This window comes from Diceros bicornis, chromosome 25 (genome assembly GCF_020826845.1).
Source record: "Diceros bicornis minor isolate mBicDic1 chromosome 25, mDicBic1.mat.cur, whole genome shotgun sequence".
Lineage (NCBI taxonomy): Eukaryota > Metazoa > Chordata > Mammalia > Perissodactyla > Rhinocerotidae > Diceros > Diceros bicornis.
In genome coordinates this window covers 34,800,381-34,865,526 of record NC_080764.1, presented here as the reverse complement: position 1 = coordinate 34,865,526, position 65,146 = coordinate 34,800,381, and the positions used below count along the sequence as shown (strand labels likewise).

The window sequence follows — 65,146 nt, the reverse complement described above, 5'->3', positions numbered from 1 at the left end:
GAATATTCATCTTTGGAGAGAAGAAAGAAGGGTAAGTTTCACACAAAATCTCTGAGATGGAGTCTAAGTTAAGATTTTGTGAATAGATACTGGAATGATTTAAAAAGATTAAGGTATATAAAATAGAAAGTAGAAAGAAGACAGGGAAAATAAGAATTAAGGTATATAAAACATAAAGTAGAAAGAAGACAGGGAAAATAAGAATAAAAGGAAGGAATGTGTGTAGCTTACAACTGGATGCACAAGCTAACGTTTATCGAGTGTCTGTTACATCCACACTGTGATATATATGTACCATGTGAAAACAAATATAATTCCCATTACCATCTTTTAGACAGTAATTATTATTTTTATTTTACAGATGATGAGAGAGGTTCAGAGAGTTAAAATCTAAAGCCACAAAGGCAGAAAGTTTTAGGAATAGGATCGAAACCAGGGACTAGCAAAATGGTGGATCTTGAGGCTAAATTCAGTCACATAGACATTTCAATTTGTCTAGTGAGGGTTGTAAAAAAGAAAATTGAACTAAACATTTGCATTTAAAGATTGTGACATTTCCATAAAAATCTGAATTTCTGGAAAATGCTGAAAAGTTGGAAGATCTGCCATCTTGGGTCTGTTTCTGCATGGAGAAAGATCATCTGAAGCTCAGTAGTAAGTAAATGGCCCCCTTAAATAGGACGTAAAAAGGATAGGTTACCTGCCTGGTCCGTGTAGGCATTTGAGTGTGGATCCCTGATTCATGACCATGTTTATTTGACTTCAGGGCCAGAGAGGACGTAGAAAAAAGCTGACGATATTACACAGCGAAGGAGCGACAAAAGACCATATGAGTAGAGAATCCCTCACTTAGGAGGTAAAGATTTTACGTCTACTGAAAGATAGCAACTGAAACTGATAATGTCAAAAGCAAGATGTTATATAACAGAAGACAAAAAATATCGGCCTGTTCAAAAGGCAAGTCCATTTTATGGTGACTGATACCCTCTGGATGTTTTCCAACTTGTTGTGGGGATGTTGTCCTAATAATAGAGAAACTCACAGAAGATACATTAATTTCTCTAAATAGCTTGACTGATGGTGGAACAAAGCCTTCCTCTGGGATCAGGAGTAAGGTTAGACTCTGAGCAGTCAGGACCAATGTGATGGAGAGTGAGAAGGTGGAGGAAATTTGTAACCCACGCAGAGTATCTAGGTCTGTGTTTCCTTCTGCATAAAATTAAAGTATAAGACTACTTGTTCCATACAGCCCTTTCAGTTCCAACATTCTTTGGCTTAATGAGTTAGGATGACATCAAAATATGGCCCATACCCCAAGAGGACTTATCTGGTTTTTTCTGTCTGTACATACTAGTGCCTCCACCTAGAGTACAAAGTGGGAAATGTTCTCCTTCCCAGGCTGGTGACTTCCACTCCTCTTGGGCTGTAACCTCGCTTTCTCCCTCATTCTTCTTTCACACTTTCTAATCTTCCATCCCAGTTAAAGCAATTCAGTGCATGCAGAGCCCACTGAGGGTCTACATAGTCCTTATAAGAAGAAGGAGGATTCTGAAATAAAAAGTGTACTTCTTTAATATGTGTAACACACCTAAGCCTGGAAAGGGAGAAAAAACAAGGTTAAACTGATGAATTAGAATCAATTTGAAACTAGAATCCAATCCGACTTTTTACTAATTGTACTTTTAGGTTAAAAGTATTAGCCTGTCCTTTAGTTGGCATAATATTTTCTTCAACATGTTAATACAAGATTTTCTTTGACTTGTACTTGGATCCGGTATTAATATTACAAAGATTAGCTGTTGCTTTAGAAATGAAAGCATTGTTCAGTCCTATCCAAGCTCTACTTAATAAGTCCTCTTATCCTTATTTAAACCCTACAGCTTTTTATTCTTTTTAACCTACACAATGGGAATAATATCATTCTGTGAACCCTACTTCACAGTGCAGTGTTCCATCAAATTAACCTGGCGCAGTGCCTGTCATAGAGGAGATTTTCAATAAGTGAATTTCAGTGTAATCTTTAGATTACTCTGAGGCCTGTAGTATTGGTTACAGCAGCTGTTTCCAGACTCAGAATGCTATATTGTTCACTCAATCATCTGCCTCTAAAAACTTGCCTCTACCTATTCTTTCTGCACAAACTGGCTCACCAAATTGGAAACACCAACATGTGGCTTTAGGACCACCATACTCCCACTTTTCCTTAATGGTAACTTACAAAATGTCAGTTGCAATTAAAAATAATATTCAAGACTCCCTCAAAGGGAAGTATTCTCTCATACCATTTGGCTAGGACTCTCTCCAAGAGAGTTTGCTTCCTGGATTTCATCATTCACAGATTGGAGAATGAAAATGTCCTTGTGAGACATGAGGGAGACACAGCCCCCCTAAAACCACCAGGGAGGGGTGCTTGGACACCTCATTAATTCATCCACTTAACAATATTTACTGAGTGCCTACTATGGAGAGGGATTATTTTGTGTTCTGAGAATATAAGAAACAAGACAAAAAAAATGATTCCTGCTTTTACTTACAAAAGACAAAAAATAAATGGACAAATAAAGACTATAGAGATTAAATGGGGTAGCAGTGGGATGGGTTTTAAAATAAATAGTTGTATCAGTCAGCTTTTGCCACCAAAATGCTGCATAACAAACTACCCTAAAACTCAGTTACTTAAAACAAATCATCTAATCCTCTTCATATGTCTCTGAGTTCACCAGGGTGACCCTGCTCAGGAAGCTCTGCTTCAAACCTCAGGTTTGTAAGACAGCTAGTTCAGCTTTGATTCATGTTTCTCCTCATTTTGGGACCATCCAGAAAAAGTTTTTCTCACGGCAGTGGCAGAAGAGCTAGAAGGCAAGCCCCATGCTGCAAAACACATATCAAGTCTCAGTTTCCCTTGTGTGTGATAACATCTCATTGGCTAAAGCACGCCTCATGGCCAAAGTCATGGTCAAAGAGTGGGGAAGAATCCCACCCACTCTGGGATGAAGCAGAGAATGAGTATTTGCTGAACGGTGATCTGATTACAGTGTTCATTGAAGGTCTTTGAGGAAAAAGGCTGGCATGTTTGAGGAAAAGCCAGAAGGCCAGGCATGAAATATACAGACAGAAGGGGAGAATGGTAGATGTGACAGTAGAGAGGGAGGCAGAGGCCACTCAGGACAACATAGGCCGGGTCAGGAATTTGTTCTAAGTGTAATAGGAAACCCTTAGAGGGTTTTAGGCAGAGAGTAACAAGAACAAATTTACATTTTTAAAAAAACTTCTCTGGCCACTGTGTGGTGGCTGCATTGAAATGCATCAAGTCTGTTGGTTGGGACACTATTCAAGTAGTTCTTGAAGCAGCTCAGGCGAGTGATTGGTGGCTTGGACCTGGGTGGTGATAATGGAGTAAAGAAAAGTACCTGGACTTGGAATATATTCTGGTGGCAGACCTGCACCCCAGGTGGTTTTGATAACTTAGAAGAGGTGAGGGGAGAGAAAAAAATTGTAAATGACTTCTACTTTTTGGTCTGTGCAACTCAGTGAATGATGGTTTCAATAACTGAAATGGAGAACACTAGAGGAGAAGGATATTTCTAGAAAGGTGTTTGGGGGAATCAAGTTTTATTCTGGACAGTAAGTTTGCTTAATGACCCTCCAAGTAGAGCTGCAGAGGATGTGATTGCATATACAACTTGCGTAGTCAGAGATGCGAACTGAGAGGTTATTAGGGAGCAGATATGATTCAAAGCCATGGGACTTATCAGGATCACTAGGGAAAGAATCTAAATTGAAAAAATAATAAGATCAGGGAGTACCAATAATATGAACCATTACGTTCCAAATTCACCATCTAATATCTCCTTAAGATAAAGAAACAAAAAGTGTTTCACTGAATCAGCTCCTGGTAAATGGGAGCTCAACAGCATCTGTTCTGTTTTGTGCTGGGTATTCCAGGTGCTACAGAAATTTTCTTAAATTTTGAAACATTAAAAAAAACAAGAGGGGAAACATTTCTTTCAATGAAAATGCATCTCATTTTGTACTCTAGATAATTACACTAATTTGTAAAACTAAGACAAATAAAAGAAGAAAATTGATAGGAATTTTTTTCTTTTCCTGTAACACTTTCATTTTGGTCTTACTCAAAAAGCAGGCTTATAAGGACAATTACACATAGTGATTTTGTGGACATCTCAATATTTTCTTAGATGTGAGAAACAAGATTATAAGTGAGATCAGCAGTAACTACAATGTGGAGCATCTTTAGTTAAATATGACAACTCATTAACGCGCGAATTCTAGGCAAAGCTTGTGTTATAATTGGAGTTTAAGTTGCAAAATATGCTTTGACTACAGAAATCCCTCATCAATTTTTCCAAGTTAATTATCTATAAAGATGCAAGAGCAGAGACAGGAAGAGCCAAAGGGAAACGAGCTGGGAATTTATAGAGATTATGGGCAAAGCACGGCTACGTGTAGATGGGGATATTGGACATTTGGTTTACATTTACCTAAGTCTGCAAGGACTGGGTTATATGCATTTTGTGTGTAAGATAGTACATGTGGGTGTGGGTGTGGGCGTGCACATAACTATCTGTATGTCTAGAAAATGGACTTTAATTGAAGAGAAAAATCAATTGAGTTTACAAAGAGATTGACATCATTGTTTGTTCAGATGAATCAGAGTTACAGTTCCCAACCAGAGACTCATTTAGAGGAATGGAATAAACCCACAATTTATCCTAAGCACTCAGCTGATGAATGCACATGATCCCAGGGCACTCTTCTTAACTAATTTTTTTTTTTTGGGTGTGAGGAGATCAGCCCTGTGCTAACATCTGCCAATCCTCCTCTCTTTTTTTTTTATTTTGCTGAGGAAGACTGGCCCTGGGCTAACATCCCCTTCTTCCTCCATCTTCCTCCGTGCCCATCTTCCTCCACTTTGTATGGAACACTGCCACAGCATGGCTTGCCAAGCAGTGCCTCAAGGCACGCCCGGGGATCTGAACCGGCGAACCCTGGGCTGCTGCCCCGGAGCGCGCGCACTTAACCGCTTGTGCCTCCCAGCTGGCCCCTTAACTAATTTTTTAAAGTTGACTTTCCCAGTCAGGGAGGAAAAGAATGACTTGAGAAAACTGAATTAGTTAAAGGCTCACATCAAATATTAATATTAGTGATAATGGAGTTTTAAATAATTGAAATTAAAGTCAAGATGTGGCTGAAAGGAACGTTACAAATGGAAACGCGGAAAAACGTGAGAAATTTAAAATAATTAGTATTTCAATTCAATTTAATAAATATGTATTGAACACTTACGGATTGTGAGCCTTAGAAGAAGAGGCTATACAACAATGAGTAAGAGTTCTTTTCTTCTAGAAGTTTACAGTTGTAGGGGAGGGAAAACAATTTTTTTCTCTACACTTCTAGGTTCTTGGCTGAGACCCTCCTGTAATAAAAGACAGATTTAGAGAAGAAAAACAAACAGAAATTTTTTAATGACGTGCATGCCTCCTGTATACATGGGAGATACCCAGGAAAACTGAGAAACTCCCCAAAATAGCTCAAGCCACCATTTTAAATACCATCTCCAGCTAAAAGCAAAAGAAGATGTTGGGGCGTGGGGGCAATTATAGGAGGTTCCAGGAAAAGCACAGTCAATAAGGGTATGGTTATTATGCAGATGTAAGTCCTTGCCTTCTCCATGGATAAGAGTTTCTAAATACTTATTCATTCTTCCCTTCCAGGTACAGAGAGAGAGAGAGAGGGACACTCTTAGAAAGGAAGATTTCCTTTATTAATGTAAACTTCCCTTACAAAACGGTAACTTCTCCTCAGTTTTCAGAGCTTCTCTTGTGTCTGCTGTTTCTTAAAAATAACCAGCTCAAGATACTCAATATGCCAAAGAGGGATATTTTGGGGTGGCAAATTCTACTCCCCTTCACGGTTTACCACAAATGGATGAGCCGTTAGCAGAAACTAGGAAGAGTTGAAGTAGATGAGACGACTTTCAGGATTCAAACTCGGAAAGGTTTACTTGATTAGACCATAAAATACATTCTTTTAAAAATGAGAGATATGTCAGAAAGGGAAAGACAGGGAGATCAAAGGAAAGATGGAGGTCAGATTCCAAATGGTAGAAACACCACAGGCTAAGTTTTGGATATTAAGTTACAAAAAGGTTGGAGAGCCCAGGAAGCTGTTAATGGGGCCACGAAGTCTCCAAAGGTACAGGAAGAAATCACCTGGAACTGAAGAACCACTGTTCACCAAGCAGTTCTGAGCTTTCCCATCTTCAGATTAAATAAATTTGCAGATCACCCTTTCCATTGCCAATCCTTCAGGTGTCTCTGTTGATTATTTTAAGTAATTACCTAATAAAGGTTAGACTTAAGTCACAGTAGAAGCTCAGAAATCTAGGTACTGTAGAGATGTTGCAATCTACAGGTACCCAGATAAACTTATTTAGATAGATAAATAGACAAAATCTATTTAGAATTAGCTACTCCCAGGTGACCTCAAACTGGAACGCCAACACATGAAGATTATCAGAGAGTAATATTCAAACTTTTTATTAGTTAAGAGCTAAATAAAAGTTAAAAGGATTTTAGGCGTAAAGCCTTTAGAATAAAAATAGTTCACCCATCTCCATAGAAAGGGGCCTAAATTAAAGACATCATTTGGGTACTTACCAGAATATTTGTGTGTGTGTGTGTGTGAGGAAGATCAGCCCTGAGCTAACATCCATGCTAATCCTCCTCTTTTTGCTGAGGAAGATCAGCTCTGAGCTAACATCTATTGCCAATCTTCCACCTTTTTTTTTCCCCCCAAAGCCCCAGTAGATAGTTGTATGTCATAGTTGGACATCCTTCTATTCGCTGTATGTGGGACGCGGCCTCAGGATGGCCGGAGAAGCAGTGCGATGGTGCACTCCCGGGATCCGAACCCCGGCCGCCAGTAGCAGAGCACGCACACTTAACCGCTAAGCCATGGGGCCAGCCCCCCAGAATACTTTTTAAAGGCAAATATGCACACATGACCTACCCTCTTAAAACAAATTGTTTAATTGGCTTTTCTATAGCTTGAAGGCATTGAGGCTAAAAAGGAAAAGGGTAATAGATTTTAAAAATACCAATTAGAGGTCAGATAAAGTTTATCTATATCATAATTTTACCACAAAAAGTTACACATCTTTTTCTCCCAAAAGAAAAATAGTGTATAGCATCTATTTGATTTTGAATCATTTGGCATTAGTTAATACATTTTCTTCCAATTCTCTCAGATTTATCATATATTCAAAACAACTCTTACATTGACAACTAATATTCAAGTGACATACTTAAAACAAGATGAATTTCCATTATTCATTCGCCCTCTTTTTTCTAATTAATTAGGAATAAATTTGTTAACATTTCCCTGAGCTTCATGTATTAAAGAAATCACTTGAGGAAAATAGGACTCACACTTTCTCTTTACTATGAGGCTGCTATCACACAGTTTAAAAGATTATTCTTTGTATTTGCAGTTCAAAAGCAGATAAAACAACCAATTTAAATATCATGCAAAGAATATATGTTCTTGATTTCTTCATCAAAGTGGCTTTAAAAGGATCCTATCACAAAGACAAGGGGAAGACAGTAAATACAATCCTCAGAGTACTGATGTGACCAGTTAAGTAAAAATAAAAAGCCTTTTAAACTTCTATGGCGCCCCCTAGTGGCAGGAAAGCAAAAATTTAGACATATATATCACATTTCTTTGCCAATCACCCTTTATATAACACTTTCCTCAAGTGAATCGTATTCAATATTGTACGTAAGTTTGTAAAACAAACTAAAAGTAATAAAAATATCAGCCATTGTTAAATTCCTGAACATTAAATTATATGAATGACTCTCTGCTATTTTACATAATTATTAAATATTTGGAATTAATCTCTTTCCTCAAATTTAGGGTAAAAGGGGAAGTTAATTTCAAAGACATATACTGTATAATATAAATCAAATTTTTATAGAAATCAATCCAGATTTTTTTTTCTTGTTATTACTACATGGTTTATATTGATATATTTAAAAAGTGAACAAGTCTCAGACAGCTTTACCTTCAACTACTCACATTCCTAACAGCATCCTCTCTTCAGATCATTCCATGTATCTCAAAATATTTAATGCAAAAAGAAAGCTTCACTCCAAAAGACACCTTGAGCAATTTTCTCCTGAGAACTCAGAGAGGGAATGAGTATCGTCATAACTCATGAAATATGTGAAGACACTATCTTAGAAAAGTGACTTTGGTGGATGGTGGTTATTTAGGACTATCTCCTTTCTGGAAGTGCATTCTCATTTTTATAATTACAACAGGGAAAGAAATTTGATGCAATGGTGAAAAACAGTGAGAAGAGGATTATACAAAGAATAGCATATAGCCTCAAGAATGAATCCAAAAGGATTAGAGAGCAATGCAGATAGAAAAAGGAGACACTGTCAGAAAACAGCAATCAGTGATACAGTGATACATATTTCCACCTGCTAACACATAAATAATTTATACTTGGATTTTATAAATTTGAAATTGTTTTTCTAAGGCATTCAACCAAAAGTCAGCATGCATAATTCATCATTCTCCCCGTTACTTAAATTTTTCTTTTTTGTTAGGAAATAATATCCTATTCCTTAGAGGTACTAGTCTTGCATTTTTTTAAATTTCTTTCCTTTCTTTAAATTCTTTTGCTTAACCTGAATGTTATAACTGATTTTCTGCTTCTCTTCCACTTCTTTCTTCTAGCAGGTATTATCTAAGACCTATATCAGTCCCTAAATCACAAAACATTTGCTCAAAAGTGTGGGTTATCAGAAAAGAACTCTAACTCTTTAAGAACTTACAAACCTAGCGAATCACTGATTTCATGCATTCATCCTGGAGATTTTGCTCATATTAGAAATAATAGATCTCATGCTTCACAAAATCAAAATGACAACTTCTTGGAGGCAGAGAATGAGAGGAAATGGAGACAGAATGGTGCTGGAAGTTCTCTTCCAGTATGCTCTATAGGAAATTACTTTTGAATCACTCCTGTGCGTCAGAAATCCGGAGCAGCAGCCGCAATTAGGGAAGATGTCACTTTCATTCGAGGTTCAGAAGTGGGGGAGGTGGGTGGGGGGACAAAGGAAAAGGGGAGGAGGAAGTGGGGAGAGAAGAGGAGGGATGGGGATGAAGGGAGGGCACATCCTGAAGAGATAATCCCTGTACTCTCATGACATCATCCTCCTGCATGTATATATAGGCAACGGCCAAAGCATCTCTCATAGCTCAGACACTCCAGGTCAGCTGAAGGCAAGAGGAAGCGCTAGAGCCCCCCTCAGCGTGTCTCGGACGTTTATGAACTCGGCTTGCTAGAAGGCTCAAGGAGATGACGGCAGGAATGAAAATCCAGCTAGTGTGCGTGATACTCCTGGCTTTCAGCTCCTGGAGTCTGTGCTCAGGTAAGGTCAGCTGCATTTCACAGCTCCCTGAAGTGATTTCTTTTTCCTTTTTTGCAGTGTGTTGCCACTTACATTAATGTATCCGGGGAGAAGAGTTTCTCCCTTGTTCTGGATTTGCTTTCTAGTGATGGAAACTGAATATTTTCTTTCCCTGTCTTTATGATTACAAGAACTGAACGATTTCTTTCCCCTTTTTAAATCTTCAAAGTAATAAAAGGGATTTCAATGAAACACTTCATGCTCCCCTTTGGAATGTAACCACTAGGGAAAAAAAAAACATAAAAGTTAAATTAGGCTGGTCACTGTCTAATGAGAAGTACAGGTGCCGTGTCTGCCCAAGAGCAAACCGAAAACTAAAACCCATTTCATTAGAAATGCTTTATCTCATCCTCAGTCATTCTCTTAGGAAGCAGTGGCTTCTCCCTCCCCAAATTATTTTCTTAACTGTGTGTGTGTTAAGACAACAAAGTGAAAATTGATGATTAATGAATACACGAATGAAGCGTTATTTGTAGAAAATTATTTCTAGAGAAATACAAAAAGATTCCAAGTCTTTTGAGAATATATTTTATATGTCTTTCTATGTGACAAATAGGCATACTATTAATTGTTTGTTTTTTTGCAGGTAGTTTAAATTGATACAAAATGTATTTGGAAAATTGGCATTCTTATGTTAATGAAAATTATCTGGGTTTAGAGTGTTTGCACATGATAATTAAGGAGAAACCATATATTGCTAAATATCTATCAATAACTCACTTTGAAAAAAGATTTAAATTTAAAAGAGTAACAAGAAGTATTATAATGATTGCAGTATGCTCCAATTAATGTTTGAAAAATAAGTGAATGATCACATCAAAGTGAAAAAATAAAAAACATAAGGGATAAATGCAGCATTTAATCTCATTTATACTTCTATATATTATAAATATAACATGGAAATATTCGATTCAAACTTCTGCTATGATTTTATTTAAAGTATGAAATTAAATCTAGCAGAAGATATAAATGTTAGTAAAATGTTTAATTTCATTTGATCATTAGAAAAAAGATCTTGAACTTCACAAATTTTTTATGAGATAAATACCAAATTTTCTACAATTATGATTTTATCTAGTAGTTACATGAGGTTACAGGTGTATTTAGAGTATGTGAGAAAAACTGGGTTATTGATTAAACTGTTTATTTGTTGAAACTTCTTGTTTATTGTTGCAACTTCTTGCTGTGATAAGCCAAAATTTGTGGACATTTTGATATACATTTTTTATAAATGGCTAAAGGAATTTGTCACTCCTTTTGAAAAATAGATCGGGTCCCTAACAAATAGGAGTAAAAGATCCCTGGTATAATTTAGTTTCTAGATATAATTTAACAAATAGTTTCTCCAAGTGGGACACTTTTTTTAATGAGTGTGCAATGCAGGAAAGATAGTCTTTTTAACTTCTGCTTTGTTTTATGACATATAGATCAGTGAGTATGAATTGTCACCTTATTATAGTGTTCTATTTGTTTCTACTATCTTATAGTATTTCTAAAATTTTTCTTCTCTGTTAAATATTCATTCGTGGAAACTGGAAAGGATATTCTAAAAAAAAAAAAAATCAGAAATCCATTTTCAACACATTGTATGTGTATTGATGGACAACTCTTTTGCTTAAATAATTTCCATAATGGCCTGTGATAAAATTGCTTCGTACATATAATTCTAAATTCTCATTAAAAGTAGAAAAACAAATCTTTCAAAGTGTGTTTTATAAATAGCTTCTCAAATTAAATAAATCTCATTTTCTTTCTTATTCTAAAATTATCAGTAAGCAATTCCCTTTGGTTTTGTCTTGAAAAAGTCTTTTGTACACACCTTTTCATTATGTTGCCTTTTAAATATCAATATGCATGTATTTTATTTATGTAAACTACCGCTGGTAAAAATTAACCAGCATATTTCATGAAATCCCTATTATATAATATAATCAGTTTTTTTATACTGAGATTCAGAGATTAAAGAACATCCAATCATAAATAGCTCTCTTGGCGTATAATTATGTGCTTATTTTCTTCGAAGTGCTTCTATTATTCTAGCTGCCTGTTAGCCTAAAATAAAACTGTAATTGTTTTTTCTGAGTTCTATTTTAAGAAGAATAAATACATAGGAAAGACAATAAGCCTCTAAGACTAAATTATTTTTGAGATTAATCTAAAATCTGTAGGCTATAATATAATTATATGATATGTGATCATATAGTAAACATGTGGTTTGATTTTACTCAGATTCAGAAGAGGAAATGAAAGCATTAGAGGCTGATTTATTGACCAATATGCGTACATCAAAGGTAACTTTTTCTTTTCTTTAACCAAGGATTGAAAAACATATGAACTCTCACTATAAACGTGGTATCCTTTTCCTATAGTAATAATTTCCCATCAAGACCATGAAGGCAAGAACTTCTGTGCATTGGGAGGCATTTCCTTTTTTTGGGAAACTTTTCCTTGAGTTCAAAGGAGTTAAGGGTGTTGATGTGATGGGGAAAGAAATTATAGCAGCTATCAATCAATATTGCAACTTTCATTAAGTAGTCACATATTATTTATGTGGACATATAAATGGATTTAAAGGAATCCTATTTCCATTCCTATCACATTGTGTATGATGAAAGATATATTGGCCTCAAGTTAAATACATAAATGAAAATTAAGTGACATTTTTGCCTTTTTTATTATATTGGAGAAAGTAAAATGGAGTTCCTAAATTAAAAATGAAAGTTCACGACAGTCCATGAAAGAAATGCGGTAGAAAGCGAAGAGCATAGGCTGGCAAAGAGAAGCCTTGAGATGTAATCTGCCACTGTAACTCATGAACGAACTGATCTTATGCAAGTGGGTTCGTTCACATTACTTGCCTTCGTTTTCTTATTTTTAAATACCGGAGTTAGAGTTTATGATCTCATATACATTTACATTAAATCCATGCCTGGATTTAAATCCTCTCTATAACAGAAGTATTATCTGTACCTGTTCATTGTTTTTACTGAACCAAGTAAAACTTTATATACTGGACCCTATTATTCCTCTCTTGGGGTCTTGAAAGCAAGGTTCCTAGATCCCAACCGACACCTATGAATAAAACTCAACTAGAGTATACCTGATTACCAGGCTACCACACAATATTGATTTACCCAGAATGAGTCAATCAGTGTGTATTTAAATACAGAGTTAGAAAACAGGGTTCCCAACCAAAAGATGTTTCTCAAAGAAAAACCAATTTTGAGATGAGGTGTCATCTGGCACAATCACTGCAATCACTGTTGAAGCACTGGGACGCCAGGGCTGAGGACTCAACAGCTGTTATGGTAAGAAAGTAAATGCTCAAAACTCCTGTGTAATTTCTGAAGCAATACTCCAACTCAGGTCCTGCCACCTCAGATTTCTCTTCTCTAGTTGGATGAGCATGTTCTAGATACAACAATCCCCAGTATATAACTAGCATTGTGTTTGATAGTGGGTGTGAAGAGAGAATACCCATTTTTGTGTGTGTTTGCGAATTTAGGGCATTATCATCTGAAAGCTAACAAAGATGTGTTTTCTACTATGGTTTTAAAAAGACTTTTGGGGAAAATTTAAGCATACAAATGTTTCCACGGTTGCCCAGATTTATAAAAATTGAATGGATTGAAACAAAATTCTACTATAATTTGGTAGGTTTCATATCAGGAATGATCTAATTTAGCTTAGTCTAAAACTCAGTGAACAAATATATTTAACCTTATGATAACAGATCCCTTGTTTAGCACCTAGTCAGAACAGCAGTGGCTACAATCACTGCAGTTCAAAAATAGGAAGACAAGTGAAGTCGATAATCTGTGTTGGAAAATGGAGCAGGTTAGAATACCTTAGTGTCTTGGTAGAGATTTCACCTCTATAATTCCAAGGACACATAAATCTCCTAAATAATCTCCAAAACGTGGTACAGTTTGGGGAGTGCTAGCTACTTTTTGAACATATGGGAGTAGAGTTGTGATTCCTTCCCTGGCCAAGATTCTGCAAGGAAAAAACAACTCCAGTATATGGAGTGGTTTAGTATTTCTTTTAAGAGAAATACATAACAAAAGTATAAGCACAATAAAATTTTTCTCTTTCATTCAGTCATGGGATATATCACTAAAACAAATCATGGAAAAAAATTTGAATCTGATTGCCTCCTTTTAATTGAAATAAGTAAATACAGTACAGTCGATGATGAGGAAACACCTGGAAGCCTAATTATTCCAATTTTGCCACTAGGATGAGAACAAAAAGCTCATTGTTTATTTTTTACAAAACTACCATCACTTATTTCTCTGTGATTCAATTAGTTTTTGGTGTATAGTAGGGTCCTATGCAAATGAAAACTCTAAACTTATGACCATTTTAACCAAATTATTACATTTAAAAAATTTAAGAGAATAGTATTGATATTGGTATAACTCCATTATTAAAAGATTCAGCAAGCTTCAGCTCTCTTCTCTTCATTTTAAAGGCAAATATGTGAGCAATTTCAGTTTTAGAGTAAAGCTATTTAGACACCGAAATTCTAATGTAGAAGTACACTTAAGCAACAGAAGGCCAAGAGAGATTCCGAAGCCTGAAAAGAAGTGAAAGATAAAGGAATTTTTTCTCACAATGCAATTGTCTTTATTACCAATACTAGTGCATTGGTGTAGTTTTTTGTGTGTGTGTGTGAGGAAGACTGGCTCTGAGCTAACATCCGTTGCCAATCCTCCTCTTTTTGCTGAGGAAGATTAGCTCTGAGCTAAAATTTGTGCCCATCTTCCTCTATTTTGTATATGGGATGCTGCCACAGCATGGCTTGATGAGTGGTATGTCAGTCCGTGCCTGGGATTTGAACCTGCGAACCCTGGGCCACCAAAGTGGAGTGCTCGAACTTAGCCATTACGCCACTGGGCCAACCCCTGGTGTAGTTTTATTAAGAAAGAGAACCTGTACAGCGTGTTTTGTTCAGGGTCTCAAAAAGCTGTGGAAATGCTATAATTTTCTTTGATTAGATTCAATGCCTTGTATACAGTAGGAGTTTAATAAATATTTATGAACTAACAATGAGAATCTAGGATTCATTACTAACCCTTACCTTTCATATTCAACTATATAAACTTTGGGGCTCCACCACAGATGAACTTAATTATTTTCAATTTGGTGAAATGCTTGAATTTGCCGCTTGCTGTACTCATCTGAGTTCAGTGTATTACAGGTAGAGAGTATTAGTCACATAGATTAGGTCTCATTTAATCAAGGAAACAGAAATTTGACCAGGATCTTATTCAGTATTAGAAAGTTAAATCGAATAATGGTAAGGAGGAACCACAAATATTCTTGTTCTCCCCATCTTAAAAACAAGAAGAGACAATATTCTAAATTTCTTATCTGTAGGCTTAGGTCTATTATAAACATTTGTATCAAATAATTTAATAAATGAGAATGTTTATTGTTAAAGAAAAATTCAACATGACACTTGTTAAAGATAGTAAGGCAGACTTTATTCAAGAGGACTACTGCAAGGGGAGTTTTGTAGAGATTGGGTTCAACTTTGAATACAACAAGGACAAGTGTGGATTTATAACCAAGGTGAGGGTCAGTGGATGGAAAATTGCTAAGAGGAAACGTTAACGCTAGGAGGATTCTTGCTAGATGACTCAACAGGATTCTGATATCAAGGGTGGAAATCTGACCAAAATCTGATATTTTATCAGATATCTAGGGTTACCAGATACCAAAGGTGAGGCATTTTCACTAAATTTACTAAGCAGGATTCTTGCTAAAACTTGGCTAAGCAATCCACGCCCTAGGTCAGGACCTAGTCACGGAGAGGGCTCAGGGGTGCCTGACTCAGATTTGGTCAGGGAGAGAGTCTTTGTCATTTTCCTGAGTGAAATAGTTTAAATCTTATACAAAATGTTCTTAAACATATGTCTACTTAGACATCCTTTGGTCAAGAGTGCCTTCTCTGCTGTGCTTCCTAGGTATGACAGGGGCTAATGTGACATTAAGCAGTAGTAGTGAGTGTTGTAGAGACCATTTTAACTGGCGGAAGGGAACAAGATGATTAACTTAGTTTCCTCATCCAAAAAATAATCAGGCAACACTAGTCCTGACAGATACTTCATGAATAAAGCTTTCTGTGGTCAAATTAGTTTGGGGAACATTGGATACAATATTAGCACCATTGAAAATTTACAGTGAATATTTCCAAGTAAAAAGCTCCGAGGATACCTAAATTCAAGAATTCTTTAAATTTCCTTTAAACTCAAGTTTTCCAATTATTTGCCAGTGGAACTCCTTTTTAAAAACAGTGAGCGCAGAACTAGCGTTCTAAGGAATACGCTTGAGAAAGCGATCAATGAGATGATCTTGAAAGATCTTTCCAAACGCAAAATTATAATATCCCATTCATTGGCAGGACATAAGGTGTTGCTGCCGCACAATGGAGCATGCTGCCTCCAAGTTTCCCAAAGCAGAAATATTCAAGCAATGGCTGGATAATCATATTCAAGGGAGGTAGTTGAAAGGATTTCCATGCTGGGTGATAACATTATAATGAATAATATCTTTACACTTACCAATTTGCATGTCTTTAGGATGAAATCTTAATCGAAGGGTATGCGCATTTACAATTTTAATACATATTGCCAAAACACCTTTCAAAAAGTTATTCCAACCTACACCCAGACCAACAATTATTTAGAAGAGGAAGTGTCTATTTCTTCCTGTCACCATAAGTACACCATTGAGTGTACCTACACTTTTTAAAATCTTCCGATCTGATGGTAGTAGCCAAGTTGAACATCATCCTCATATTTCTTTTACATATTCCTTCTTTGATGAGTGATTCTGAGACTTCTCTGCTTATATTACTTATCCAAGGTTTAAATTTTTTTAAGTTTTTTTTTTAAATAAAGTTATTCGCCATTTTCTTTTTGAAGAGCTCCACCTGTGTTAAAGATATTAACATTTTGCAGCAGCTTGTACAATATAGCTTGCTTTTGATTTTAGTTCAGGTTATTAATTTTCCAGAGAGATATTTTACACATTTATGTATTTAAAATGATATTTTTCTTTATGGATTCTGGTTTTGATATTTGCTTAATGATATCTTTCCAGATTTTTAAAATAAATTCTATATATTTATACACTATTTTATTTTTACTCTTATTTAACCCATCTGGATATTGTTAGACTATAATATGTCAAGAAAAGTTGTAACTAGATCTAAATCCAGACTTCCCCATAGCCAACTGTCCCAAGGATTTCAAATGCAAACTTGCTGATTGCTACATACTCATGTGTACTTGGATCAATTTGGACATTATATTCTGTTTTGTTGGGTTTTATGTTTATTCTTACTCTATTAATTCACTCATTTGCTTACTGCAGCTTTAAAATACATTTTAATATCTGATAGAGTAAGTCCCTCATTATCTTATAATTTTTCTAAATCTTGGTTCTTCACACATTCACATTTCCAAATTAACTTTATAATTATCTGCCAAATCCCCTCCTCTAACTTCCAGCCTCCACATATTTTCCAAATTAGAACTTTGATTTGCCATTGCTTTACACTTAGAGAGTAACTCAGAGAGAATTGACGCCTGATACTATTGTTATTGAGTCTCCCCATCAAGGCTTTGTGGTCATTCAAACCTTTTTATTTTTTACGTCCTTTAGGAAAAATTTATGCTTTCCTTCATTTATGACCTTTGAAATTTTTGTTAATTTTTATTAATTATTTCATATTTAGGTTCTCCTAAGTCCTTGTGTCTTCTCATTGGTTATTGCTGGCACATAAGAAAGTTGCTGGTTATGGTAATAATGGTTTCAGATAAGATCTTACTGGAAAAGAAGGGTGATTCTAGAATATATTATAATTTGCAAATAAATAAATTGGTCACCTGTGATGCTGCCTATGACAACGTTATCACGTGGAATATATTAGTGGTCTCACACTACTGTAATTGTCCAAATCTATTAGTATTATGTTAGTCTCTGCTCCATTAGACACTAAAGTGAAGCGTAATTAAAAGAGAATGGTATTCTTAATATTTTCGTCTGTGATGTATACATGTATATATGTATATTTATATATTTGTACTTACTGGCATTTATATTTTCTTGCTTGCTTTGCTCCTGTATGTGTGCGCACATGTGTGCATAACTATTGCATTCTTTAAAACGGAGGATATGAGATATTGGCACTATTTAACTTTGTGATATGAAGTTACTAAATTAATAACAATGTGTTTATTAGGCTAGAGTTACAATTAGACTCTAAAATGTAATGGCTTAGCACAATAGAAATTTATTTCTTACTCATATAAAACAAGTTTTAATTGCAATATCTATTTTTTTCCCTATATTTCAGATCAGTAAAGCAAATGTGCCCTCTTGGAAAATTACCCTGCTAAATGTTTGCAGCCTTGTAGCTAACCTGAACAGCCAAGCTGAGGAAACCAGAGAGTTTCGTGAAGAGGAGCTTATTGCAAGAAGGAAATTTCCCACTTCCTTAGATGACTTTAGCTTTGAAGCAATGTTGACAATATATCAGCTCCAAAAAATCTGTCACAGCAGGGACTTTCAACACTGGGAGGTAAAACAAAAACAAAACATGAATATCATTATGCTTATACTAGTTAGCTCTCATTTGTACTGATTTTTTTAATCCTGATCATTATTATAACAGGAAGACTTAAAAATATTAAAGAAGAATAAACCATGTGTTGAGATAAACATTGCTTTAGATCTTCAAAGTGTCCTTCACATATTTGGAGTTCAACAAAATATTTTTTCTTCAATCTTAAAAGAGGGATATATCTTAACACAGATTTGATCCATATGCTTTTATTGTGCATAATGGGTGGCATGCTTAGGCTATTTTTGGTGGTAGTGGCATGCTTAACAAATTCAGGGAACTCAAAATGTTTTCTTAGAAATACTAAGTCGTGTGTTTATCCATAGACATACCCAAAACACAAAAAGTTCCGTTTGTATTTGAATATATTAGGCAAATAAAACCGGAATGATAGGGATATATATATATATATACAGCTAATATGAATGCGTGAGAAGAACCAAGAAGATTTAGAAAAATTAAAAGATAATGAGGAGGGACTTAATATTGAAATGTATTTTAAAGCTGCAGTAGTCAAATGGGTGAACTAATAGAACAAGAATAAACATAAAACCCAACAGAGGAGAATATCTTGTCCAAACACTGATCTGAATACCTATAAGTATGTAGTAATCAGCAAAGTTTGCATTTGAAATATATATATATATATATTCCTGTTTCAATTGAATACATGGATTTTAGGCATCTGTAGCATCTAAATTAGGTCCACCGCAGCCAAGACAGCCAAATTCCATTATCCAGAACCGCAGTGAAGGACTGGATGACTCTGTTGTATTAAATACTGTACTAGTGACTCACCACCTTTTGTTTGTTTGGAGGAGAGTAAGAGAAATAAAAATACTTTAAAGAAACAAAGAAGAAATTTAAAAAGTTTTCCCAACAAAGGAGACATTTCTTTCATATTAATCTCTAAGAGAAATTTGCTTAATATTTTATATTCCAAGTTTGCATCGCCATGGGGCTCTGAGGGTGCCTTCTCTGCTAATATCTGACTAAGAATAACAGACTACCCCAGAGACACCCTGTGGAAAAGAGGAAATGCAAAGCAGAACTTCTAGTATTTATTTTAACTTGTAAACAAAAAGATGTTTTCTAGTTGAAAAACCAAAAAAGCCAGTTTTAATTTTACTTGCTGGACTACTCATACCTTAATGCAAATTCCAGCTAAATAGTTTAGTCTTTAAAATATTATTTAAGCCAATAAAACTTGAAAAATACTAATTTTACCATAAGGAAATGTCAATTATATGCTATTTATCCAGGAAAAAAAAAATCCTCAATAAACTATTAAATAGACAAATCAGGTGCACATAAGATTAAAACTTTGCTATTTTAAATGTTATTGATTTAAAATAAGATGATAATATCATTCAGAGCATTGTACAAGTAATTACAGGCTAAACACACAGAGGAACAAAAGATTAAGAAACTAGATTGTCTGACAGTAGTGGTTTTTCCTTCTCTGAAATTGAATAGCTATGGGGTGAAATAAAGTACTTAGTGATCTGATTCAATGTATCTGCATTATAATTAAAAACTTAGTCTCTTAATATTAGTTATAGTCACCTTAAAGTTTAGAAGAGAATCACAAATATGAATACAATTCTTAAGCATTTATTTATTTTTTTCATTTCATGTAAATTATGTGCAAAACTCTGGAAAGAGTTCTTAAATATTTTATGCTAGCTGAAAGTTTTGAATAAAAACAGTGTTACCAGAAAAAGTGTTTGGAACCAATTTTAGAATGGTGTATATTCAATGGGATATTTTAGGTAAGATTCTACATGGAGATTAACTCCCTTGAGTTATTGAATTTGAACTTGCTTTCAGTTAAGCACCACAATCTAAAGACATCTTTATCATTTAAACAGAGCTTTCACATATGTTAGTTTCTACAACAACTGAGTAATGAGGCAGAGAGGGCATTCCTCTCTCTATGATTGAGAAATGGATCTTTGGAAAGCTTTCAAGTCAAGTCAGTATTTAATTGAATATAAAATCCTGTTGACCTCTGAAGCCAAACTTGGTTTATTAGATTCAAAACTGTATTTGTTGTGATTTATGATATATTTCTATAGCATTTGGGTCTATCATAAGTTGAAGTCTGAAAAGTACTAAGTCGGGGTGTTCCTTCAATTGGAGGTATTAGTGTATAGCCTTGACATACAAAGATATTTTTTAAAAAGGCAAACCTGGTGAACTAGGAAGAACACTGAGCAGAGAATCAGAAAAATCATGTTCTCATCCTATTTCAGCCACTTGATAGCTATCTGTCCTTGGACAAAACACTTAATTGCTTAAGTATATAAGTATATTAAGATCTTATAGATCTCATTTACATACATCTTACTGTCTGAATAGCAAATAAGATAAAATGTAGAAAAATACTCTGAAATGGAAGACTTATGCATATAAGTTTGTTTCACATTCTATCTATCTTGCAGTTAATTCAGGAAGATGTTCTTGATACTGGAAATGACAAAAACGAAAAGGACGAAGTTATAAAGAGAAAAATTCCTTACATTCTTAAACGGCAGCTATATGAGAATAAACCCAGAAGACCCTACATACTCAAAAGAGGTTCTTACTACTACTGAGAAGATGAATATTTTATTTACATGTGATTGTGATTTATTATCCTTTAATTAAATATCAAATTGTATTTGTGTGGAAATGTGACAGAACACAATTATTTTGTCTCTTCTACAATTGTGATTTATTGGACGTGATTTTTCTGCATTAATATAAATTGGCCTGAATGTTTTCAAATAAACCTAGATCTTGAGCATGATGTGTTGTATATAATTGATGTTAATTAAGTCACATGTAAAATGCTTTGCAATTTTGCCAAGCACTTAATGGGTTGTTTAAACAGTCAAAATGTTTGACATTTTAAGCCAAATTACAAGAGATTATAACAGTCTTACAACAAAGTCTAGCCTATATATCGTTAACCCAAAACAAAGTAACAATACTTCTTTCATTATTTGACTGTTTTTTGAATTGAGAGAAATAGCTGCTCTTTTCCCAGACTCACTCATGAATCTCTCAGAAATAGGCAAGGTGATAGTGATAAAATAGAGTCATCTTAAAAGAATGATTAATGAACTATTGTTATGCCTGTCTTAATGAATCATCTTCAACTGACTTTGTGTTTCTGTTAAATGAATTTAATAGCTAATAAAAAGACAAGTCATCAGAACCACATGAATCTCTGCAGATTTCCTTCCATTAGAAGAGTTACCCTTTAATGACTTTTTTCCCCTCACACTGCAATCCAGTAAATGATTGCTCTATTTTTAACTTCATTGAGGAATTTGTGTTACTAATATTTTTCCCAATTGAGAGAGCATTTGTGTGTGTGTGTGTGTGAGGAATATCAGCCCTGAGCTAACATTTACGCCAATCCTCCTCTTTTTGCTGAGGAAGACTGGCCCTGGGCTAACATCTGTGCCCATCTTCGTCTACTTTATATGGGATGCTGCCACAGCATGGCCTGACAAGCGGTTCATCGGTGCACACCCAGGATTGAACCTGGGCCGCCAGCAGGGAAGCGTGTGCACTTAACTGCTGCGCCACGGGGCCAGCCCCGAGAGGGCATTTTTGATCAAAAGGAATACTTGAAATAGCCCCTTCTAAATTCCCTTTAAGACCATACTTATGGTCTCATAATCCCTCCCAGCCTTCATAGTCCACCATTAGCAGTGGCTTCCTAGACTCTCACTCTCACAGGGATCTAGAAGACCTCTCCTCACAGGGCTGCAACCTAGTCCACAGTCATCTATGAAGGAAAATATCAGGATTTGAGTTGTTCTGGAATTAAGGAGCCTTCAGAACTCCATGTAATTTTGATGAGATCACCCCTCCCTTGGGCTAAACCCTACTCAGTAGGATTTAAGAGCAGTCCACTGATTTCTGAGTTTTTCTGGTAAAACCACGACCTCACAACACCCACCCCACCATCTTTCACCATCCTATCAGGTTCAACATTAAAAAGTTCCCAAGGCATTGATCCTAAGAAGGAAATTATTTCATAGTGATTCAGAGTGTGTACTCCGGAGTCAGAACGCCTGGATTCAGCGCCATTGTTCACTAGCAAACCTGGATAACTTATTTAACCTCTCTTGTTTCTTCAATGACAAAATGCAGATAAGAATGGGATCTGGAGGAGGATAAAATGGTCTTATATATGTAAAATGCTTAGAATGGTGCCTGGAACATATTAGTAACACACTAAATTTGAGAGTTCTTCTGGCCACTTTCATATCACTTTTCCTTTCTCCTTCAAAAACTGCAGAGCATAACAATTTCATATACCAACCCTCTGTCCTTCGAACTACTGATCTCCTAATTACTTGCTTCATTCATTATCCTTGAGGACTTCCACACTCATGTGCAAGATTTGTCCAATAATCTCTCTTCTCTGTTCCTGACATCCTCACTTCTAATAATAAAGTTTTTTTTTTTTTTTTTTTTGGTGAGGAAGATCAGCCCTGAGCTAACATCTGTTGCCAATCCTCCTCTTTTTGCTAAGGAAGATTAGCCCTGAACTGACAACATTTGTGCCCATCTGCCTCTATTTTTTTGTATGTGGGACACTGCTGCACATGGCTTGATGAGTGGTGCATAGGTCTGCTCCTGGGATTCAAACCTGCGAACCCCAGGTTGCCGAAGCGGAGTGCGTGAACTTAACCACTATGCCAACGGGCTGGCCCCATAATAAATTTTTTATCCATTTCATTTCATCCAATCACCTCCATGGTGATACCATAGAACTTTTCACTGCTGATAAATTCAACCTCCCCCAAATCTCAATTTTAAGCACTCTACTGTCTACACGTCACCTTTTCTTTCCAGTTCATGTAATCTAGCACTCTCACTCCAACATTTAAGATCCCATCTAATCCATTGACCCCACCTCTTTTCACATTTCACCTTCTAATCATGCCCTCACTTTGTTCTTTACTTGGCTTAGGTTCTATGGTCCAAAGTTAAAATCATCCCCTTATTACCTTCAGTGTGCTGTCCTTCTATCTTATATGAGCCTGTGAAAACACCATTAGTTAAACTGAAATCTCCCCTTGATTCTGACCTCACCTGAGAAACTGAGCATAGCCAGAGAAAAACACGCAACCTTGTTGCAGAGTCACACTTAAAATTTGTGATCCCGAATCTCAATTGGGTCCTTAGTGCTGCCTAGCATTCTTACTACATTTACTTAATAAATTTTGCCTCTAATTCTCACAGATGATTGTTTTTTTTACCTTCTCTTCTTCCTTAAATTGCAACACTTGTCATTCTCCTCACGTTCATCACACCACTTTCTGATTATTTCACTAAAAGTTAAAAGCAGTAAGAAGAAAATTGTATTATTTCCCTACCACCGACGTAACAACCACCCTGTGTTCCCCCCACACTCTCTTCCATTGCAGTGGCAGAATTTTCCATCTCAATGGAGGGACTGTCCCTTCTCTTCTGAGGCTCACTCCTTCACTCCCCATCTCAGCAAGTGGTCCCAGCCCCTGCTCAGGCTCAAAATCTAGTAGTTATTCTTTTTTTTTTTTTTGTGAGGAAGATCAGCCCTGAGCTAACATCCATGTTAATCCTCCTCTTTTTGCTGAGGAAGACTGGCTCTGAGCTAACATCTGTTGCCAATCCTCCTCCTTTTTTTTTTCCCCCCAAAGCCCCAGTAGATAGTTGTATGTCATAGCTGCACATCCTCCTAGTTGCTGTATGTGGGACGTGGCCTCAGCATGGCCAGAGAAGCGGTGCATCGGTGCGCGCCCAGGATCCGGACCCGGGCCGCCAGTAGCGGAGCACACGCACTTAACCGCTGAGCCACCGGGCTGGCCCTCTAGCAGTCATTCTTAACTCCTGTCTTCAGGACACACCTGCCATTTCACCCATTAAGAACTTTTGTTGGCTTTGCACTCAAAATACATCTCAAATCCATCTACTTCTTGCCACATCCACCACTACTGCCCTAAGCCACAAATTTTCCCCCTGGTACTATGGCGATTTCTTCCTAGCTGCTCTCCTATCATCATTTTCATCCATCTACATCCACACAGCATAATACATTTTAAAAAATCATTAATTAGATTATGTCACACATCTCTTCTCAAAATTCTACAATGTCTTTCCATTACATTTTAAATAAAATCCAAATTCTGTCTTAGAGGGCCCTAAATACTCTGGCATTTGCCTATTTCTCTGTTTAATTTCACTCTTTCTTCTCCAGCCACTCTGGCCTTCTTGTTATTTCTTTAACATATCCAGGTTGTTTCTGCTCCAGAGCCTTTAGAGTTGCTGAAATCTCTTTTCTGGAAAGCTCTTCTGGCAGAAAATCTTTTCCTGAGCACACAAGACATCCAGTTAGAGACTACATTTCCAGCCTCCTTTGTCTCTAGGAATGGCTAAGTTGGAGCTAATGGACTATTGAGTGGAAAAAGTGTGTGCGACTCATGGGTCGTTTACAACTTAAAGAGAAACCTCATTCCCTGAACTTTGATTTTTTCCTCATTTTTTTGGTCTTAAACGTGAATTTCTTTTAACCAGATAAATGAATACTGTTCTCTTGAGGATGGCATTGATTGAGAGAGCTTAAGCCCTTTAATGATTATGCGGAGCAAAGCTTCCTCACTGTCCTGGACCAACCAGACTGTTACTAGAAAAATAAATGGTTTTCTAACTTATTTAAAGCACTGCATTTTTCAGCCTCATTGATACAACATCTCAACCATTACCTTTATTTATTTATTTATTTATTATTGAGGTAACATTGGTTTATAACATTATATAAATTTGCTGTACATCATTTTATTTCGGCTTCTGTGTAGACTACATCATGTTCACCACCCAAAGACTTATTACCATCCATCACCATATATTTGTGCCTGATCCCCCCTTTCACTGTCCTCTTCCCCCCATCCCCCTGTGGTAACCACTAATCTAATCTCTGTATCTGTGTGTGTGTATGTGTTTGTTGTTGTTGTTGTTTTTATCTTCTACTTATGAGTGAAATCATGCAGTATTTGACTTTCTCCCTCTGACTTATTTCTCTTAGCACAGTACCTTCAAGGTCCATCTCAACCATTGTTTTAATTGTTACAGTTATCTTCAGGCTTTCTCATGGTTTATTCCTTCACATCATTTAGATTTTTCCATGTGTGATATATGTCCAATGAGGCTTTTTCTTAACATCCTATCTTAAATAACCTTCATCTCTGAGTCAATATCTCTATTTAACTTGCTTTATTTTTCTTCATATTTGGAAAAGAAGAAAAGAAAAGCAGCCACTGACAGCCATCAGCTGAGAGGTGGCCTGGCACCAACGACTGGTCATGGTGTTTTTCTGTTAAACATAAATAATTTCATGAGCTAAGTCTTAAGGCAGAGTCATTCTAACCATGATGGCAAAAGACCATTCTATAATCATGTTTGAGCAATAACAAAAACAAGAACACTGCAAACCACAAGAATGATCAATTATCCACCTTTCACACATAATATGAGTGACTGCTGCTTCTTCACCAACCACTGCTTTAACTCTGCTCCATTCTTCCACTTCCTGGGTAAAAACTACTAAAAGACCCAATCATAGAATTGCCCTTACTTTCTGAAAACACCCAAACCAGAGCAAAGCTCTACTTCTAGAATATTCCCCAAATGACCTAATATAAGTCCAAATCCTGTAAAAGGCCCCTGCCTATACCTTTTTATTGAGAAGCTCCATGATTTCCCACAGAATGAGATCTCCGGTACCAATAAACCCAACTTTGTGTGAGTGTGCTCCTGGCGGTCTTTGGCTGGTAGGCATCGGCATAGCACATATCATAACTTGAAATTATATAGTCATTTGTTTGTTTACTTATTTATAGTCTATCACCCCCCTAGAATGTGTAAGTTCTTTAAGGACAGGGTTTATGTCTTTCTTATTCATTGTTGTATCCCCAAAGTTGAGCACTAGGTCTGGTAAATGTTAGTAAGGATTTCTTACATGAATAAATAAATTAGTAGCAGAAGGACTCTCTCTGCTATAGTAAGAGGTTTTAGACACAGTTTACAGATTTTTTAAGTCCCAACTCAGAGATTACATTTCAGAAGGATTAGTATAAGCTCTGGTATCTACAAGAGGTCCCTGGTCTTATGTGAAGCGACACAGGATCTGAGATACTGATGCTCACATTCACTTCAAGTGACAGCCTGGGGAGATTGTCCTTCATTTTTTATTTCTTAGATCCCTTGTGGAAAAAAAACGAACAAATGAAAATGCCTAAGTGAAATTGGTAATAGTTGAAATGGGAAGAAATGGATTTGTGAAATACAAAAAGGAAGAACTATCATAAGCTGGTACTTGAATATACGAGGAAAAGAAGAAAGGAATATTGTAAGACTATTTTGAGATTTCAAGTCAGGAACCTTGCTCTATATTTGTATTTTCTGAGATTCCTCAGTCACTGCTGGGATAATTTGAGCTATGTGAGATTTGGATTCAAATCCAGTCCTTGTGGAGAGTTGAACAAGGTGGTGACATAGAAGGGTCCCGAATTCACCTCCTCCCACAGATACACTGAATATACAGCTACACACAGAGCAATTTCTTCTGAAAAAAATCTAGAAATAGCTGAGTAACTCCTACACATCAGGCAAATGGGAAAATACTCACATCAAAACAGGTAGGAAAGACACATTCTTGCTATAAAACCAAGCCCTGGCACAGCACCATACAGTTGGGTGGGAATGCCCAACCCCAATGTCTCCCTGAGGAGTGAAGAATTTGGACTGCACATCTTGTGACCCTACCTTTTTTTTTTTTTTTTTTTTTTTTGGTGAGGAAGAGTCACCTTGAACTAACATCTGTTGCTAATCTTCCTCTATTTTGTATGTGGATTGCCGCCACAGCATGGCTGATAAGTGGTGTAGGTCCATGCCCAGGATCCGAACCCTCAAACCTAGGCCCCTGAAGTGGAGCATGTCTAACTTAACCACTGGGCAATGGGGCTGGCTTCTTGTGACCCTACTTTTAAGACTCCCATCTGAGGGACAGGCCTCCAAAACACCCAGCTCTGAAAGCCAAAATTCTTTGCATCCATGAGAACCGTAAGACTATAGTAAACAAAGAAGCAGTTTTCAACAGGTGTGGGAGCACTTGCTGAGGCTACACCCCCAGGGCTCAGTATAGAGAGAGCAGGCAAAGAGGCCCACCTCCCAGTCTTTCCCTGAAAGGAGTCTGTCTACACACTCTACAAGCTGGTGTCTGATAATCCAAATTCTAATTTTAGCAAACGTCTAGGGGCTGGCTGTGATTCTCCCCAGAGACCAGGGAGGCTGGTGGACATTTCCCCTGCCTTCTCCTTCCAGTCACTACAACAATGAAACTAAGTTGCCAGTATCTACCTGGAAGGCGCTTGTACACACATCTGGTACCCTAGGTTTTGTGGCTGCTGCTTGAGGGATGAACTTCCAAATCACTTAGCTCTGATAGCCAATAGGGCTTCAATCATGAGTCCCACATGACTTTACTAAACAACGTAGCTGTTTTTAAATGTATGCAGGGGCACCTATCCTTAAGCTTACAACCTACCAAGACTGAATTATGAAGAACTAGAAAATCTGAATAGATTAATTACTATTAAGGAATTTAAATCAGTAATCGAAAACAAAGAAAAGTCCAAGACCAGATGGTTTCACTGGTGAATTCTACCAAACATTTAAAGATGAATTAATACCAATCCCTCTCAAACTCTTCTAAAAAATAAAAGAGGAGGGAACACTTCCACATTCATTTTACGAGGCCAGTGTTACCCTGATAGCAAAACCAGACAAGGACACTACAAGAAAAGAAAATTACAGGCCAATAATCCTAGTGAACATAGATACAAAAATCCTCAACAAAATATTAGCAAGCTGAATTCAGCAGTACCTTAAAAGAATCATAAGATGTAATGTAATAAATCCGGTCCTTGCCCCTCCAGCACTCATCCCGTGGAGTCTGAATGCTTCTAAACAAGCATAAATTTTAATGCAAATTATATTGAGAATTGTTATATTGTATAAAATATCTTTTTCAATTATCCACTTTAGAAGAGATAATAATATTTATAACATAATTTACAAAATTAGAAGTCCTATTATGTTTCTGGGATTTTATTTGCATGTTCTGTTATTGTAAAAATATATTTTCAGGGGCTGGCCCGGTGGCGCAAGTGGTTAACTGTGTGCACTCCACTGTGGCAGCCTGGGGTTCGCCGGTTCGGATCCCGGGCATGCACCAACGCACTGCTTGTCAAACCAGGCTGCGGCAGCATCCCATATAAAGTGGAGGAAGATGGGCAGGGATGTTAGCCCAGGCCTAGTCTTCCTCAGCAAAAAAAAAAAAAAAAAAGAAAAGGCCTAGCAGATGTTAGCTCAGGGCTCATCTTCCTCACAAAAAAAGAATATATACATATATATATTTTTTTCAATAGTATATAAAGGGTACAATATTATATTAAAATATAAAATAGGGAGCCAGCCCTGTGGCATAGTGGTTGGGTTCGGCATGCTCTGCTTTGTGGGCCGGGGTTCACGGGTTTGGATCCCAGGCTCAGACTTACACCACTCATTGGCAGCCATGCTGTGGCAGTGACTCACATACAAAATAGAGGAAGACTGGCACAGATGTTAGCTCAGGGCTAATCTTCCTCAAGCAAAAATAGGGGAAGATTGGCAACAGATGTTAGCTCAGCGTAATATATTATTTAAAGGTAGATATATTAGTCCTATTCTACAGATGAGAAAACTGAGTCTCAGGGGAGATTAAGCGACTGGCCCAATTTTGAACTGGGAGTAAGTGAGAGGATCAGGATTTGAACTCAAGTGTATTTAACTCCAAAGCCTGTGACCTTGTCACTACACTATGTGTGTCTCAGTAAGTACACTATTGACAACATACTTGAGTTTTAGATGGTGAGGTTCCATATTTGAAATTTTATATGAATAATATTTAAGTAGATTCTTTGGTGGATGAAGAAAATGACCATAATATTCCTGAAAGTGCAATTTCCAATTTTGTATTAATGTGCTAATTAAGTAAATTATCAAATTAAACATACCAATACATTCTAATCTTTTTATTGCATAAATATCAATAATTAAATGAAGAATTATTTGAAGACTTTTTAGAAGATTTCCTTTTCAAATGTGTTTGTTATGTTATACACAAATATTTCTTTTGCTGTTTTTTCCCTGAATAAATTTGTGTTTTCTGTACAAAATATAATCATTAAATTGCCATACTGAAATGTGAACAAAATTCTAATTCTACTTCATATTTTTATACATGTATTATCATAAGTAAGGAAATCTTTTTACCTTTTTAACAACTAAAAAGGTTAGTTATTATTCATTCTCATGTATTTGCATATGAAAGCATAATTCAGCTTTTTATTTAATGCCAGAAAAGAAAGATTTTGAAAAGTCATCTATCTCCCCAAAATGTAAGCACATTTGTTGTACCAAAAAGAACATAAAAATTAAACTGTTTGACCCTTTACCAATCTTTTTATTATTTGTGAAACAAAACAATTAGCATTATAAAACACATATCTCTTTCAAAATCTTGGAATTCAAAAATGTATTAAGAAGCTTTTCAAAAACTTTATACTTTTTTTTAGTGAAATGTTTTTTTCTATTTTTTTTTTAATTAAGGTAACCTTGGTTTATAAGATTATATAAATTTCAGGTGTGTATCATTATATTTTGATTTCTGTGTAGACCACATCATGTTCATCATCCAAAGACTAATTACCATCCATCCCTGTACACATGTGCCCAGTCACCCCTTTTCCCCTCCTCCCTCCCCCTTCCCCTCTGGTAACCAGCAATCTAATCTCTATATCTATGTGTTTGTCTGTTGTTGTTGCTGTTTTTATCTTCTATTTATGCATGAGATCTTATGGTATTTGATTTTCTCCATCTGACTTATTTCATTTAGGATAATACCCTCAAGGCCCATCCATGTTGTCACAAATGGCAATATTTCATCTTTTTTTATGCCTGAGTAGTATTCCATTGTGTATATATACCACATATTCTTTATCCATTCATCCCTTGATGGGCACTTAGATTTTTTCCAAGTCTTGGCTATTGTGAATAATGCTGCAATGAACACAGGGGTGCATATATCTTTTACGCATTCTTGTTTTCATGTTCTTTGGATAAATACCCAGCAGTAGAATAGCTGGATCATATGGTAGTTCTATTCTGAATTTTTTGAGGAATCTCCGTACTGTTTTCCATAGTGGCTGCACCAATTTGCATTCCCACCAGCAGTGTATGCGAGTTCCCTTCTCTCCACATCCTCTCCAAGACTTGTTATTTCTTGTCTAGTTAATTATAGCCATTCTGATGGGCGTGAGGTGATATCTCATTGTAGTTTTGATTTGCATTTCCCTGATAGTTAATGATGTTGAACATCTTTTCATCTGCCCCTTGGCTATCTGTATATCTGCTTTGGAAAAATATCTGTTCAAATCTTTTGCTCATTTTTTAATTGAGTTGTTAGTTTTTTTGTTGTTGAAATGTATGAGTTCTTTATATATTTTGGAGATTAACCCCTTATCAAATATATGGTTTGCAAATATCTTCTCCTAATTCTTAGGTTGTCTTTTCGTTTTGTTGATGGTTTCCTTTGCTGTGCAGAAGCTTTTCAGTTTGATATAGTCCCATTTGTTTATTTTTTCTTTTGTTTCCCTTGCCTGGTCAGACATGGTGTTTGAAAATATGCTGCTAAGACTGATGACAAAGAGCGTACTGCCTATGTTTTCTTCTAGAAGTTTTATGGTTTCAGGTTTTATATTCAAGTCTTTAATCCATTTTGAGTTAATTTTTGTGAATAGTGTAAGATAATGGTCTACTTTCATTCTTTTGCATGTGGCTATCCAGTTTTCCCAACACCATTTATTGAAGAGACTTTTCTTTCTCCATTATATGTTTTGGCTTCTTTGTTGAAAATCAGCTGTCCATAGATGTGTGGGTTTATTTCTGGGCTCTCAATTCTGTTCCACTGGTCTGTGTGTCTGTTTTTGTGCCAGTACTATGCTGTTTTGATTACTATAGCTTTGTAGTGTATTTTGAAATAAGGGAATGTGATACCTCCAGCTTTGTTGTTTTTTCTCAGGATTATTTTGGCTATTATGGGTCTTTTGTTGTTCCATATAAATTTTAGCATTCTTTGTTCTATTTCTGTGAAAAATGTCATTGGAACTTTGATAGGGATTGCATTGAATCTGTAGATAGCTTTAGGAAGTATGGGCATTTTAACTATGTTAATTCTTCCAACTCATAAGCACGGAAAACACTTTATACTTTTACTTGTCTTTTCTCTCCTGTTGAGATGTGCATTGCCAATACACAAACTTGATTCTTGTCAGAAACCCAATCACTGGAGAATATGAAACATTTGTAAATACTGTGGTTACTACTAGGTCATATTTGAAAAAGGTGTCACTTCCTTCCAGTGGACACAGCCTTGCGCTCAGATACACAGCTGGGTGAGCAGAACATGGTCAGCCCTGTGCCCACACACCCTCTCTTCTGGATCCTGTGCAGGGCACATCCTGCCCATATGTAGATATTGGCCAGGTTAGAGAACTTAAAAGAGCTTGTCAATTCAAATATTGACTGGATACTAATTTGAGTCTTAATTTACACTAACAGAGAAAAGAAAGCCTCTTCTGAAAGTCTGGCACTGATTGCTTAATGAATATTAACCTACTGATTAATTGAGTGAGATGACAAATTCAATTTTGAGAAAAAAACAATTCCAAGTCTATCTTTATGCTATAATTATTTTGGGAAGTCAGAATTAATCCTGATCAAAATTGCAAATAAGCAATTTTCCCCCATTTACCTCTACCACCCATCTGTCATCATTTTTTTCCTCCACTGAGTGACAACTTTATAATGAGTTTCTCGGAAACTTTTCATTTCCCCTTAGTAAATTTGTTAACAAGATTTTAATTACTTCCTCTTGGAATCAAATCTTAACCTGTAGGAAAGAATCTCAGATTGTGAAATCATTCATAGCAGCTACAGAAATATTAAAACAAATGAGCCTGATTTATTCATTTACTCAACAAATATTTCCTGAGCTTATGCCAGGTATTGGGGTAGGCACTGTGGATGAAGCTGTGAACAGGACAGCCCAGACAGACTGGGTTCTGTCCTCCAGGAGCCTACTAGCTCTTCTGCAAAGCCCCTCTTCCCCCGCCTTTCTGCTTCTGCTTTCTCTGATCCTGCATCATACAGCCCCAGATGAACCGTTACCTCTGAAACAGCTTCTCCTCCTGTTGAAGGGGGAATATGTGTGCTGGTAATTACCGTGTTCTCTTTGTTTGGCTGGAGAGGAAGAAGATCTGTAACCATTCCTAGACAATATATTTAACTTCTTAGACATGTTGAGGTAAAGAGTAGTGAAGTGACGTGTTTTAGGTCCATAGAGCTAACTTATTACAGAACTGGGATTAGAATCAAAGTCTTTTTATTCCTTATGTAGGTTTTTCCTGGGGCAAATAAAGCTAGTCCATTGCAAGCTATCAAACTAGTCTGCTGGGTTGAGCTTACTGAGAAATGGAGAGCAGAAGTCCCACGTTGGAGCAGGGACTTGAGTGGAACCTGCTGTTACTGAGGACCACAGACTCTGGACCAGTATTTCTCAAATGAGGATTGCTTTCTTCATCCAAGTTAAAAATACAGATTCTATGAGTCTATTGAAGATTCAGTAAATCAGAATCTCTGAGAGTGAAGCTTGATATTTTCTTTTTTAATAAACTACCTAGGTGATTTGGAGATGTATTCAAATTTGGAGAACACTTTGCTGTAAGCCATTTTTAGAGACTTATTTTCCACCTGATAATCTATGTTTTGTTTAATAGATTTTCTTATCAAGTTCTAGGCTAAATAAAAAATTCAGTACTAATTCAGATAAGACAATAGATGAAGAGAACTCAAGTTGTATTAAAATTTTCTAGTCTTTCTTACAAGGTTATAAAAAGATAAATGTGAAAATACTAGAAATCCTAAAATCACTAAATAAAGTTTTATTATGTTACCCTTAATTACCACTCACAAATGTAAATATATTGAGGAGGAATGGGGGAAATCATTGTATTTTAACTTACCTCCCCTGATTTCTTACTCCACAAACCCACCACCCCACACTGAGAAATCTGCTGGGTGCCACGTCTGGGGCAAGATTTCATTCTGGTAACTGATTTTTCAGTTTTCATCTGAATGATTGTTGATGGTATAGAAATACTCTTGAAGTCAGCGGAACTTGACATAATGAAGCATTCAGACATTTCATTTCGCAGGATCAGGTTTAAAGTTGTGTGTTGATAAAACTTAAAACTATAATGAAAATGAGCCTGAACATGTCCTCTGCTCTGAATTTAAGTGTAAAATTACATCTGAATAAGCCACAAAGCCTCTAGCATGGCACACACTAACACTTGTTGTATGACCCATCTCTCTGGTTTCATCTTCCTTCATTTTCACACTCTGTGACTTCACAGTGATTATTTTTTTATGCTCTTTGCTCCACATCTTTTCTCATGCATTTCCTCTACCTAAGATTTACTTCCACCCTTGTCCAATTGATCATGTCTCATGTCTTTTTGGGACATGTAATGCCACTTCTTGGAAGCATTTTCTAACCTATCAACTCACCACCCAAAGCACAATTAGGTCTCCTCTGTGTTTCTTCTGTGCACTGCTATAACACCTTCTGTATGTCCCTGCTAGTGCGTTTGCCGCATGGTACGCAATAATAGGTTGCATGCTTCTCTGAAAATAGGTTGCAAACTTCTTTAAGTTAGATATTTACATTGCTCATCTCCATATCCCTTCACAGTTCCGGGCGCACTCATGAAGATGTTTGTTGAATGAATAAATCATTGCTTAGCTGAGGTAGGCAATGATTGCAATCTCTTACTCTTACCATACTCCTTTGAGGCTAGCCCTTTAGAAAGATGCCCTCTAGAAAGAACCAAATCTATCCCTTTGTAGACTCTTCTGTAAGATCCTCTGTGGATACAGGGTTTCTACTTATTGCAGTTATCAGGTTCTTATTCCAAAAGGGCCATGGAGCTCTCCCAAAATTTGGAGGGCCATCAGCATCTTAATGAGCTAGTGGCGTCAGGGTTTCTCTTATGCAGCTCAGCGGGTGATAAGCAGCACACATAGTGAAGGCTTTCTTGAGAGAGAGCAGTTGTAGCTATCTGATATCCACCCAGGAAGCATCTGAAGCTTAATAGCTTCTTATAGAGCCCAGCTGCCCTGGCCAACAAATTGGTTCCCTCCACCAGGCGTTACTACCCTGACAGACCAACACAAACCAGTTTTTCTCTGATTAAGAACAACAACCTAAATACAGCTAGGCGTTCCGTGACAGGAAATCTTTCAGTGCTTTGAAGCTTCTTGGAAATAACTGCATCTGATTTTTACCTCGTTCGAATTTAAATTACTTCAGACTTTTATAGAGCATTCAATATATGGACTTTCACTTTAGAAGAAGATTTCAGATAAATACTGAAATACTAGCAGCTGGAAATACACTATGTGCAAATGAATCTAGGTAAGAGTTTTTGAGCAGTCTCAGCAAGGCCCTGGGGAAAAATAAAGTGAGAGAATTTAAGCTGTTTCTTTTGAACTTATTATTGGTAACATTTAAAAGGTAGTGTGAAGCAGCATGATGTGCAGCTGAATTTACCATGGCCCAGCCTAATGAAAGACAAGCCATCTGACTTTTACCAAAAAAGGCTTCATGTTCCTGAATTTAAATTCAATAAGTGTTAAAATACCCTCAGCGTTGTGCTTGAAAAGCTAATTCCTATTCACCTACCAATTTACTACTTCTCTGGTAGATAGAAGCCTGCTGTTTAACTGTCTTCAAGGAGGCGTTCTGACTCACTTGTTTTTCCTAGCCAATTTTTAATCAAGAGAAAGCTGCCTACACAGTAGTATAGAGATGTTCAATTTGTTTCTTCATGAAATGTCCTTCTGATATCTAAAATGTGCCAAAATGATACCAACAAAGGACTTCCAAAATATTTTCATGAAATCTCTGGGAAATAGTCACAAAGACACTAGAGTGAGTTCCAAGGCCATATGAGCTTTCTGAGAGCATAATTCTTTGGGATTTAATTTTGAAATTGATATTTTGTTTCATTTTCAGAATTTTTTCCAAGAATTCTGATCCCTATGTCATCAAGATAGAAAATAGAGTGTAGTTTTTAATTAATTTATTTATTCTTTTAATTAACAAATATTTCTTGAATATCTACTCTCTGAGGCACTGTGCATAGCATTGGGAGCACCAAGTTAAAGACACACTTCCCAATGTGTACAAATAATATCTTTCCAAATCACGTGCTATGTCCATGTGACTAGATTTTGGCCACCAAGATATAAGAGGAAGTCTTAACATGGCAACTTCCTAGAATCTCCCTGAGCAGACAACTGACACAAATTCTTTGTACCTTGTCTTTAATCTTTTCTCCACCTTGCCTTCTGGAACACAAGATATTATCTTGGGCTTTAAAGTCTAGAGGAACACACTAAGTGTGGCACAACAGTGATCTGAAAGAAGCATAAATCCCTGAGAAGCAGAGCCAATTTACCAGCCTTGGATCAAGTACTTCTGGATTTTAACATGAGAAAGAAATGTTTATGTTTCATTAAGATGCTGGTAATTTTAAGGGTTTCTGTTACTGCAACTAAAATCAATCATGATCAAATTAACTTTCAATCCCATTTTGCCTTATAAATCCTTCATGACACAGACCAGAAATCATTTCTCCGGAAAGTAGTCCCTGCCCAGGACCAACAAAATCAACTAAAATGAAAAGTAAAAAAAAATTATCCATCACGTAGCATAAATAGAGAGAAAATACGACAGAGAAGTTAAGAAACATAGAAGATTGAAAAAATGGGGAAGCACTGGAATATTTGAAGAGATTTCCAAGAACTTACAGAAAGTTTAATGATTTCCAAGCAGGGTAAAAAAAAGGAAATTTATATCTAGACAATTATTAGTGAGACTTCAGAGCACAAAGAGAAGATCTTAGAAATAGCAAACAGTTCCTACCTCTTCACAATCAAATCACCTACCAAAAAATAGCAAATAGACTGAGCTGAACTCTTAAGGGCAACAATAGAAATTAGAAGACAGTGAATGTCTTCAGTGTACCAAAAGAAATAATCATCAGCTTAGATTTCTATGCCCAGTAATAGAACCTTCTAAGAGCAAGTGTGAAACAATTTTTTTAATTGAGAGGAATATTAAATGATTTCAGAAAGACAATAATCCCATAAAAAAGATCTGAGAAGCAAGAGGGAGTGGTGAGTAGGGATATTGGTAAATATCAAGGTAAATGGAAATACCAATACACAATATTAATACGTAAGAGTAATAATAATAGTAATAATACGTACTTCAAAGAATTTTAAAAAAATCTTAATAAAATGGAAACACTGGTCAACAGTATCATATTAGAAATGAGGGAGTTTGGAGTTAAAACATTTAAGGTCCTTGAATTATTTGAGGAGATCTAAATACATTGATTAATGTATGACTTTATTAAAGTAAACGTCAAGATAATAGGTATAGACAGAGTAACTTCAAAGCTGGAAAAAAATGGGAATGAGATAAATAAAGGGAAAAAATAAGCTCAGTAAATCCTGAGGATGGTTTGCGTAGGAAAATATAAAGAGAGAAAAAATAAATAAGAAATGCAAAATAAATCGGTAGTCAGAGGTGGGATTTTCTGGAGTGGTGGTGTGAGGTGCTCTGTGAAACATCTTCCCCAGAGACATATCTTATAAAACTGATCCAAAATGCAGAAAACACAATCATTCAACATCTGTACAAATTGATCAAAGGACTTATAACAAATTGAGATGCATTTATTCAACAAAATCTACAGAACTTGGTAAGAACAAGGAGAGGCCAAGACATTCGAATTCAGGGCAACACCCATCCCTCCACGGCTCTGCATCTTGGAGGAGCTGTTCTGTTAGGCTGAACAGCAGAGTGGCAGCTCCCATTTCCTCCAGCTTCCTGGTGTGGCATTGTTATTCTGGGGGGACTCAGCAGCAGGTAAACATGGGCAGATCCTGTGGGACACATCTCCATCAATTGATGAATAGGTAAACAAAATGTAGTGCATCTCAGAGACATTATGCTGTCTGAAAGAAGCCAGTCACAAATAGCTACATATTGTGTGATTGCAATGCTGAGAAACAAGTAGACGAGGAAAATCAATAGAGAAAGATAATAGATTAGTGCTTGCCTGGGATTTGGGGAGTGTGACTGCTAATGGACACATGGTTTCTTTGTGGAGTGAAGAAAATGTCCTCAAATTAGATTATAGCGATGGCTGCACAACTCTGTAAATATACTAAAAACCATTGAACTATACGCTTTAAACAGGTAAACTTTATGGTATATAAGTTGTATATTCATAAAAATGTTAAAATAAAAATAAATTGGAGGAAATAATACAAATATACCAGTAGTCTTAATGTACATGGCAAAAAATTGCAGAACTACAAAGATAAATTGATAAATCCAGTATCACAGTGGTAGATTTTATCACCTCTTGTTACTAACTGAACTGTGTGCCCTCAAAATTCCCTTAGGAGGGAAAAGATACAGCATTTTCTAGTTACACAATTGAAGAAGAGGTGAGGGAGTGTGAAAGAAGGATCTAAAATGATGCCCGGACACAGCGGTTAAGTGTGCACATTCCACCGCTGGCAGCACGGGTTCGGATCCCGGGCGCGCACTGACACCCCACTTGTCAGGCCATGCATGCCGTGGCTGCATCCCATGTAAAGTGGAGGAAGATGGGCACGGATGTTGGCTCAGGGCCAGTCTTCATCAGCAAAAAGAGGAGGATTGGCATGGATGTTAGCTCAGGGCTGATCTTCCTTGCACACACACAAACACACTAAAATAAATTAATTAATTAAAAATAAATAAAACGATGCCTGGATTTTTAACTTGTGTAACTGGGACTATAATGATGCCATTTCATTGGAAGTAAATAGGAATAACAGGTTTTTCAGGAAGAGATTGCGTGGTCTGTTTGGGGAAATTTGTGAGGCTGATATCTGTTTGATATTTGGGATGGAAAAGTTGAGTAAACTGTTCAGACTACAGGTTTGGAGCCAGTTATAGAAATAGGCCAAAGATGGTCCCTGTATATTGGCCCCCAAACTGCTGCTACCCTGACTCAGAGTCCCCACTTTGTTGCCACACCTAAACACCTGAGCACTCTCTCGGATTTGCTTCTTTCCTGGAAGTGTCCTTGCCCTATTCCCCTTTGAGCTGGTGGCTAGAAGGTATCCTTCTGGGCGGGACTTCTTCTCTGGAGCCACCCAGCCCAGGCACCACCCAATGAACTTGTATGTTGCTGCCATCTTGTGGTCCCATCTCTTCTTTGATCAGTCCCCAAATCTTCACACTCACCACAGAGCTCTGGAGACATTCTGGGCTAGAGATGCAGGATTTGGGATCAGGAGCATAATAGGTCCTAGTGGGGATAAGAGGAGTAGATGAGAACTTCCAAGAAAATTGAACAGAATGAAAAGAAAAGAGGATGAAGAAGGAAACTTTAGAACACCAACATTAAAAGGCACACAGAAAAGAAGGAGACAGTGAAGAAAACTGAGAAGGAATAAAAGAAACACCAGAGATTGGAATTACGTAAGAAAAGAGCGGAGACAATTTCGAAAAGAGGAAAATCAAAAAAGTTGAGTTTTAAAAGCAACATAAGGGTTGAATAAAATGTGTCCACTTTATTTTGCCTTCAGGCCATTGGTGATTTTAGAGGAAATTTCTCTCACTAATAGAGGAATGAAATGTAAGAAAGTGATACTGTTAGCCAAGAATTGTAGCCGACATTTACTGAGCACTTACTGTGTGTCAAATATGTGCTAAATGCTTTTACATTCTTTATCACATAACTTTCAAAAGAACTCCATGAGAGAAGTAATAGCATTACTCCTAGTTTACACGAAAGGAAATTGAGATAGAGAGATATTAAGTAACCTTTCCAAGGTAACATAAATCGTTAGTGGTAGAAGCCTTACTCAAACACAGGGTGAATGGCTCCTGGATCCATTTTTTTCACCACTGCACAGTACACGCATTCATCCTGGAACTTAGGTATGAAGTTTTGTCCCTGTCTACCTCCACACTAACTTTACCTGCCTCTGGACTAAGAACGGAACTTTTAGCATAACTGAATTATACATCGCCTTTGCATATAGTAGGCACATCATCAATTGATTATTAAATATTGTCGTGTGTTTTCTATATACCAAATTCTAAGCCAGGTGATGCAGAAATTATAGTTAGCAAATCAAATTCACTCACTGTCCTCATAGACTTAAATTGAGGGTAAAAGACAATAGCAATTTCAGCACAAAATTAAAAATGAACAATAAACAGTAATATATGCCACGAAAAAATATTAAAAGATCTTGCAGGAACTTATAACAAGGGGTCACGGAAAGTTTTGTTGAGAAATTAACATTTGAGCAGAGATTTGATAAATAAATATATATATGAGTTACATATGACATGCAGATGAGGAGATGGAGGGTGGGAAGGACTGGGGGAAGTTACTTCAGTCTGGGGAACAGTGTTCTAAACTCCCCAAGGCAGGAGAAGAGGAGGCCCACTTACGGTGCAGGAAGTGTGGGAACAAGAGGAGGGCACAGGATGGGCTTGGGCAGCAAGGGACCATCACAAAAGACCTTGTCAGACAAGGTAAAGTTCTGTTTTTTAATCCCAAGAGTAATCAGATGCTATGAAGTGAGGTTGGGTATGATTTTAGCAAATCTGCATTTTAAAATAATTGTTCTGTCTGCAGAGAGGAGAACAGATTAGAAAAGGGTAAGATGACGTTGGAGACTGTTGCTGAGTTTCTGGTCAGGAGTGATGTGACTTGGGCTCAGTGTTAGTATTGATGATGAGTGATAAAGGGCTGACTTTAGAGCTGTTTCTGAGATAAAGCCAATGATCCTTGGTGATTGGATCAGGCATGTCAGCCATAGACACGTGTTCAGAAAGACTTCTAGGATTCCCATCTGTACAACTGAATAGCTCCCTGAGAAATAAGGGCACACTAAACCATCACAATGTTGTTTGATTTGCTTTGTTTACTTGTTTTCTTTTTGATGGTAGTTGTTGATTCTTTTGGGTGGCTGGGTAGATGTATTCATTTCCCAGGGCTGCTGGAACAAAGCATCACAAATTAAATGGCTTGAACAGCATAAATTTAGAGTCTCACAGTCTGGCTCAAGGTAGCCACGGAATTTGCACCTTCTGAGGGCTGTGAGGAAGAATCTGTCCCATACCTCTCCCCTAGCTTCAGGAGGTTTGCTGGCAATCTTTGGTGTTCCTTGGTGTGTAGAAGTTCAGCTTGACCTCTGCCTTCATCTTCATTGGCATTCTCCCTGTGTGTATGTCCCTGTGCAAATTTCCACTCTTTATAAAGACACTGTCATACTGGATGAGGGACCCATCCTACTCCAGTATGACCTCATCTTAACTAATTACATCTGCAGTTACTCTATTTTCAAATAAGTTCACCTTTGAGGTCCTGGGGTCAGGACTTCAACATATGATTTTGTGGGGGACACACTTCAACCCATAACAGTAGGTAAGCCACAGTTCAGGAGCTGAGATTGGCTCATATTGGGTTTCACATATGTGTGAGACATCCTTTGATATACCCAGATGTAAATTGTCTGGTAAGTGGTTGAATGTAGGAGATAGGACTTAAAGAAGAGATCAAGATGAAGGTACAAATTATAAGATTAAGAATCATAATCATACAGATAGTAATCGATGCCATATGCATTGCTGATGTTAATGAGGGAGTGATAGAAAAGAATTTAAGACTGCACATTGAGCTTTATTGAAGAAAAATGACTAGAATCACATTCATTCATAATATAATTATTCAACTATTTGTAAGGGTATATGGAAAGTGCTGTATGGAAGACTGAAACATAAAACATTAATTAAAGAAAACACTAAGGGCCGGCCCCCTGGCTTAGCAGTTAAGTGAGCGTGCTCCGATGCTGGCGGCCCGGGTTTGGATCCTGGGCGCGCACCGACGCACCGCTTCTCCGGCCGTGCTAAGGCCGCGTCCCACATACAGCAACTAGAAGGATGTGCAGGTATGACATATAACTATCTACTGGGGCTTTGGGGGGAAAAAATAAATAAATAAAATCTTAAAAAAAAAAAAAAAACACTAAGACATCATCACCTTTCCTAACAAAATAGGATGGTAACTTAGGCTCTCTCCTTCTCTCTCATTCCAATCACAATCAATTTAAAAATCCATTTCCCACATACCACTGTGTGCATATTTCTGTGTCAGATGATCAGAGTTACAGAGCTTTGCAATGAAGATTTGCAATGAGGGTATTTTGAAGGGAAACTTTAAAAAAAATTTTAGGTTGGAGAATTGCTAGAGTTATTCCAAATTAATTTTGTTTTCCCCCAGTCATCAATGATCTTTTCATTTTTAGTTCAGTTTTGCAATCCTTGTTTAGGAAATAACGTAATAAGTAAACATGCTGAGACCAGAGTCAGAATCTCTATGCATTTATGGACAAAGAACCAACATGTATTTTGGACATTTATATAAACTACACAGGATCACGACAACTTCAAAAAAATCTATGATTTGATTCAAAGAGACTATTGTGCCTCTTATTTTGCCCTCGTCCCAGGAACCCAAACAGTCTTTGAAATAAGTACACAGTTCTATTTGGATCCTTCAGCAAGATGCAAAGATGAAATGTACCCAGTACATCATTGTCTACCTCTTTGAAAGGAATCTCTTCATCTCTTTGTGGTGGACTGTATTTCGACCTAGGTCGTCCCTATGCTTTTGGCAGTGGGTGATTTCTGAGAATCATTCTCACGGTGGCTCTTATTGAAACAATCAGCATGCTGCATCAATCTAGAGGAGTTATCAGTAATGATGTAAAACCTTCTGTTGCCTCCGTTATTTGTGACTAAAAGCTAGGGAAAATAGATCCTGGAAGCATTCTGCCTCTGCATCAAGGTCACGCTCATTAACTAATGGAAAGAGATAGAATTATACATTTAGCCGAATGCTCTGGCCCATGGTCAGAAAGGTTGCCATAAATACGTAAAGGAAAGTAGCCTCTGTGATTTTACAAAGGAGTAGGGAAATTTATGCAAATTCAGGAGTGGACAAAAAAGCTTTTCTCTTTTCTGTAGTTCAGTGACAGGAAATGGTGAAATTGTTCAACCTTACAATATCAAAGGGAAAATTGAATGAAAACTAAATCCAGTATATTTTGAGGTTTTATCTAAAATGATAGAGAGTGATCTAATTTTTACCTCTAGGTTGGGATGACCTGAAAAATATCAAGTTAGCTGACATTGACTATATTTACATGATAGTAAAATATATAAGTGAAAATTGAAACATTCTTAATGTATTTTTACCCAAGGTTTAATTGGAATACATTTTCAGTAAAAGTAATTCAGTTAATGTATACACATTTATTGCACTGCCTAGCCAAGTGTTTCCAAAATACTGACATGTAACACTAGTTCCCTGGGATATTAATGGTAGTTTTTTTTTTTTGGAAGATTGGCCCTGAGCTAACATCTGTTGCCAATCTTCCTCCTATTTTTCTCCCCAAAGCCCCAGTAGATAGTTGTATGTCATAGTTGTACACCCTTCTAGTTGCTGTATGTGGGATGCCACTTCAGCATGGCTTGATGAGTGGTGCGTAGGTCCACGCCCAGAATCCGAACCAGCGAATCTAGGGCCACCGAAGTGGAGCATGCTACTGAATTCCTAGGCCACTGGGCCAACCCTGGTTGTTTTTTTTGTTAAAAAGAGTTTCCTTGATGGAAGAGACCACCAGATCTCATATGGTCATTCCCTTGAAGACACTGCACATAAACAAATGTACGTGTCCCAGGACGCTATCATATTGTGGGTTCAATGAAGCCTCAAAATGTACAATTTTGGTGCATGGTCATAATTATAAGTAACTTATTATGCCTGGGGCCATAGGAACCAATTACATCTCAAATCCTGATGTAAGATCTAGGAGATTCAGCTTGCAAAATGTAGTCTTTGCAACCGTATAAACTAACTATGCTGAGATTTCATGGTGACATCTTTAGGACTTAAGAGGTTTGAAAACACCCAATCTGAGTTTCCAATGACCTGCAGGACCTCTTCCAGTTGTTTTGGAGGAAAATAATTTTTCCTCTACCCTCCTGGAGTTCTTGGTTGAGACACCTCCTGTAATAAAGGACAGATTAACAGGAGAAAAATAAACAAAAGTTTAATAACATGTATACCCAGGAGAAACCCAGGAAAACTGAGTAATGCACCAAAATGGCAGAAGCCCTCATCTTAAATACCATCCTCAGCTAAAGACAAAAGGGGATGTTGGGGGTGGGGAAAGTCAGGGACTTCAAAGGGAAGGAAGGCAACTCGAAGGTAGGAGAAAAAGAGCAAACATTTGGTAAACAAATGTTTATTCAGCCACACAGAATCAAACAGACATTGCTACGTTCTTCCCTGTCAACTACCTGGTTGATATTATGCCTTGGTGACAGTGTCCTTCCCAGAACTGGTATTTTTATTGAATACTTTTAGGCAGTTAAGGGAGAGGTAACAAGAAAAACTTTGAGTCCTTTGTTTCTTAAAAATAATCAGCCTAAAATAATCCTCATATTAGAGACACATTTTGGGGTGGCAAATTTGGTTCCCCTTCACAGGGCAGGCAGAATATCATTATCAGTTACTCCACTTTGTGTTCTGGGAGGAATTAGGAACTTGAGAAGCCACTTGCACTCAACATTCCTGCAGCCCGGTAACGCCTGTACATTTTGCCGAGTCTGCCATACCTTCTTTAGGATTTATTTGTCAGACTGCTCATTTTTGGCAAGCCTCTGACTTGCTACTCGGAGAAATATTTCACACAAAGTTTGGAAAATGCTCTGATAAGAAAAGTTAAACAATTCACTTTAGGATTCTGTACCTCCCTTAATATGCTAATAGGCCCAGCCTGGTGGCTTAGCGGTTAAGTGCCCGCGCTCCGCTACTGGCAGCCCTGGTTCGGATCCCGGGCCCATACCGACACACCACTTCTCCGGCCATGCTGAGGCCACGTCCCACATACAGCAACTAGAAGGATGTGCATCTATGACATACAACTATCTACTGGGGCTTTGGGGAAAAAAACAAAAGGAGGAGGATTGGCAATAGATGTTAGCTCAGAGCCGGTTTTCCTCAGCAAAAAGAGGAGGATTAGCACGGATGTTAGCTCAGGGCTGATCTTCCTCACACACACAAAAAAATAATAATAAAATAAAAGAAAAGAAAAAGAAAAAATAATATGCTAATATACATTGAATATCACCATGAGGAAAATATAAGATGTAGGATTTCCCAAATTTATTGAATCAGAGAACTCCCTTTAAAAGAATATTTCTTGACAACCTCCGTGTACACATTTTGAGAAATATCACCCGTACCAACACTAACTTAACAAGTATTTCCTGAATGCTTAGTATATACCAGGCATGGTTGTAGATATTAGGAATACAAGGGGAACAAGTTACCCAAGGTCACTGCCTCATAAAGCTTCTTTTCTAGACCTAGGAACAAAGGTAATAATAAATAAGGAAACAAATGAACTAACAATATAATTTAAGTTAGTAAGAGGTCTATGAAGAAAAACAAAACAAAATGTCATGGAAAATTTGAGGGCAAGTTTAGTTTGGATGATCAGATTCTCAGAAAGGATATGAAGTGACTATTTCTTGGTTTAAAATTTCAAGCTTACAAACCTCATTTACACAGGTTAATTGTATAAATCTGTGTAAATCTTTGGAAGAGATTTTTATGAATTTCTATTTTCCTTAGTGAATGCAATACAAGAGCAAAATAAGAATAAATGTATTTTTTATGTTTAAAAATTTACTGGGAAATTTGACACGTGAGAATGCAGGAAATCTAAAAGTACACCTTCATGAATTATTATAAAGCAAAAACTTGTGTAATCACCACCTAGCTGAAGAAAGATAACACTGCCAGAACACCGGAATCCTTAGCCATGACCTTATCCTAAGTCCTGATTCTTCTGGTAATCACTTTCATCTTTGTATTTTTTATCACTAAAGTATGTTTTGCTAAACCCTTTCTATATCTTAGCTGTGCCTGTCTTATATATGGAATCATGCACCGTGTACTCATTTGTGTCTCACTTCTTTTGCTCAATATTAATTTGTGAGATTCATCTATGTTGCTGTACATGATTGTAGTTTATTTACTTCTATTGATAAATGATATTCACTACATATTTCATCCATTCTTTCCTTGATGGACATTTGGATAGTTTTCATCTTTTATTACTACAAGTAATGCTGCTATGAACATTTTGAGTGTTTTTCTTGGTGCACATAGTTGTATATTCACTGGAACATATACCTAGGGGTGGAGTTGCTGGCTCTTAGATTATGCATTTCTTCAATTTTCTATAGAAAGCCGATCTGCTTTCTAAAGATGTTATACCAACTTATATTCCCACCAGTAATGTATGAAAATTTTTCTACATCCTCGTCAATATTTTTTATTGTCAGTCTTTTTAACCTTAGCCATTGTTTTGTATATATAGTGGTATTGAATTTTGTTTTTAATTTGCATTTCCCTGATGACTAATGAAGTTGGATACTTTTTCATATCTTTACTGGCCATTTAAATATCCCTATTTTGACATTTATCACCTAGAAATCAATAATAATATAAAAAGAGAGATCCATATATGTATATGTATACATATATATATATATACACATATATATATCTATAGTCTATTGCCCTGTAATGTAAATGTATTTTTAATAGAATTTGTGGTATCTTTCACTCTCATAATGTTTTTTCTAAAGAAATAATTATTTTTAATTCTATTGTAGTCCTATTTGTAAATATTTTCTTTACGATTCTTCTTGTGTTTAAGAAATCATTCACTGTCTTGTGAATTTTTTGTAATTTTCTAAAAGCTTTAGTATACTTTTTTCTTTTTGCTGAGGAAGATTCACCCTGAGATAACGTACTGTGCCAATCTTCCTCTATTTTGTATGTGGGTTGCTGCCACAGCATGGGTGATGACTGGTTTAGGTCCACGCCAGGGAACTGAACCTGCAAACCCAGGCTGCCAAAGCGGAGCATGCCGAACCCAACCACTAGGCCCTGGGACCAGCCTCTAAAAGCTTTAGTATTTTACCTTCCCCATTTAGATCCAAAATCCACTTTGAAATGATTTTTGTGTAAATGTGGAGAAAGGATAAAATTTCTTTTTTTTCCGTATGGGTATTCATTTTTCCAAGCAACATTTATTGAAGAGTCTTTACTTTCCCTGCTACTCTAAGGTGCCAAACTTATCAAGAATTAGGTGTTCCTATATGTTTGGGTTATAGTCTGGAATCTCTACCTGGTTCCATTGGTCAATATTCTTAAAGCAATATCACACTGTCATAATTACTGAGATTTTGTAATAGCTCATTAAGCAAGTCTTCCTACTTTTTTTCTTCTTAAAGAGTGGTAGTTATTCTTGGACATTTGCATTCCATTAAAAATTTAGAATTGGCTTGTCAAGTATCATACACGTAGAAGCACACAAATAAAACCTGTAAGCATTTTTATAGGGATTGCATCAAATCTATAGCTCAATTTAGGAAAAATTGACAATTGTATAAAACTGAGTCTTCCAATCTATATACATGATTGAGTCTTCCAATTCTTCTCAATATTATATTTGACAAAATTTTTACATAAAGATCTTGCAAAGTTTTGTTAAATTTATTCCTAAATATTTGATATTGTTATTGCTCTTATAAATAACAACCTTTTACTGTTTTATTGCTTCATAGAAATGTAATTGATTTTTCAAAATATGTCGACCTATTCAAGTCCTTTGTCCATTTTTGTATTGGATTGTTTGTTTTTTGTGAGTTTAAGGAATTCTTCATATATTCTGGATATTAATCCCTTATCAGATATGTGATTTGCAAATATTCTCTCCCATTTTGCGGGTTGCCTTTTACTATGTTAATGGTGTCCTTTGATGCACAAAAATTTTTACTTTGATGAAGTCAAATTTGTCTTTTTTTTCTTTTGTTGCCTGTGCCTTTGGTGTCATATCCAAGAAATCATTCCCAAATCCAATGTCATGAAGATTTTCCCCTATGTTTTCTTTTAAGAGTTTTCTTTCTAGCTTTGTGTTTATGTCTTTGATCCATTTTATGTTAATTTTTGTACATGGTGTTAGATAAAGGTCCAGCTTCATTCTTTTGCATGTAGATATCCAGTTTTCCCCCTATCATTTGTGAAAAGACTGTCCTTTTCCCAATCAATGGTCTTGGTATTGACTGAAAATCATTTGATCATCTACGTGAACATTTATTTTTCGACTTGACGTCTTTTTCCATTTGTCATTTTATCTGTCTTTACGCCAGTACCACACTGTTTTGATTACCATAGCTCTGAAGTAAGTTTTGAAATCAGGAATGTATACCCTCCAACTTTGTTCTTTATCAGGATTGTTTTGGCTATTCAGAGTCCCTTGAAATTCCATATGAATTTTAGGATGGATTTTTCTATTTCTGCAAAAAACTTTGTTGAGGTTTTGGTAGGGATTGCATCAAATATGTAGATCATTTTGGGTAGTATTGACATCTTAATATTAAGTCTTTCAGTCCATGAACATGGATGTCTTTCCATTTATTTATGTCTTCTTTAATTTCTTTCTGCAATGTTTTGTAGTTTTCATTGTACAAGTCTTTCACCTCATTGATTAAGTTAATTTCTAAGTATTTCATTCTTTTCAATGCTATTGTAAATGGAATTGTTTTCTTAATTTCCTTTTTGGATTGTTCACCGTTAGTTTATAGAAATGCAACTGATTTTTATGTGTTGATTCTGTGCCTTGACAATTGGCTAAACCCACTTATGAGTCCTAGCAGTTTTTTTTGTGTGGAATCTTTAGGGTTTTCTACATATAAGGTTATATCCTCTGTAATAGGATTGTAGAGCCAGAACAGTTTACCCTGAAAGTGTCTCCATTTTCTCTAGTATTTTTAGAGTAGTGAAACTAGGTTAATATGAATATTTGTGGACAGTGTTAAAGGGATAAATAAAGATAGTTTGAAGAATGTTGACAGAAGTGTGACAGGCTGTCTAAACACATCTACCTTGTATGTTAAGGAGCATACTATAGCTCAGTTGAAAAGCTTTGAGCTCCCTGACTGTGGAGTTCATCTGTGTTTCTCAGTTGGCTGCTTGTCTGAGTCACTGTGAATCCTGGGGCTGAATTCACATGTATCCTGGAGGGTCTCCCAGATACTCCTTTAGAATAATCAAAGATGAGTTAAAGGAGGGAATATACTTGTAGTTTTTTAATTATCTTGGAAACTATTCTTATGTGATTACTTTCTTAAAAACCAAAACTACAAAATCCATTTCTTGATCTTACCACGAGAAAGAACCTGTAAATTCTCTTTACATATTCTGGTATTCTTTGTTACATCATTATATGCTCCACTTTAAAGGCAACGTTAGTATAACTTGCTGTTGTGATTGTATATCTAGAAATAATTTCATAGTCAGGTTTGTAAGACAGATGGTTTTTCTTACTCATTTCATAATTTTAAGGACGTGGCAGAAGGGAAAAAATGATACAAAGGTGGGTACATAGATTATAAGATCTTATTTTTGAATTAAAGGTAAATTTCAGGGAAGCACAGAACATAGCATCTATAAGACTATTTGTGAGGAAAAGCAAATCTAGAAATTCCTTTTTAAACTTTTAATTTTTAGCATTATATTGCCACCTAATGGTTACAAGTGGTATGAAAAGCAAAGCTTTTATGACACCTTGATGTCAGGGAGCCTTATCATGGTCAATAAATATTAAAAAGAGGCAAAAGGTATAATATCCATATCTCTTTTTGGTAGATTATCCTAAAATAATCAAGGAGTGGTTATATATTTGCAGATTGGTTAGAGAATTACTCAATTTTAGGCCATATACATACTTATGACTATATTGTACACGCAACTCTTAACTGTTTATCACAAAACTTAGAATCTTGGCCAGATCCAGGAAGAGGATAGAGAAATAGATTAGAGGAGCTTGCAAACATGGTGATGCCACATTTGAGCTTTAAGTCTTTAAGCTCTTTCTGAAAAACTCACTTTACTAAAAGATCAGTGAATTGCTGTGAACTCTTCAATATTTTAGCAAAGAATGAAATGTACTTACAGAAAAGCTCAAGCATTCTGATTGGAGAGCTTATTATTAGAATTAAAGTTTGACTAATCAGCATTCTGGTTTACTAATTTTACATTTTCCTTATTTTCAGTCTCCTTTTGACATAGAAACTTTTTTTTAAAATATCTTGTAATTTATGTATTATTGAGTTTGGTATTTTTAACTGGAATTGACCTTAATCCAAAGTTTTAAGACACATCTTCTTTGTGCTGTGCTGAGATTTTCCGAATTACCCTCAAAAAGAGACAAAAGAAAACATCAGAGAATAGAGCAGGCAAGGTATTCTTTCTCCATGGAGGTCTCTGAGCTTCCCCATGCCCTTCTAGGAGAAGGGTCTACCCCAGTGGTCCACCAACTGATGAGGGTGAGCACTGACTCTGTCCTGCCTACCTCATGCCCATGCACATGGCACTCTGCTGGAGACATGGGAAGTTCTTTAATGAAGGATTTATGTGAGCACTCTAAAACTGCACAGAGTAGAAGCTGTCATCTTATTTAGATAACATGTACCCTTGTGCTAGGTAAGTGTGTGTGGAAGAGGGTAGGAGGAGGGAGAAGTGAGGTGTGTTACTGATTAGGCTTTCAGAAGGGGTCCATGTATATGGATATTCCTTATTTCTGTCATTTTCTGTCTCTTCCAAAATTCGTCTCAAGCATTCCTCACAATTCCTTCTTTAATCCCACCATCATCTTTTTGAGGACATCATAAGATAATAGAAACTCATTCTCATGTCTCTTTTTGTTTCCTGCATATATTTTAATACTCTTTTCTTTTTTCGCTGTCCATCTGCTTAGTGAGGTGACCACTAGTCCCACGGGAGGTAGAAGCAGTATTTAATAAGAATAGATAGTATTTAATAAGAATATATCTCCTATTAAATAACCCTGGGTTTTTATGCTAGAGGAGTATTTATCTTGTTGATTACAAGGAGTCCTCATATTGGCTGAAAATTCCCCTGCTGAGCTTCTAGAAGAACAATGGTGCTAATCCCAAGTAGTGTCCTCTGTCCTGAAATTCCTCAGCTCATATGACAAGAAGGGTGCCTATTCATCCAGTTATATTATGAACCAGAATTTTTTGTGTAATATTATAGGTAATAAAGTTTGGGCTGAGTGTGTACTACTATAACTTACATGATATAGTTTGAATTTCAAAATAAAAATATTGCATCTTTACCTCAAATTTGAAATAAAAATAAATATTTACATCTAATAGAGGTTTAATTGTACAAATCACACTATGAAACCACCATCTTGGAGTTTTCTAACTCCTTATCTAATAGTATAAGAGGTTTATATATTATGTGTATGATTTTTCTGATGCTTAGAAGAGGAAGAAACTCTGGGAATTATAATATACTTAGAAAACCTGGTACATGTCCGGAGAAGTAGAGTTTTGTAATACATAATAAGATTTTATTAAGTATTTATCAGATAAGTGAAAGAATGACTAAACGAATGGATGAGTGGATGAATGAATGGAATGGCAACGATCCATTCCACAAGAGTGGAGGCTCTTTCCCTCTGTGAATTCAAATAATAGAAATAAAAAATTCTGTAATTTTTCCATGACTGGAACAGTGTCTTTTTTAATGTCCTTGCTTCTTCTATGAAGGCCCAGTGGTGTCACTCCTAGGAATTCTTTGGGGAGGATTGCCATTTAAAATGGCAGCAGTTCCTAGTAGCCCATTCTGATAATTCTCTGCATAGAACAACTTGCTACCAAAATAAGCAATATATATTTTTTATTATAAATATATAACATAGTTATAATTATATATGTTATATAATATACAGAAGCCCAGTGCAGTGAAGCCTTCCATGGGCGACTCTGGCGGCAGCACCCCTTCCGCCCAGAGCCCTGAGTAGCGCCTCAGGAACTGACATTTGGGAGCAGCAGAGGACTGCTCAGGAGGAAACAGAGGAAAAACACCGACAAAAAGCTTTAAAAGCAAAACAAAAAGAAGACTGGAATGGTACACATCTAAATTTTTGTAAGAAAATTTAAAATTATAAAAAGGAAGAAAAGAACAGGAGAAACCACAAAAGAAGAAAAGCTGCCCATGGATGGTTGGCTTTATTCAATTTTCCGTGGTCGGGGAAGTCATTGGCCGTGCTCTACAAGTAGAGATATCTGGTATATAAATATCAGATGTCTGCTGAGAGGCATTCAAAGAGAGAGTTGTTGCAAGGGCTTTATGTTCCAAAGGTGGTGGTGGTGGTGGTGGTATGCGTGTGTGTGGTGTGTGTGTGTGTGTGTGTGTGTGTGTGTGTACTTATAGGCTTCTTATGTCTTCCTTAAAACCGTTTCACAGGACCGTCTCAATTCGCCTGAGTCTCTGATTCTGGTAAACATTTGCAGTGTCCTTGTGCTCTCTACAATGTAGGATTTCCTAAAGTTTCTACTGATTAACCGCTTGTCAATCTGGACACTGTTTAACAGGATGGACTATAGTATACAATAAGGGAAGGATAGAAATTGGTATCCCAGGCATGGAAGGTGAGCCAGTGAGTTATTTCCCATGGACACACGCTAAGAAAGCACTTGGAGGCACAATGTTAATGAAGGCCTTCTAAATAGAATGTGTAAAGATAACTAACACTAAGAGTTAGGTGGAAAAATCTGTCAACATTTCTGTAATAAGTCACACTAATAGAGCACTAGAATTTCAAGATGAAAAAACTTTTAAGTAAACTGCCCAATAAAAATTTATTTTTTTTCTTATGGAACACTAATGACTAAACATCAAAATCAATTCAGAGCTAAAATCCGCAGTGAAATCACAGGGCTATTCCGGCTCTCACGAAAACTGTCATTACTCTTTTACAAATAGCAAAGGCATGATTTGCAGCAAAATATTTGTATAAATCTTCTATTGCTGCTGTAGCAAATTACCACAGATTTAGTGGCTTAAAACAACACAGATTTATTCTCTTACTGGTCTGAAGGCCAGAAGTTTGAAATCAGTTTTACTAGACTAAGTCAAGGTACCTGAAGCTGGTTCCTTCTAGGGGCTCTGAGGGGTGAATCTGTTTCCTTGTCTTTTTCAGCTTCAAGTGGTTGCCTGTATTCCTTGTGTATAGCCCTGTAGCCCTTCCCTCCACCTTCAAAGCTCATCACTCCAATTTCTGCATCCATCATCACGTTGCCTTCTCCTCTGCCTGTTAACTCCTCCTGCCACCCTCTTATGAGGACGGTTGCCATCACATAGGGTCCAGCTGGATAATCCAGGATGGTCTTTTTATCGCACAATCCTTAATTTATTCCCATCTGCAAAGTCCCACTTGCCATATAACATAACATCTACAGGTTCTGGGGAATAGGACGTGGACAAATTTGAGAGCCATTATGTAGCCTACCACAGTCCCTACGTAGCTGAAGTAGATAGCTGTGAATACTTATTTAGAGGGCAATGATTTTGGGGTCACTTAGCAACTTAAATTATCATAGAGATATTTGTGAACTTTGATAGTTATCAATACTAAAGTCCTATTAAAATGTTCAAAATATCTACCAATAGATTGTGAGTACTTACATTTTTAGTATATTTTTGTTTAATTCTTACTCTCTCTTACAGTTCATTATTATTCCATGAAAATTAATTTATCTAACCCAGAAGTGCAAATTAAAAACTTATATTGTTTTCATATATTCTCATGTATTTCGGCCATTTTCTTTTCAAGTAAATAGACTCTTACGGGCTTAGAATACTTTTCCTTTACTTTGATTGAAAATTCAAAAGTGTAAATTGTAAAAAAAACGTAAGAATATGCTCGAGGGAAATAAAATTAACAAGGAATAGGCAGATCTGAGGCATCTACATTAAAGAACAGTTAAGGAAGTATAAATATTTTTGACCACTAGATGGTATTCCTAACCCACAGAACTGTAATAAAACAAATCTCTAAAGATCTCACTTCCTTTGGAAGTTCAGTCATTTTATTATTTTTGGCCTAATTTTTAATGTAAGATTTAAATTAGTTAATCAGTGGTTTCTGACGTAAATACCTTGCCACTGAATTTCAATATCATAGACACATACTTTATGTAACCGTGTTTTTAAAATGCAGGAATAGAACAGTTTATAGGTGACAGTTCCTTGGCTTTTTTTTGTTATAAATTTTTGTTTCGAAGTATCATAGTTAGTGCAAACCAGAAGATGGTTATCCAGACTCCTTCCTTTGAAGATACAAACAAGTATCAATACAGAAAAATTAACATTTTTAAAAGAATAATATTTATATGCTCAGATTTTAAGGCTGTTAAATCTTCACAACATTGAACAATCCCTATTTTCTCGTTCCAAATGAATAATTTTTAAATCAAATAGTAAAACATATAGCAAATATGTTTCTATATTTTCTATAGCATATACAAATCTCCAATATTTTCACAGCTTTAACGTAATACAGGACCATCATTTACAACAGATCTTTGTGCTACTGTTAGAGCATTATCATATTTTTATATGATACATAAATCACCAAAGAGTGATTTTTGAGAGGAATGTCGGCAGAATTGCATTCTTTAGGCCATAGGGAGCATTATCATCTTTGCCAGAAGTAAATCCTTGTGCAAATACAGTTATAGATATTTTTTTCCCACTTTTAGGTCAAATTTGATTTTTACAAACTCAGATTCATGAAAATGATAATCAGAGGGAATATCCCTAATGAAAAAGGAATATGTCCAATTGGTTTGTAGCTCTTTTTCTTTTTTTTCCTGAGGAAGATTTGGCCTGAGCTATTATCCGCTGCCAATCCTCCTCTTTTGGTATGTGAGCCACTCCCACAGTGTGGCCACTGGCAGATGAGCGGTGTAGGTCAATGCTCTGGAACAGAAGCAGGGCTGCTGAAGCAGAGCATGCTGAACTTAGCCACTAGGCCACTGGGGCTGGCCCTGGTTTGTAGTTCTGAAGGATTGTATTATTATTATTTTTTCAATTTGGGCAAAGCCTTTCAATTTATGAAAGGAAGATCAATGGAAATGGTAGTGGTTTTCTATTGAAACTCTATTTCTGCTTGTGGCTATATAGGAGAATAAAATTTTCAATCAAACGAATGAGCCGCAATCTGTGACACTGAAAGAGAACGAAAAAAATAGATTTCTCCACTGTATCTTTGGAAGAATTGCAGATGAACTGCTAAAACCAATGTTGGAACCAATTCCCTCTTTGGTGTGGCATGTGAAGAAAGACACCTAACTAAGATCTGCAATATGTTTCTATTTCAGAATAAGTTTAAGAAAGAGTTTAGAAAATTACTAATATAAGTTAATAAACTGAATTTCAATGTTGTTGGGACACGTAATTCAAAGATATTAAAAAAATTATGCACTATGTTTTCTGATTTAGTTTGGTCCTTTAAGAACATTCTGATGTTTGTAGCTCAATTGTGGGACAAACTAGATGATTGTGACTGACCCTCCACTGAAAATAGAAATGCTGGAGAATGAAAAACAGACGCATAGAAGAGCTAATATTTGAGTGAAGATTTACTGAGCAAAGATCCACCAGAGGAAAGAAATCCAGAAAAACAACCTTGTTTTGGGAATTATTTTATTCCGGGGATTTTTTTTTTTCCCCTGGATGTTACCCAATGTCTGGTAAATACCCCAGACATTTGTTACTCACTGTGATGGACCACACACCAGAAGAAAAGGTGATCTTGAAACAGATGGGCTTCTCAGGGACTGAAGCTTTGTTTTGAAACATCTTGATCTCTCGCAGGTCTGGGATCCAGGATTCATAGGACCTTTATTTGCATGCTGGAAGTAGACTTAAAGCCTTTTTAGGAGAAGATAACATCATTCTAGGCCTCACAATATCTCTGAAATTTTCCATATTCAGTGCTTAGCATGTAGCACAAATTAACAGGAATACAGATCCTAATAATGGAACCATCTCAGAGAACTTAAAACAAATGTTCTATATATGTTCAAAGAAACAGGGAGATTGAGAAATTCAGTAGAAGTCTGTAAAAAAAACCAAAACAATAAGCAAAAAAAAAAAAATAGATCTCCAAGTACAATAGGTGAAATAAAAACACAAATGATGGTTTTTAAAGTAGATTAGAAACAGCTTTAGAGAGTATTAGTAAAATTAGAATAGGTCAGAAAACAATATCCAAAATGAAGTACAGAGAAACGAGCTTGAAAATTACAGAAAAGAGCAAAAGACACATAGAGGATATAGTGGATGCGTTTATGAATATACAATGCGAGTCTTAGGAAGAGAGGAGAGGAAAAAAAGATCAGAGTACATTCCGCACGGTCGTGCTCAACATTGTCATGCAACTTTTGTTTCTGCTTTGTGTGTTTGCTATGTATTCACTGAATTGTGACAATGTATGGTATTTTGGATCTTTATTTAAAGACAAAACAAAACAAAACTGAGAACTACACTGTTAGATATGCCATTCATAATAGCAGAGCCTAGATCTTTCCCAAAGACATGAAGCTTTCATTCCTCTTGGCAGCAATCATGCAGGAAGCATTTCTCAGTGGACCAAAGAGATTTAAAAAGTTCTTAAACATAAGGGAGTGGGTAATAACATCAGGAAGTCCCTTTGACTATCCTGTAAAGTTGAAATGGAACAAAATTTAACCGTTTCCTTGATTAATAACTTCATGTGTAACAACTTAATCCGAATTACAATAATTTGTAATACTGTGGCTGCTAAAGAGGTATTTCAATTGTTATTTTAGCACCAGGATAGGCACCTTCAGACATTTCATTACACAGATTTATTATTTGGTCAGGGGGAGGGAGGGTCCTGATAATCAGGAGGTTGAGTGAACAACAAAATCCAATTCCTCAGTGGTATCTGCTACTGGACTCCAAGTTAATCACTCACAATCCTGAATAGGTTATAAAATTATAGGCTTGGGTTTTGCCCTGCATTATGTGTTTCAGAGTTATGGGCATCAAACATTATCGAAAGGTACAAGTAGTCAAAATTGGACCATCCTTTAACAACAGAATTCTTTGACATGGATTAACAAACATCTTTTGCAAGTGGATGTATTTCCAGAAGTCACTCCTTGATATGCTCACACTATTTAACTTCTAGCTTCACTGTAGTTGTTCACCACAACTGGAAAGGGCACTAACGACAGTCCAGTATTTCTCCCTCTCTGAAGCTCCCTTTAGCCAGAGACCCCTCTGGCCCCCCTTCGCATAAAGACCCGTACTCTCTCATACTCTACTCTCTTCCTTCATTCTCCTAGATCTCTCACTGTCTGTTTGTAACTGATCACTTTAGTTCATACTTTCTGGTGGCTGTCCAGTTTGCTAGAACCATCTCTAGACTTTTAATTTACTTTTATTTTCATGATTTTCTGCATTTTTCTATTTTTAAATACAAAATTTGGGGGTACAGCTTTAATTTTTTTTTAGATTTATTCTTAAATATAAGCTGAACAATTTAACTTTGTAATTTTAAGATACTCATTTTACAGGAAGTGTTGTCACCATCATCATTGGATTATCTGATTTGTGGATTTATGACTGCTTAAGAATTGAAATTAGTTTCTAAATATGGTTAGGGAAACAGAGATCTCTCAGTCTTCTATAACATGGAGATAACAATGTCCAGCTTTCTTTATTTATAGAGTGATTGCAAAATGGTGTATAGGGGCTTTGTCAACCACAATTCTATAAAATTGTAGAATTTCTCTAATTCTAGTAACCATAGAAGTGCTATTACTATATAAGCTGATTTGAGACTGGAGTTAATGAAAAATAGCTCATTTATTCAATAATATATTTTATCTTCTTTGAAAACTCTATACTTTCCCTATCTAGGCCCCGTCAGGATCACAGCATGATATCACTGGAACAAATGTAATTTTACAGATGGAAAGTGAAGCCTGAGGAGATAATATCAGTTGCCCTGGAAGTGGCAAAGACAGAATTGGACTCAGATCATTAAACACTAGAATGGGGAGGAGCAGTGGGGCGGGGCAGGGAATAGTTCAGAATTCTAAGTAAGAACCCCAGCTCTGCTATTTAATAGTTGTGACAGTGAACCATTTTTCTCATTTGTAAAATCAGGTCACCAATATTTCACACTCTTGTGTTGAGGATTAAACAATAAATGTAGGTTAAAACACAGAAAACTAAACATACAGAAAAATAACACATCATCACCATATAGTGGACCTTCAGTAAATCAATTCTCTTCTCTCCTCCCCTTTTCCTCTTCTTTCCTCTCGCCATCCCTCCTTCCTCCTTCCCTCCTTTCTTTTTCCTACCTCTTTTCTCTTTAACTAATCTTACATACTATTAGTATCCTGTTCAACTCACTACTTTAAAAATAGAATGAGTTAATTTTCTCCGCTGAAACACTTTCCAAAGTGATAAGGGGTCTACTCTGAAGGCTGTCATGACAGAATTTGGACCAAATATTTCTAACTTGGGTGGGTTTCCTTCCACTGTGATCTGAATGTGGCCAAACCCTAAGTTCTTTCAAGCTCAGACAGCAAAATAGTAACAACAAAAAATACTAACAATAATAATTTGAAGCAAAATCATGTAGTGAAGTAATGCTCTCACTGGCTTGATTGGTAGTGAACCTGTCGATTTTATATTATAGGAAAGTGTGGTATTCCTTTTTGTAATGCTACATTTTATTTAACAGCAAAATGTGCATACATTTCTGGAGATGTATGCATTTTTCAAATATGTAAACATAATATGTATTTATACAGAAACAAATTCAGAGTTACCCCAGTGAATTTCCTATTATAAATTGGAAAACAGTATTTTTACAGTTTCATTGTAGTTTTCATTTGCATTTCCCTAATAATTAGTGACATTGAATATCTTTTCATGTGCCTATTGGCCATCTGTATATCTTCTTTGAAAAATGTCTGTTCATATCCTCTGCCCATTTTTTGATCGGGTTGTTTGTTTTTTTTGTTGTTGAGTTGTATGAGTTCTTTATATATTTTGGAAATTAACCCCTTGTCAGATATATGATTTGCAAATATTTTCTCCCAGTTAGTGGGTTGTCTTTTTGGTTTGTTCACAGTTTCCTTTGCCTTACAGAAGCTTTTTCTCTGATGTAGTCCCATTTGTTTTTTTTTTGTTTCCCTTGCCTGAGTAGGCATGGTATTTGAAAAGATACTTATGCAGTATCTAACTCCATTATCTTCCTGTCAATTTTTCGGTTGTTTTTTAGTGAGGAAGATTGGTCCTGAGATAACATCTGTTGTCAATCTTCCTCTTTTTGCTTGAGGAAGATGGTCCCTGAGCTAACATCTGTGCCAATCTTCCTCTATTTTGTATGTGGGATGCCACCACAGTGTGGCTTGATGAGTGGTGTGTAGGTCTGTGCCCGGGATTTGAACCCATGAACCATGGGCTGCTGAAGTGGAGCTTACAAACTTAACCACTACACCACCAGGCTAGCCCCTATCTTCCTGTCATTTTTGAGACCAATAACTATATCGGCAACATATGGCAGCCTGGTATCCTTCTTTGCAAACAGTCTTATTTCAGGAAGAAACAATAGCAAGTGAGAAATTCTCATTTATTAGTTTGCACAGAGGCCTAAAATGAATCTTCAGGCATCTGCTTCTTTGGTTACTTTCATTTATCAGGATTGTTGAAGAATTAAAGATCTAAGAGTTCATGACTGTGGATAGTCTAGTGGATCCTGGGTGTAGTGGTCATTGTTGGGGGCTTGCCCAGATACCTGATTTCCCAGCTGCTGGGAATATTAGCAGATACTGACCCACAACTGCCCTCTGCCATAGAGAATTGCCCTCGGCCTAATGAGAGCTTCCTTGCTTGGGAGCACCATCACACCCAGAAGCCTGAAGGCAATGACTGGTTAACATGGAAATTATAAAATTTCCATGTTAAAAGCGGAGGCCAGGGGGCAGTGCTTGCCTCAAGGTGAGACAACCCCCAGGTGTAGTTTATGCTCCAGATTGCCCAATGGGATCAAGCCGAAGCCAGTCTCCACTTGAAATCATATCCTTCCTTAGCTTGCTTTCCCTGTTCTAGCCCACTTTCCTCATTTTTTCATAAGATCACTTCCCCAATAAATTACTTTCTTAAGAATCCTTGTCTCTGCTTCTAGGAAACCTGACCTAAGATGGTGAGTACAAGCAGACTCTAAAGATGGGATTCTTGAGATGAGTCTTGGGCTGACCAGATGGTAATGAGACACCCTCACTGATGGTAGGTGGAGTATCAATAATCCCAAGAATGCTATAGCAATACAATTGATAAGACTTTCATTTGTGGTGAAATTAGACAAGATACAAAGTTAGGTTAAACTAACCTGACTCACGATGGTCTGATCCCAGCACCTGTTCCCCGTTAGTGGGTGAACAGTCCACCACGTGGTGAATCCTGCTTCACAATGATAGGAAGAGCCGATACTGAAGAATCAAATAGCAATGTTGCTCTGAATGCTTGGGCTGCAACAAGCCTGTTACCTGTGGTAACTTTTATGACACCTCCTGCTTAAAACCTAAAAGGTCAGAAGGATCATGAGGCCCCACTTTCATGGTCTGTTAGGTACTGAAAATCAAGATCAAGGGAATTTTTGTCCCTCTATTTCAAGGGAGGTTTCTGTCCCCCCAGAACTCAACTTAGGACACCTGCGTTACCATATCAGGCGTACCGTCCCTGTCAGACTCACCACCCTACTGTCCCCAGTGGGTGCTGTCCCCAGAGCAGGTCATGCCTAGCCAATGGGGCCCTGGAGATTGGTGCCAGAAGCAAGAGCCCCATGGGGGCTTTTTCTTTTCCCACAAATAAACCTACTTCAATAGATATTATTTCATATTTATATAGCACCTTCTTCAAGAACCCTAGATGCTTTACAGACATTATATCTAATTAATCTCAACAACAACCCTATGAGGTAGGTATTACTCCATTTTTCAAGATAGGGATACAGAAGCACAGAGAGGTTAAGAGACTTGCCCTAGGTCACACTGTTAAATTCACTGAAGAGCCAGGACCGGAGTGCCATAGTCTCTTGGTTTCTAGTTAAATACTTCATGAGAGAATCTTTAATAAAAAGTATCTTTAAAGAAAGTATCAAAGTAGCGTGTAACGAAAATGAGGTATTTCTACCGCCATCAAGGAAACAAAAACTCTATACTGACAGTTAAAGGCAACAAGACCCGTTTATTAAACATTTCCTTTTTTCCTTTTTCCTAAGGCCTGTCTTAAGTAATTTTCTAAAGGTAAAGTGTCCAAGACAGAAGCCATATGACTTAGAAGTGAAACTTGATTTAGAATATTTACTATTAGTTACAATCATTTATAGAAATTTTTATTCCAATGTACAAAATATGAGACAGCCATCCCAACAAACAAGTACATATTTAGACAGCAATCAGCTACCACGTACTACTTAAACCTGCCCTTCATTTCAATCACAGTAACCAACAGACAATCTCACAATGCTTTCTATCCAGGTCACTTCTCTTTCCATACCTGGATTTTTTCCCCAACCTTAACCCTATATGTTTTTAAAGCATACTAAGTTTCTGATAAGCTTAAAAACATTTTACTTAGGTGCAGCTGCACTGAATAAAAAGTAAATTGAGAACCATCCCTCCCCTGACAAATCATACTATTAAACACAGTGTAGATGTGAACAGTGTGTGACTACCATGGAACTCAATACAAATGCTATAACTTTCTTTAATATTAAATTTAACCTTGGCTTTTAGTGTATTTTTTAAAGGCAAAATGTAAAAAAAACCTCACAATATAGTATTCCAATGCTACGGAGTACTATTCCACCTTCATGCAAATGACTTCATCTATATTTCTTATATATTCTCTGGCCTAACTCACGTTAGTAGAAAGAGATGCAATAACCAATGCAATATATTTGATATTTAATAGGTATGAAGAAAATAGTAACTATAAAGACTGTGTTTTTAGGTGGAAGTTACTGGATAGATAAAGTGACAGATTCAAATGTATTAACAATTTAAAGCGAATTTTGAAAGTTGCAGAACCTCCTTCAATGCATTGAAGAAGACCTTCTTCTGAAGCCAAAGGGCAGAAAGAGTGAAGACCTAGTTATGACAGTGGCAGAACTTGAGTGAAGAATGCATTCTCACTCCTGGCAAGAAGTCTCCTATGCCAGAATCAGAGCCCTGATAGGGAAGGATTTGAATCCTGAAAACTGGGTTGGGTAGATGCACTTGAGATTCCTCACATTCTCCTGAATCTTCCTGCCTGCAGAAGTGTTCAACCTTCGCTTTTGGAAACACACTGCTGCCCCATGCTTTTAGTTTATACAGAGGCCTCAAAAGTAACAAGTGCCTTAGAAGTCAATGCTTGCCTTCAGGATCTGTCCTAATCTCTCTTCTGACCATGCAGCCTATAACTAAATTAAAAACTCAGCAAAGTCTAACTGGGAAAATGCTGAGCCTGCTAAAGGAGGACAGGGATATCATGGCAAAGGGGCTGCAGGGTCTGGCTAGCAGTGCATAGGCAGGTACCAGAGATTACGCCTAGAAGAGGATCCTGGTGGTGCTGCATCAAGGGGGGTATAATATAAAGCTAGATGAGAGAGCTTATGGGACTCTCCTATGCCTGAGAATTAACAGCCTGACAGGAGCCCAGGAGTTACTTCTAATTTGCTGCCAGGGGTGGTTCTTGGAAGCATGGAAAAAGTGACGGTTCACATAAATGAAATACAGATGCCAGGACTGCCATGACAGATTAGGGAGAAAGGGATGAAAAGGCTCAGAGAAAGGAGCATGGTAGAATGGATGTACTATATAAGACCAAAAAACCCACCTGATACTATGTTCCTTGAGATAGTGCAGAGGAAGATACACATTTATCAGAGAGCTAAGGAATATTCTGGTGAGGGGGCAGAACATTCTAGCAGAATCACTGAGAAATTCAGTGTCAGTTGTCCTCTATAATTTGGGGCTGATTGTGGAAGATATTGTTACCATTTCTAGGCTCATAAATAGCAATGAGGATGAGAGGATCCAGAAATAACAAAGGCCAGGTGGAGTTTGGAGTGGTGGTTAGAGACACACATATGTTGTGCATATATGGAGCATATATGTAATACATATGGTGTTCCTAGGGGCAAGATAAATGAACAGTTGACAAGGTATTACTTAAAATATGTAATTAAAGGAGATTCAACAACGGATGAGCAGAAGACTGAAGTAGGATTCCACAATTGAAAGACATGATCCCATGCCTAGTTTCCAGACCTGAGTCTGGAATCTGTCAATTGAACAAGAACTCTGCAGCAAATGGCAAGTATATATAGTCCGTCCCCAAAGGGTTTCCAGGCATTTACCCAGATAATCATACACTAGGGAAAGAGAAATACTTGTCTTCTGAGTATGATTTGGCACATGTTCTGATAGATTATGTACTGAGGGTATTCAAAGCACTATTATACCCTCCCTTGTTAGTTAAGGGATGTGTAGAAGCCAGGCATAATTGGAATCCTGGCCCAATGCCACGTCACAGTGGGTCCAATGGTTCCAAATAGCTACCTGGTGGTCATTTCACCAAATGCCAAATGATAGTTCCAATGGACATACTTTACAGTTGGCAGAATTCTCACATTGATTTCTTGCTCTATAGAGTAAGAGCTATAGTAGCAGTAAACGTCAAGTGCTAGCTCCTGAATCTGCAACCCCAAGCCAAGATGGCAAATCAAAAACAATATGGCATCCCAACAGGTATGACACAGGTTAGTGTTACTCTCGGAATCATAAAGAATGCAAGCGTGGTGGTTCTCATCATGACTCTCATTTAACTTACCAGTTAGGTCCCTGTAAGAACTGTATGGATTGTGGCAGATAACAGTGGACGATCACAAACTCAACTGAGGAGTAGCCTCAATTGCAACTACTGTGCTGGACGTGCTATCTTTATTAAAGCGCGTTAAAACAGTCTCTAGTACATTTTATAAGGCTATTGATCTGACAAATTTCTTCCTTTTTTTTTTTTGTGAGGAAGATCAGCCCTGAGCTAACATCCATGCTAATCCTCCTCTTTTTGCTGAGGAAGACCCGCTCTGAGCTAAAATCCATTGCTAATCCACCTTTTAAATTTGTTCTTTTTAATACTCATTAGGAAGGAAAATCAGAAGTAGTTCATATTCACTTGGAATGGACAAAGTATACATTCATGGCCTCGCCTTCTGGCTATGTTAATTCACCTGATCTCTGTCACAATATAGTGTAACAGGACATTAGCAATCTGTACATTCTCTTGAATATTAGGTTTATTGGACCTGATGAACAAGAAGTCGCAAGTACTCTGGGTGCTGTGGTAACATACGGACTCTAGAGGGTGGGAGATAAAAAATGGAAAGATTCAAGAGTCTGCCATGCTGATGAAATTCTTAGAGTTCAATGGTCTGATGTGTTCTGGGACTTCTTTTCTAAATTAAAAGGTGAATCATTGAGCCTTGAACCCTCTACTTTATAAGAGAGATGCACAGTGATTGGTAGGCCTGTTTTGCTTTGACCTGTTTATCAGGTGATAGAGAAAGCCAATAGATCTGCATTGGACCCAGAACAACAAAAGGGTTCTGTAGCAGGCCCAGAAAGCTGTATAAGCAGCTCTGCTACTTGAGTCATACAACTGGGCAGATCTCATGGTACTAAAAGTATCAATGGTAGAGGAAGTTGCCATCTGAAACATCTGGCAACACCTAGATTTCTGGAGAAGGGCCAGGCCAACTACAGAAAGGAAATATGCTTCACCCAAACAGAAGCCCCTTCCATGCTACTAGGTCTCAATAGAGACAGCAAGTCCAACCACGGGTTATCAACTGACCATATGGCCATAACTGCTCATTATAAGCTAGACATTTTAAGACTCACCAAGTCAAAAGACATAAGCATCAATAAACTGTCATAAACATTATAAAATGGATATGGCATACCTGGAATCAGGCTTGAGAAGGTCTACAGGGGATAAGTAACCTTCACAAGGAAGTAGCCTAGACTCATATCTCCTACCACTCACGGCCATTATATGGTATTGTGTCCCCAACAGGTACATATTGGTTAAGGAACCAAGGGTTGGTATTCCTGCTCATGATTATTTCCAGTACCCATTTACAATTTTGGAGAATTTATGGTGTTCATTTCTGCTTAGGTATCTTTGGGTCAAGAAGTACTGTTCTCAGAAGGAAGAATGCTTCTAACATGCAACACAGTAAGAGTGCTACTAAATTTAAAGTTCTGGGTTACACTGCTAACTTTGGGTTCCTTATGCCAGTACACTAGCAGGCAAAGTTACAATACTGCCAGAGATAACTGACTCAGTTTTATCAGTAGGCAGTAGGGCTGCATCTACTTTATGAATGTGCTCTGTTAATGTCCTGGGGTATCTCTTGATACTCATTAGCTCAGCACAACTTCAGCAACCATGAACTGACAAAAGCATGGTGATCATTCTCAGACCCTTTGGAGATGAAGGTCTGGGTCATCCCACCAGGCCACCTAGTCTACCTAGTCTGGAAGAAATGCTGGTCAAAGGGGAAAAGGGAATTTATAATAAATGGTGGGAAAAATAGGTGAAAATCAGTAACCATTCTGGTAACTGTAGATGACAATAAAATGGAAAATTAA

At 36.8% G+C, this 65,146-nt stretch overlaps 1 protein-coding gene across 1 annotated transcript; it reads left to right on the top strand.

Moving 5' to 3' along the window:
* Positions 1-9,308: 9,308 nt before the first annotated feature.
* Positions 9,309-20,935, top strand: NTS (neurotensin). The gene is made up of 4 exons (XM_058568839.1): positions 9,309-9,470; positions 11,739-11,800; positions 17,878-18,102; positions 20,589-20,935. The coding sequence occupies exons 1-4, from the start codon at positions 9,398-9,400 to the stop codon at positions 20,739-20,741; spliced, it is 513 nt and encodes a 170-aa protein (XP_058424822.1). The 5' UTR covers positions 9,309-9,397; the 3' UTR covers positions 20,742-20,935.
* Positions 20,936-65,146: the final 44,211 nt, after the last annotated feature.

What these genes read in the sequence shown, in the direction of transcription:
- NTS (XM_058568839.1), top strand. Translation starts at nt 9,398, where the DNA reads ATGACGGCAGGAATGAAAATCCAGCTAGTGTGCGTGATACTCCTGGCT. An exon ending in CTCCTGGAGTCTGTGCTCAG is followed by an intron (nt 9,471 to 11,738) that starts GTAAGGTCAGCT and finishes GATTTTACTCAG; the next exon opens with ATTCAGAAGAGGAAATGAAA. An exon ending in GGGACTTTCAACACTGGGAG is followed by an intron (nt 18,103 to 20,588) that starts GTAAAACAAAAA and finishes TCTATCTTGCAG; the next exon opens with TTAATTCAGGAAGATGTTCT.